This window comes from Cibotium barometz, chromosome 62 (assembly GCF_041138505.1).
Source record: "Cibotium barometz isolate CiBa-2024 chromosome 62, ASM4113850v1, whole genome shotgun sequence".
NCBI lineage: Eukaryota > Viridiplantae > Streptophyta > Polypodiopsida > Cyatheales > Cibotiaceae > Cibotium > Cibotium barometz.
The window spans coordinates 29,839,129-29,911,217 of NC_141107.1; the positions used below are offsets into that span (position 1 = coordinate 29,839,129).

General features: G+C 43.5%; 1 protein-coding gene across 1 annotated transcript; it reads left to right on the forward strand.

The window, feature by feature from the left end:
* The first annotated feature begins 6,107 nt into the window (after nucleotides 1-6,107).
* Nucleotides 6,108-58,806, forward strand: BIOF (biotin F). Its single transcript, XM_086795619.1, has 11 exons — nucleotides 6,108-6,537; nucleotides 6,765-6,907; nucleotides 7,007-7,114; nucleotides 25,550-25,779; nucleotides 25,925-25,966; nucleotides 26,053-26,140; nucleotides 26,229-26,362; nucleotides 27,480-27,568; nucleotides 27,769-27,919; nucleotides 57,492-57,560; nucleotides 58,144-58,806. Exons 1-11 carry the CDS (start codon nucleotides 6,258-6,260, stop codon nucleotides 58,394-58,396), a joined length of 1,587 nt encoding a protein of 528 aa, XP_086651745.1. The 5' UTR covers nucleotides 6,108-6,257; the 3' UTR covers nucleotides 58,397-58,806.
* Nucleotides 58,807-72,089: the final 13,283 nt, after the last annotated feature.

Here is a 72,089-nt window from a genome sequence, read left to right on the forward strand (position 1 = left end):
AGTATCTACATCTTTCAAAACACTTGCCATAGATTCAGGATATGCTCTCTTATCAACTTTGAATTTATGTAGGAAATACTTATAAGCGGTAGGCATTAATCATTGGAATGGAACCAACACATTTGTGCAGCATCTAAACAACATTACTCGATATGCAAACGTTTCTCACTCAATTGTGAGTACGGTCTTATGTTGGTCCTTTGGATCTATGGATACTTGATTGTACCTCAAAAACCCATCTAAGAAACTATAAGCTTCTTTTCCTACCACTCTTTTGAGCACATGTTTTATGTGCGGAAATGGGTAATGGTCTCTAAACATGGTAGCATTTACCTTTTTCAAGTTCATCATACGCAGATCTTGCCCTTATTCTTTGGTGCTATAACTTGGTGACACTCAATTTGTGTGCTCCATCTCATATATGAAAACTAAAGAGATAAATCTATCAAAACTTATTCCTTAATGGTTCTGAAATAGCTCTTATTATAAGTGTATGACCTTATTTTAAGCATCCTTGCACCGTCTGTAAGTGGAAAAGTGTGCTCGTATACTTTTGTAGGGACTTATTTCATATTGAAATAGCTCCATGCAAACACATCTCTGTATTCCTTGCGTAGCTTTATTAACTCAGTTTTCCTCCTAGGGGTCAAGCCTATAGAGATAAAAAAAAAAGGTTCTCCCCAAGGTTTTGCTAAGTCAATCTATTTAGAATTCTGAGGTCTATCATTAGACACACCTAGCTCATTTGGTCCCTCTCTTTTTGGTCTAGGTGCATGCACCTTTCTATTTTTAACCTTGTAGTTCCTGAAATGTGAGGGGACCTCCCTGGAATTAACCTTTCAAGATTCTTCTTTGATTCATTCCTTTCATATAGCTAGTGCAGCATCTTCATGAGATCCTTCTAGCTAAAATTGTTACGAATAATAATATTGACTATTTATCTTAGGTGACCCAAGTGTGATTAAAGAATAAGTTGGTTGTGAGTAAATCCAACTAGTTGTGAGTAAATCCAACCAGTTGTGACACGTGTGGTGTGAGTTTGATCAACTCTATGAATACGTGCGACGCGTATGAGGACATGTGACTGAGACCCAGTGCACGAGATGTTTATATATTGTTCCTATGCTCTTAGATTACGCAATGAATGGAAACCATTTGGACACACAACTACTCAACATCATCAATACATATTTTTTTTTGTCAAGACTATAGTGAATGCACTTACTAGAAAATCTTGATATCGGTTTTCATCAATACTATAGTAAATGCACTTACTAGAAAATCCATATATCTCTTGGATAAATGTACCATTTGTAGCATGAACTATCTTCATCATACGTACTAGCTAACATACTCCCACTACTTAAAAGTGTAGGACCAATGCTAATGCCCTTATAAAAAACTAGGTTTTTGTGTATTGAGCCAAAAGAGCATAAACCTGATCACATCAAATCACATTAGGAGAATGTTTGAAATCATGACATTTGCATAGCCAAATAATAGGTTGTCATTTCTACAGAACATGCTTGATCCATTAAATGGACATACATGCACAAGTCCTCCAACATGCATGAGTTTGTATCAGTACAACTTGACAAATGTAGAATCTCATGCTGTGAATGTAAGTCAAAAGCTCTGCATGTGTGTCAGAAACAGAAGCTCCAAATTATCAATCACACAACTACTTAACATCATCAACATATCAATTTTTATCATGACTACAACGAATCCAATTGCACAAGGCATTATTGAGCATTCATTGCTTACAATACACCATCTAATACAATGACCAAGCAAGGACTGCCTCCATCTCACTAGGTTCCGACCGGTCATGTGTCCCTGCCTGTCGGATTCACGGTTAGCAATACTCGTCGAAGACCGAGATAATTCAGGTAATTCACCTAGGATACATGCTCCCATTGTTAACAAGTATAAGACCAATACCAAAGGTTTTCACAAGAAACTAAGCTTGTGTGTGCTAAGCTAAAAGAGCATGGACCCGATTATCATATCACATTGGGAGAATGTTTTATTTGAAATTATGGCATTCATAGAGTCAATATGGGTTATTAGTGTTGGTCGAGTGATCAAATGGACATGTGTACACCATGCGGTGCATTATCTTGTTGCCAACTTCATCCACATATGCATTGCTTTGCTCGTATTTGGTCATAGCAAGGGTGACTTCTAGAATGCTTATGCACCTCTTTGCATACGCCTCTAATATGCGAGCTATTTTGGCCAAGGTGTTTTTGAGGGGATCATGCATATTGTTCCCTAAATAAAAAATTAGAGCTTGAACCAACTATGATAGTGAGGTGGTGATGGAAATATTCTTGTCAAAAACAAGCTCAAAGATTTCATAGAGTGACTTGATAGTGTGTTGGGCAAGCTTGTGAGAAGCAAGGTATCATTATGTTGTTCAAGCACCACCACCATTGTACATGTTGATCCCTTCTTAATGCAATCATTTGTGCGCAAATATTGTAATGCAACTGGGACTAATGATGCTATGTTCCCAAACACAACAAGGACACAACAAGAAGGTTGTCAATATCCTTTTAATACGTCCACTTGAAATGATCAAAGAAAGTCAATTGAAGGCTAACTATAATGCTTGGGCATTAGTGGTGAGGGATTACCTTTGCCTTTAGAAGTAGATAGGGCCTACTATTACTAATAATTTTCCTTGATTTAGAGTTGCCTCCAGATCTTCAAGTGTCAAAAAAGCCCTAAATCCCTTATGGGTGGTTACCACTAGGCTGTCCCATGAAAGCTTCCTCCATGGCTAAGGCCCTCAACATAGAAATGATTTTATTGCACCTTCCAACAAAATTATTATCTAGAAATCATTGATGATGTCTTGGACGTCTTAGGGGTGATCATGGTCTAGGTGCTCACTAGTTGTGTCCAACTTAATAGAAGGGGTAGAGCATTTGGTCTATTGCACTTATAAAACTTGTGTCCAACTTAATAGAAGGGGTAGAGCATTTGGTCTATTGCACTTATAAAAGGGGTAGAGAATTTGGTCTAATCAGCCGATTGCACTTATGGAAGGGGTAGATCATTTGGTCCAGTTATCCTATTGCAATGGGCTCATCTGTGAGAGATGCAAGGAGGAGTGCTAAGGTGATGAGTTGTGAAAACTTTAGCATAGTTTAATGGTAATGTAATCACTAATACATTTACTTGCTTTATTATTTGGTTATCTCCTGTGTGCATCATGTCTCTTGCAAGGCATGCGTAGGAGCCACACTAATGTAAAACTGCTTCTTGAAATTCTCTACCTCTCTACATTTTCACTTCAATAATCATCCCATAGCATGCTGATATTCTAGCACAACATGGACTATGTAGAACCATAAGTAATTACTAAGAAAAAACCATAAGTAATTACAACATGGACTATGTAGAACCATAAGTAATTACTAAGAAAAAACCATAAGTAATTACAACATGGACTATGTAGAACCATAAGTAATTACTAAGAAAAAACCATGTAGCACAACATGGACTATGTAGAACCATAAGTAATTACTAAGAAAAAACCATGTAGCACTTTATCTTCATGAGAGTAGTCGATGACGTATTGTCCTTGCCTCAAGCCCAAGTTCTTGACAATCATCTTTGCCATATGATTTTGTAAGTGTTGATGCTAAAGATAGGGCCTATTGGAGTCTCCTTCTTGCCTCTCAACCCATACTCATGGCTTGCAAAGACATACCCCAATTCCCATGGTTTTTCATACAATACACTACTCGTGTCAAATCTAGTTTTGATGTTATTGAGTAGGTGGCCATGTTTGATTATTGGTTTTGTGTGGTCTAATTCATTAAATAAACAAGTGCCTTCAAGGTATCTTTTTATTTTTCGATGATATTAAGGACAAAAATTGATGCTATGGTGGGAAAGAGATGTAGGGGTGAATCGACTTGATATGCTAGCTCTATGATAAGGAAAAGTGACCACACCACACTAGCACACATCTAGCCAAGGTACGTGGATGTAGAGATTATGATAAGGTAATGATGACAAAAAGTACAGCCTACAAAACTTAACCATAATAGTTCTTAAACTTTCTTTACCGCTAAAGAAGTTGTCTACAAGTAGGCCACTTGTGGGTGGCTGGTGGTGTGCAAGTAGATCACCCAAAATGGGACCATGCTTATTTCAAATTTCCCCCCCTCTTTTTTGATGACAAAAAGTGCAGCCTACAAAACTGAACCACAATAGTTCTTAAACTTTCTTTAATGCCAAAGAAGAAGTCCACAAGTAGGCCACCTTTGGGTGGTTGGTGGTGGCCTAGCTTGAATGTGCAAGTAGATCACCCGAAATGGGACCATGCTTATTTCAAATTTCCCTCCCTCTTTTTTGCCTTTTGGTAGCCATGTCCGCACATGTGGATCTCCTCCAACATAGACCACACACATGGATCCCCTCCCACACATACCACATATGTGGATCCCCTCCCACATATACCACATATACCACATATGTGGATCCCCTCCAACATAGACTAGCCCGCAAACATGCCCATAGGCTTTGCTTTAAGCTTGGATGCCTCTCCTCTCCCCCTCTTTCTTCTCTCTCAACAATAATGGTGACTATAGATGGCGTCGCTCTTATTTGGAAATGCATTGATGAACATAATGACCTCTCTCTAGTGATCTCCACCTCTAAGATGTAAATGTTATTGCATATGTAGCAAACTATTTTTTGTTTTGTGGGTATATATTTTATGCTATATTACATAGACAATAACATAGAAGTGTTTTATTATTGACAATTGTAAAGCCTATTTAATTGAAAATTGTAATGCCTTTTTATTAATTTCATCATAGTGGGGGGTGGTTATAATGTAATGTAAAGAGTGGATGGTTGCTATAAGATTTGTTGTCATTGCCTGATACCAACACCCTCTTACCAATACTACACCAGAGTGTTAACTCCTTAGGTTTACTAAATTATGATCATTGTAATGTTCTAAATTCAATACTTGTATCCCACTACCCAAAACGGTGACAAATATGTGCATTAAGAGTACTCAAATTAGACCTTATCAAAAGTTTTGCAAAATATACAAGATGTTAATGTTATGTTTATTAATCAAACTAAACAAGCTATCACTTAAAGACTACTTGTCACTTGTACTACTTTGACATTCTAAAACACCGTTTCAAAACCAATATGAGAAAACATGATGGTTTGAATTTTTTAAACTAACAAAGTCACAAAAATTTAAATAGACCATCTTTTTATTTCAACTTTCACTAGCTTTTTCAACATTAGAAATGATTGAATGTTTTATTCAACACATTAATATTATGCATTTTTGATTGCATCACTTCTAAGCTTTTGTGTCATTGAGAGTTGTCGGCTATTTACATATCACTCACTGCCCAATACAGGCTATCCCCTGTATTAATTAATTAATAAGCTCACGTTACGACCTTATTAAAAAAAATTAATATAGTCGTGTGCATCATCTCTCTCCCTCTCAGCCCATCGTCTCTCTCACTACAGTCGTGTGCATTGTCTCTCTCCCTTTCGGCGCATCGTCCCTCTGTCTCTACGCGATGTCTCTCTCTCTCATGCGAGCTTTCGCCCAGAACAAAAAACCAGCCGACCACCTTTTATACCCACTATGAGGCGGTTATGGGAACATTCCAGTGGTTGCTAACGTTAATAAAAAAATTTGCCCTCACCTTGATAAAAATTTGGCCTAAGGTTGCCCTTGCCTCAACTAATTAATTAATGTGTTTCAAAATTTGGCACCCATATTCACATAGGTTGGTTGTGAGTTTGGTTGGTTTCCATTACTTGTTAGAATTGTGTATGACACACAACATTCTTCGTCATGCATGCGCTTTAGTTGTGTGTTCATTCTGAGTCGATAGTGAATTATAGATCTGGCTCTGTGTATATAAACAAAGGGTATGGAATAGTGTTATGTATATGTGTATATATATGTGTGTGTATGTGTAAGGAAACCCTTGTTGTTTTTAGAGAAAGGTAAAAAGGAAAAATCCAAAGGGAGTTTTTATTGAGCTCTGTCCAATATATAATATAATATAATATATATATATTCAAGAAAGCACATGTTTAATAAAGACGTAACCTAATTCTGTGGTTTTTTCTACGAGTTGCTTGGTGGGTCCAAAAGGCGGGCGGCCGGACGGTCATGGAAGACGAATGCAAATCTGAAGTTGTTTGCATGCAGTGGAAGTCTCAGAGCTCAATTCGCCAAAGCTTTGGCTATGGCGTCTCCATGGGAGCTATGGCTTGATCGTAGTCTAGCCTCACTGACGGAGGCCTCTTTGCTGCGCTCGCTCCGCCCTATCTTCCCGCAGCCGTCCCTTCTGTCAACCGACAGCGCCGCAGCGACGAGCCCCGACGGCGATCCGGCCGCCACCTTCGGCACCATCATCAATGATCTGCAAACCTTTGATGGACTTGGGCCCTGGGACCGCTCTGCTGTTGAATTCGAGATCTCTCGCCCAACCTTTCAGCGCTGGCTGGACGAAGTTCCCAGCTCTGGTAAGAATAATTCAGTTGAAAATGTTTTTTTGTTTCTTTGCAAAATTGCTAATTGTCTGGGAAATGTACAGTTTTGTTTCTCCAGAAATTTATTCTATCTTATTCTTTCATGCAAACGCCTGCATGTATGTGCGTGTGCATGTCTTTAGATCCAGCAGTGTTCTTTAGACTTGATGATGGTACATAGCAGATGAATGAGAACTTTGTTTTATGCCCATGGATTCAAGGGGATGAAGTCTGCAACTGTGATCTGGCGCTCGAGTATGCCTCTGGATTGAATGCAGAGCTTGGTCACAAAATGGTTCTCTTCTCGGGAAACGATTATCTAGGCCTTTCCACCCATCCGTCTGTCAGAAGAGCAGCATCTAAAGTATGTGCATGCTGACTACTTCCCATTTGTTTCAGTTTGACAAATTAAGGACAATGCATCTTTGGTCTTGCAATAATGAACATTGCTGCCTTTTCTCAGGCTGCCATAGAGTTTGGAATGGGCCCTAGAGGCTCCGCATTGGTTTGCGGTTATACATATTTCCATCGATCATTGGAATCAGCTCTTGCAGATCTGAAGAAGACTGAGGTACAGTTCTTTATTCAATTGTGCTCAGAATGTGACTATGCTTCATAAGAAATCTACAGCTGCATCTGTCTCTAGGATTACTCATTGCTGGATCAGTCGTTGGAGAGGCTTCTTCTCTGAAGAAGCTGCTTTTGGTTCTGAAGAGTGTTTTCAGTCATCATACGCAATCTTGGATGACCTCAATTGTCGCTGCTTATTAAGAAGATCATTTTTTTTGAGAGATTGATTATATGTAGGTGCCATGGTTCAAAACTTGGACCTGCATGTCTCTTGTATCCCTAAATTTGCTATAACTAAAATGTCAAAGCAAAGCCAAGCACCAATCAAAAGATGGAGTCAGCAAGGCCCATATAGTGTATGACAAGTTTGAACAGGCAGCCAATGGACAGCTGACTTGACTGGAGCCTTTTGCTGGTGGCAGAGGAGCATCGAATTGGGCCTAGTTGAGATTCAATCAGCAGTGGACTTAGCATGGGAGATCGTTGGGAGCGTGACACCTTGTCAAATTTGGAATGCACAGTGACCATTGTGTGTACTTGGAGATTTTATGACAATTTACTATCAATCATTCTGGAGCAGAGGTTCAAAGATGATACTATTGTGTGTTGTTTGTTTTGAGTATTACAGTTCGCTGCCTGAGTTTGGAAGTATGGGGGGATACGCGTAGTTTTAGGCAATACCTGGGAATTGATCACCCTGCGAGTGTGTGTTTGTTGTTTTGTTTTGTTTCTTTTTTTTTTTGGGGGGGGGGGGGGGTGTTCCTGCCATGGCTAGTTCCTCAAGGAGGGAGGCTACATATTAGTGGGGAGGGAAATGAGCCACACTTAGGGCCTTCAACACCATTAAAGCCCATCTAAGCCTCTGGTCAAGATGGGGCCAGAGTTTGAGATGTGCATAAAAGCTTCTCTCCGCTCCTTCACAGCAGGAGAGTTGCCTCAGAGGTGCTCCATGTGGTTGTGGGATGGAGTGAATTGGATCGTTTTAATGGCATTGATTGCTACGTTCTAAGGTCAGAGACGTTCAAATTTAGGTTTGGTTAACCTAGGCATGAGATAGGGCATTTAAAGGGCCCTAGAGTTTGTTTCTCATTAAACGTGATCCCCAATCGACAACCCGAACAACGGAGGTATTTGTCTTACATGGATCCAAGTTGATGTTTTCTTTGTTGACAAAATCATAGGCATAAAGCTTATGCGAAAAGTTAAAAACATTCCCTGGATAAGACATACATGCCAAAGCTTTTACATGATCATTTTGTAAAGCTGCAACTGTAGGATCCATATAAACTTTCATGCTCACACAACTTGCTGAGAACTGGCATTGCGTGCACATTTCTCCTCAGAAAACTTTCTAATGACATCCTTTCTTGGGCACATTCTGTCACAAATCCCTATATTCTAGGGACATGCGGATGCGTGTCAGGCCTAGAAACATGCGGATGCATGTATGTATTATACCTGAGCATGTGTATGGATCATATGAGTGGATGCATATGAGTCCAAGGACATGGCAGGACATTATTTCATTTACTACTAAAGTTTATTGGTTTGCAGGTCCACACTCATTAATAAGTGGCCGGACAACTTATAATGCGTTCGCATTTGGTTGGACCAAAATTAATGAAGTCCGGACAGCTTATGGCCATTTCCCATTTGGTTGGACCTAAACTTATACAAACAGGACAAATGGAGCACTATGGGCTGGACACCTACCTGGACACCTTATGGGGACACTTGTCAGCCTGTATGTGTACCCACCAAGCACCATAGGTGGCACTGGAGAAAGGCGCCTCCTTCAAGAGACCATTTGGGCTGTTTTATTCATGATTCAACACATTGGAGAGCTGATTGAAGCTTTGGGAGTTGCTACAGGGCTGGTTGCTTGCTTCCCGGACTCACACAAGCTTGGATATCGATCCCCACACTCTTCTAAAGGGCTGGTTGGTAAATTTCAGACCTGTATTTTCTGGTTATTGCGAGTTTTGGGCTGGTTACAGGTGTCCAAAGTCAACTTGGACAATACAGGACAGCTCTAGGGACCTCCACAGGGCTGTAGGACCCTTTACAGGTGGATTTCTCGCGATAGAAAGCTGCTGTTTTGGACTGGTTATTGCACAAAACAGGCCGGACAGCAATGGAATATGTGAGCATGAATGTGTCCCAGGGATTCCTGGTGTAACAGGTGTTTAGGGCAAGCATTGGGAACACTTGCTCGCGGAGAACACAGGTTTCTGGATCAGTTTCTCGCGTGGAAACAGGGCCTAAAGATCCATTTACATCTTGTGCAGGGCGGAGTACCTGTGAGGATTGTGATACTCTTGTGCAGGGCGGATGTACCTGTGAAGAGGCTTGTGCAGGGTGGATGTACCTGTGTGTAGGGCGGATGTACCTACAGATTCTCTTGTTTGAAATGTATTCATTCATGATGTATTTGGAAGAATCAGGTGCAGGCTGGTGGTGAATCCCCAGGCATCCGTAATCTTGTACTTTGCAGACTCTTTTGGTAATAAAACCTAAAGGGGGGGGGGGTCAGCCTATCATCGGCCCCTTTATGTGGTGTACTGTCATTTTCAGCTTTGTGGTTGTAATGCTCAAGTGTTAAGTACTCAGAATCTTGTTCACATTTATACGATTCCAATACACGCGTCCGCCTCCCTTCACATTGGTATCAGAGCTCAGTTTTTCCCCTCATTGGAAAACGGTTTGAGGCTTGGAATCATAAGTGGTGACCTGATTTGAGTGTCATGGACAGCCACATTTCTGACAGTGTGGAGAACACACAGGACCGTGAATTTCATGGTACAAGGGATGCAAGAGATGCTGCAGGCAATGATGTCTATGGAGATGCAGGTACTCATGACACTATGCATTCTGATTTGGAATCTTTGAGGCGTCAAGTGCGACGCTATAGGGCTGAAACCGAAGAGCTTAGGTCATTGAAAAATGACCCGGATGTACAAAGGATGAGATTTTTGCAGCAGATGAGTATGTCAGAGACTTGGATACTGCATTTGCACAGGTACGGACAGCCATAGAGGTCTCAATCCAAGAATAAAAAGGCAGCTGATAAGCATAGAAGGGATGTACAATTCAAACAAGGTGATTGGGTCTTGCTGAAATTTGAAAAGGCACGCCTTCGGAAGAGGCCAGGAAAAGAGGGAAAGTATCCTAAACTTTCCAACAGGTACTATGGACCTTTTCAGATCTTGGAGAAGATCAATAATGTTGCATTTCGGCTTGTACTCCCAGATCATTGGAACATGCATAATGCTTTTCATGTGAGCCTATTGAGGCCTTATGTGGGACCGACACCGTTTGAGCCGGTTTTGGGAGACCCACCCGAGGTGGATGAGCTGGAAGAGATTCTTCAACCTGAACAGATTGTTTTTCACAAGGAACGAAAGCTTGCGGGAGGCAAACTTGTTCGTAGGTACCTTGTGAAGTTCAAGAATTATTCAGCTTTGGATGCGAAATGGATGGATGAGGCCTACTTCGAGGATTACCCAGATCTTTTGAAGGCCTATCTGGAGGCTTTTCAGTTGCGGTCAACTGATTAGAAGCCGGGGGGATGTCACAAATCCCTATATTCTAGGGACATGCGGATGCGTGTCAGGCCTAGAAACATGCGGATGCATGTATGTATTATACTTGAGCATGTGTATGGATCATATGAGTGGATGCATATGAGTCCAAGGACATGGCAGGACATTTGTGGACTTTCGGGCGGTGCCCGTGTGGATCCCGGCCATGCACACATGGTGTGTTATGATGGCAGGCGGAATATTTTCAAGTACAAGAATGATGATAGGTGGTTCTCCAAGTTTACATGTGCACAATGCATAAATGATGCATGCCATAACTTTATTTTACTTTGTGTGACATTGACTTGCTGCCTGGACAATGCTTGTTATTTTGGCTTGTGAAGTCCGAGGGACCGGGGACGCCCGGGCACCTTGTGGACGCGTGTGTGCACTCCTGTTTGGGCCTAAAATTGTGGGCTTATGGGTTTTGCAGGTGGTAAGTGCGTCCACACTCAATTTACAGCTTATTTCATTTACTACTAAAGTTTATTGGTTTGCAGGTCCACACTCATTAATAAGTGGCCGGACAACTTATAATGCGTTCGCATTTGGTTGGACCAAAATTAATGAAGTCCGGACAGCTTATGGCCATTTCCCATTTGGTTGGACCTAAACTTATACAAACAGGACAAATGGAGCACTATGGGCTGGACACCTACCTGGACACCTTATGGGGACACTTGTCAGCCTGTATGTGTACCCACCAAGCACCATAGGTGGCACTGGAGAAAGGCGCCTCCTTCAAGAGACGATTTGGGCTGTTTTATTCATGATTCAACACATTGGAGAGCTGATTGAAGCTTTGGGAGTTGCTACAGGGCTGGTTGCTTGCTTCCCGGACTCACACAAGCTTGGATATCGATCCCCACACTCTTCTAAAGGGCTGGTTGGTAAATTTCAGACCTGTATTTTCTGGTTATTGCGAGTTTTGGGCTGGTTACAGGTGTCCAAAGTCAACTTGGACAATACAGGACAGCTCTAGGGACCTCCACAGGGCTGTAGGACCCTTTACAGGTGGATTTCTCGCGATAGAAAGCTGCTGTTTTGGACTGGTTATTGCACAAAACAGGCCGGACAGCAATGGAATATGTGAGCATGAATGTGTCTCAGGGATTCCTGGTGTAACAGGTGTTTAGGGCAAGCATTGGGAACACTTGCTCGCGGAGAACACAGGTTTCTGGATCAGTTTCTCGCGTGGAAACAGGGCCTAAAGATCCATTTACATCTTGTGCAGGGCGGAGTACCTGTGAGGATTGTGATACTCTTGTGCAGGGCGGATGTACCTGTGAAGAGGCTTGTGCAAGGTGGATGTACCTGTGTGTAGGGCGGATGTACCTACAGATTCTCTTGTTTGAAATGTATTCATTCATGATGTATTTGGAAGAATCAGGTGCAGGCTGGTGGTGAATCCCCAGGCACCCGTAATCTTGTACTTTGCAGACTCTTTTGGTAATAAAACCTAAAGGGGGGGGGGGGGTCAGCCTATCATCGGCCCCTTTATGTGGTGTACTGTCATTTTCAGCTTTGTGGTTGTAATGCTCAAGTGTTAAGTACTCAGAATCTTGTTCACATTTATACGATTCCAATACACGCGTCCGCCTCCCGTCACACATTCTGGCATGGAGAGACTGTCATTCTTGTAGCACATATGTTCACTGATTTCTGTATTCTTGCCTGCAACTTTGGATAACATCCCATAAGCTACCAACTATCCTAGCACATGTAAAGATCACCTTAAAATGACCTTGGCTTACATGCCTTGCTTTCTGCAAAACATGGCATGCATATGTATCTTGTATCTCTGTCAAACATTGCATATGGGTGTTTCTTTGAAGTTGCAATGCATTTTTATGTATTTTTTTTCATCTTTATGTATTTCTCCTCTTCCTCTTCTTCTTTCTCCTCCCCCTTATTTTGTGTCCCCCTTGCTTATGTGACATTTTGTTACGACCCTGTGTTTTTCCCTCTGGACAATAAGCAGGTGGGCACGGGACACACAGTGTGGACAAGCATCCAGTTTGGGTATGAAAAGGAAAACCAATATGTGGCCAGCCCAAGTGTGAAAGGGGACAAAAAAGGATTTTTCAAGTCATAAGGTTTTTAAAACCTTTGAGGATAAAAATAATATTTGAAAAGCATGCGTTTTTAATACTTTGCTTTTTGGCGTTTTTATGAAAAACGCATCTGTCTTTATATAAGGGAAGGTGGTGGAGATTCGAAGGGTGGCGAGTTGAAGGGTGTGGCCATGTGTTGGTTGTTGTGTGGAAGGTGGCCGGATGATTCATGCATGGGCACGTTTGCGCATGGGGCCGCCACTGCTGCTGTTGGGCGCTGCCACCACTGCTGCTACTGCCGCCTCCAAGAGCCGCAGTCGGGTACCGTGCTACCGCCGAGTACCGCCGCCATTGCCGCCATGTACTACCACCGCCGGGTGCCGCCGTTGTCGCTAGGTACCACAGCCGCTCCCGCTGCTACCGTCGGCAGGTACAGGCACTGCCGCCAGGTACAGCCACCGCTCCTGCCATGTATAGTGCCGCGCCGCCGCCGTTGTGTACCGCCGCCCGCCGCCGCCGCCGCCGCCGCTAGGAACCGCCGCTGCTGTCGGTTGCTGAGTGCTACTGCTTGTTATCGCTGCCATGTATGGATTACAACCGGGCAGCAATGGGCAGTATAGGGCAGCCAAGCAGGCAACCAGATGGGCAGCAGTTAGGCAGGCGTTAGGTAAGAGTTTCTATGCAGACAATATGGCAGTCAGACGAGGGTCAGATGGGAGGCTCTCTACGCTAGGTGGTTGCATGTGTGGAAGCAGTCAGCGTGGGTCTCTATCTATTTCTCTCTTGGAAGAAGGGGTCTCTCTCTCTCTCTTCGCAAGCAGGCTTTGTTTATGAGATTGAGATGAAGAGGATCAAGTTAAGATGCACAGGATGATGTTCTTGGAAGAGATGTGTGTTGCTCTTTGCCTTGGACCTATGTGTATTCAGGGATTGCTTGACACATCCTCTATCTTTCTCTCTCAGAGATCCATACCCCTCCCAGCCCCTACACGGCAGGGAATTACTCTCCAGAGAGCAGAGACACTTAGAGCCCGCAGGAGACAGAGGACACCTGGCTTTCGGACACCACGCCTATACCAGAGAGAGATGACAGAGATCAGAGCTCAGTTTCACAGAGAGGGTGCGGAGCGACTGGCTCGCTTCAGAGCACACCCAGGCATGTTCTTCAGGGAGCTGTGGACACCCCCTTCACTGATGTATACCATTTTATACCCCCAGTATGGTACAGGATGGAGCTAGCTAGGTTGCATATCATGATTGTATACTCCATGCATATAGCTTTGCATTCTCCTAGTAATAGAGCTCCATCCCCTGCACACCCAGATTCAGCTTTTTTATTCAGTACTTTTTCATTTTGTTGGGATGACAGAGGATACCCCATACAGGTACTCCGATTTGTCTCATAGGCCGAGTTCGGTCTTTTGGAAGACGTTAATAAAATCTTTCTTTCTTTCTTTCTTTCTCTCTGAGTTTTTGGCATCGTGATTGGATGGTGCATATGTGGATTTATCTGTTATGGAAATAGGACATGGATCCTTCGAGAGGAGACAGGACTTTGGTATCGGGGATACAGACCTATGGTTTATGGATACAGGTCTATGGTTTATCAGATACAGGTCTTTGGTTTCGTGAGGAAAGCATGTCTCTGGATTCATGTGAACAGGTTCTCGTTTTCTCAAGGTTACACGCAGGCTGTGACTATAGGAAGGACATATGGTTTGGTACAACCCTACTGCTGTTTGGGAAAGGGTTGTGAGATCCATGGTTGAGATGGAGAAGACCTTTTCAAGCAGGGAGGTGTCGTACAGGTGTGCCTTCTTTATGGAATGCTTTGCTGTAATAGCGAGAGTTCTTATTTGGAAAGTCCTGGGTGAAAAGCAAAAAGGGATCCTATTAGTAAAGGATTCGACAAGTTGTACTTTGTACTCTTATTTGATCAAGTAAAGAAATACCGCAAGGGGTGCCACTGCGTTTTGGGGCCAATCGGTGTCCTTGTATTATTTGCAAGAGCACTCTAGCTCCCCCTGTTTGCTTTCTTTTTCCAGGTTCCCATGGGTGATGAAGTGTTTTGTGTGTGAGTGTTTGTTTCACCGGTGAGATTTCTGAAGGCCGGTTTCATGGTTCCATCGTCGGGATATCGTCGACTTTCTCAAGGAGGCGAGCCCGTGGTTGTCACATCAAAAGCTTCTACATGAGGAAAGTGGAAAGGAAGTACAGGATTGTGTGTCTTTGCCTATATGAGGTGAAGAGCAAAAGCTGAGGATGAAGCTCAGGAGAAAAGACACCAAAGACGGGAAGTAGTCAGCCAGGAACAAGAAGCAGCTGAAGTGTTATGGTGCAAAACATGGGTTAAAGGCTATGGCTTTCGACATTTTGTCACCAGTGGTATCTTCACGGGAAGTAGTCAGCCAGGAACAAGAAGCAGCTGAAGTGTTATGGTGCAAAACATGGGTTAAAGGCTATGGCTTTCGACATTTTGTCACCAGTGGTATCTTCACGGAGGCTTCATGGGGTTCGGAAGGCAGCTTCTTTCTATGTTTAGCAGTGGTGATCTTCACGGAGGCTTCATGGGGTTCGGAAGGCAGCTTCTTTCTATGTTTAGCAGTGGTGATCTACTATGCTTCATTGGAAACTTGTGCTTACCACTTGGGTGGAGTGCAAGCAAGTTTTGGGTGCTTGTGGATGTATTAGATGAGGCTCAGTTGGAAGCAGAGGAACTTGATTAGGTTCTTATTCCCGACGAGCAGATACTGGCACATAAGGAAAGAAAGGTACGAGGTAAAGTTTTCCGTCACTATCTTGTGAAGTTTAAAGAACTATTCACTGATGGATGTGAAGTGGATGGAGGAAGGTGACTTAGCAGATTCACCTTAGGTATTGCAGCTTTATCTTGATGCCTTTGAGTTGGAGCCGACTTGTCACCAGCCTGGACATTTCCCAGTATGAAAGGGGTCTGGTGGACTCCAGGATGTCTGAATATTTGGAAAGTACAAGCTTTGGGAATGGGGGATTATCCTAGAATACAAAGGACCACACTCCTAAAATTTTAGGAGAGTTGCTATTTTCGGCCTGACTCCGATGGAAATTTTGTTCGCGTCATTACATCTGGAATTGAGCAGATACCAACAGTTGGTAAAGTGCTTATGACAGAATGTCTACTAGTTGGGATATTTTTAGAGGTAAAGATTATGGGAGAACCCATGTCTTAGATTGGGACATGTGGCAAGAAAGTGGACCAAAGTGAGACAAGTGGCCTGACACTTGTTAGAAAGTGGATCAAAGTGAGACAAGTGGCCTCACACTTGTCACTTCAGCTATTGTGTGGCTCTCCACTTGTCATTGTAGCCTTCTCTTGCCATTTTAGCTCATGGGAGGCCCAAATCTATAAATTGGAGCCCTCTCTCTTCATTAATTGTCATGTGCATGATCAATGCCATGTACCTTCTCAGGGCTAATCCAGAAGGGGCAGCCAGTAAAAGATAGGAAGAACCAGAATTTAGGAACCTCAGGTGTAGCATCTGTGGTGGACTTGGAGCAGGACAATTGGGATCATGGAGGGGTGATGCAGTCGGCTGGTTCCAGAAGGCTGTCGGCTGGCTCCAGTGGGAGGGCTGAAAGAAGAAGACTCCCAGAGCTTCCGCGTGTTACAATAATGGAGGCTCTCTTGCTGCACACTAGCCTCTACCATCGTTGAAGGCTTCCCTAATGATGGCTACTCTCTTTCTCTCTCTCTTGAAGGCTGCTCATGAACAATACCGGCTGTTGGGGACCGTTTTGGAGGCTTCCGTCGCGAAGAAATACTGAAGGCAAGGGTATTTAATCATTTATTATGATTTCTAGCCATCGTACTTGTTGTACCAGCCTTTGTACGTGTTGTACCAGCCATTGTATTGGTTGTACCAGTCCTTGTACTTGTTGTACCACCCATTGTACCGGTTGTACCAGCTTCTGTTCTTGCTGTAACAACCACTGTACCTGTTGTACTAGTCACTGTACATGCTGTATCAGCTTTTGTACTTGCTGTACCTGCTATACCAGCCACTGTACTGGCTGTACCAGCCACTGTACCTACTGTACCAGCCACTGTATCTATTGTACCGGCTGAATGGAGAGTTGAACCTGTTGTACCAGCTCTATTGCATGAAGACCCGTGGTTTTTGGGGAAGAATCAGTACCCACACGGAGGTATATGGATTATATTGTTGGCTCGGCATTTCTACAGCCTATGTTCCGGCTTGGTTACCTCGTGTTGGGCTGTGTTATGGCATTTGTTTATGGATAATCCGGCATCTCCCGTGGGGAGAGTAAGGCCCTCAAAGCTTGTACATGATATTATTCTCCTTGGGTAATAAAATACTCCAAGGGGGGCATTCCGGCCTCTATGTGGTGTCACATGTGCAAGATCCATTTTCAGCATTTGTGGATGTTTTTGTCCAGCTTTTATGTTTCATGCAAAGTGATGATGGATATATGTGTTAAGGCTATGGCCATGTTTAAATGTTTTAATATGCATTGATGGTATCAACAAGTGTGTCAAAGGCCCTAGTCCCCCGGGCACCGCCGCGAGTTACATCGGTATCAGAGCATAGGCTTTCTTGGAAGCGGAGGCTTCCTTCTATCAATAAGGAAGAGAAAAGATCTCAAGTGGGGACCACACTTACCATCATTGCTGTTAAGCATGGCCAGCCGCTTCATAGCTTATGAAGCAAGAGCTTGAGCAGTAGACATAGACAGCTTATTGATCTAAGGATTTATGAATTCACAAAATTTATCTTGGAAGTATGGAGTTGGCTTTATGTGCATACGTTTAGCACTCTTTCCATATGGATATTGTGGATTATATTATCAAGCTTACAGGCAAGCTATATGGAGATATATCTCATGATATCTTAAGGATATGGTGACGAGATATTTCTTTTGGCTTTATGATCAACCTGGCAAAGAAAAGCTAAGTATACTTTGAGTTTGCAAAGTTGGTTCTTTGGCTATTTACTATGAAGTATTTTTGATGTTCACTAACCCTTGTATAGCCATGCAAGGAGAAAGGTGGTGTTGTTTGCCTTGAGATGGTTTTAGGGAAACATTGTTTATGGCTCCCTTTATTGGGATGGATTATATCTATGGAGATTTCTTTCTTGGACGAGATTTATATAGATATTGGGCTTCACAAGCAATTTCTATGGACGAATCTGTCCGAGTTTATAAAGAAGAAATCTTTGGATATCTCATGGATATGATGCTTTTATGGATAAAGTCCACCTCTACTCCAAGGTGTGTGGTTAGCACGGAGTATGTGGTAAGAGTTATGGTATACAAGGATTATGGTATACAGGTCTATGGATTCTTGGACTTCTTTTCTAGGGATTTGGATCTATCCTCAGGTTTATGGATTATTCTTTATGGCTTCCTTTATTTGGGATGCATTGGACTTATGAAACTCATGGTTCACATACCCTATGTAGTGATCTCTTGTCCTACGTGCTCTCCTGAAGATTTTTTCTACCATGTGTGGGTGGAACAATAGAGAGCAGATGGAAGGGAACATGGGCACTTTAGAGGGTAGTGTCAAGCACAACATACCCTGTGTAGTGTTCTCTTGTTCTACGTGCTCTCTTGAAGATTGTTTCTACCTTTTGTATGGGTGGAACAATAGAGAGCAGATGGAAGGGAACATGGGCACTTGAGAGGGCAGTGTGAGTTGGTGACCGAAGCCCATAAACTATGTGTAGCAGAAATGCTTATGGAACACCAGGTTATCAATGCCTGCGAGTGATTTTTTTATCTTGTTACTTGAGCCCACCTCTCATCCAAGGTGTGTGGTTAGAGTACCAACACGGAGTGCAAGTGGTAAAGTGGACATGATGCCTGGTTGGCACGGAACTTATATCTATGCCAAGGGTCATGTGGACTGATGCCTTATTGGCAGGGGACTTATTTTGTCTCGCCCATTTACTTGGGACATGGATTATGATATCTGGACTTATGGGATTGTTTTGTCTCGCCCATTTATTTGAGACATGGATTTATTTATCTTTATGCCATATTAGAATCACTATCTTCCCATATAGAGGCCAAGAGGTTCATTGTCCATCACACATGCATGTGGATTCATGTTGGGATTGTGAGAGGGCAATTCAATGAACACTCCACCATACACATGGATTCGTGTTGCGATTGTGGAGAGTGTTTCATTGTTTCCACACCATGCTTGTTGATCAGAGTTAGGATTGTATGGGAGAACATGGGAACTATTGGGATTGGGAGAAAGGATTGCCTGAACTATGGAGAACCAGCTTTTGTGTCACCATGGTTTGTACTCTTGAATGGCATCAGTTTGTGTGCATAGCACATGTTTCTGTGCGAGGCACTAGTTTCTTGTGCATGGCACTTATTTAAGTGTCTTAGCACTTGGTTCGTTATTTTCATTGGTATATGATTATCTCATTGATATTGGTGATTGCGACACAATTGGCTCTTGTGCCTGTGTCTAGTATATCTTCCATGGAATTCTCGCCCATTTATTTTGGGACATGATTTTGATATTGGTATTATGGAGACCTATTTAGTCTCACCGATTTCTTTGGGACAATGATTCTTTAGTTATATTGGATTTTTGAGACGGACTCGTCTCGCCCACTTAATGGGACATGATTATATCTTGAATATATGGCTTCAAGCTTAAAGTTGCGGACAACTTTTACGAAGCTGGGGAGGATGTCACCAGCCTGGACATTTCCCAGTATGAAAGGGGTCTGGTGGACTCCAGGATGTGTTAATATTTGGAAAGTACAAGCTTTGGGAATGGGGGATTATCCTAGAATACAAAGGACCACACTCCTAAAATTTAGGAGAGTTGCTATTTTTGGCCTGACTCCGATGGAAATTCTGTTCGCGTCATTACATCTGGAATTGAGCAGATACCAACAGTTGGCAAAGTGCCTATGACAGAATGTCTACTAGTTGGAGAGGTAAAGATTATGGGAGAACCCATGTCTCAGATTGGGACATGTGGCAAGAAAGTGGACCAAAGTGAGACAAGTGGCCTGACACTTGTTAGAAAGTGGATCAAAGTGAGACAAGTGGCCTCACACTTGTCACTTCAGCTATCGTGTGGCTCTCCACTTGTCATTGTAGCCTTCTCTTGCCATTTTAGCTCATGGGAGGCCCAAATCTATAAATTGGAGCCCTCTCTCTTCATTAATGGAGGCTCTCTTGCTGCACACTAGCCTCTACCACCGTTGAAGGCTTCCCTAATGATGGCTACTCTCTCTCTCTCTCTCTCTCTCTCTCTCTCTCTCTCAGGCTGCTCCAAGAGTGACAATAGAATGAGAGCTTTGAAATGCCAACTTTAGAACTTGCACTCTTATACACAGGCTTTGAAACATGCTCTGAAGAATACCGGGTGTTGGGGACTGTTTTGGAGGCTTCCATCGCGAAGAAATACTGAAGGCAAGGGTATTTAATCTTTTATTATGATTTCTAGCCATTGTACTTGTTGTGCCAGCCTTTGTACCTGTTGTACTAGCCATTGTATTGACTGTACCAATCCTTGTACTTGTTGTACTTGCTGTACCACCCATTGTATCGATTGTACCAGCTTCTGTACTTGCTGTACCAGCCACTATTCCTGCTGTACTAGTCGTTGTACATGCTGTATCAACTTTTGTACTTGCTGTACCTGCTACACCAACCACCGTACTGGCTGTACCAGCCCTTGTAGCGCTGTACCAGCCACTGTACCTACTGTACCAGCCACTGTATCTATTGTACCGGCTGAATGGAGAGCTGAACCTGTTGTGCCAGCTCTATTGCATGTAGACCCGTGGTTCATACTTCTATTCCGTTGGGACCTGGTATCATTAGTATATCGTCTCCACTCTCCCCAGAAAACCTGTCTTCGGTTATTCAGGCACGGTGTATGCCATGATCAGTATTTTTGGGGGAAGAATCAGTACCCACACGGAGGTATATGGATTATATTGTTGGCTCGGCATTCCTACAGCCTATGTTCCGGCTTGGTTACCTCGTGTTGGGCTGTGTTATGGCATTTGTATATGGATAATCCGGCATCTCCCGTGGGGAGAGTAAGGGCCTTAAAGCTTGTACATGATATTATTCTCCTTGGGTAATAAAATACTCCAAGGGGGGCATTCCGGCCTCTATGTGGTGTCACATGTGCAAGATCCATTTTCAGCATTTGTGGATGTTTTTGTCCAGCTTTTATGTTTCATGCAAAGTGATGATGGATATATGTGTTAAGGCTATGGCCATGTTTAAATGTTTTAATATGCATTGATGGTATCAACAAGTGTGTCAAAGGCCCTAGTCCCCCGGGCACCGCCGCGAGTTACACGACTCTTGCTACGGCTCATTCAGGTTCAGCAAAGCATAGGTCTCGAGCATTGCCTGATGCTCAAAAGGGGGGTAGCACCTCCACTCCCTTGTTATAGACAGGCTCAATTTTTCATCTAGGAGTCGCTTGGTGACATCTTTTGTATTCACCCGAGGTACTGAGGCTGACAGTACATCTGCTTATGGGACTTCTATGATATTGTGTACTAGTCACATGAGATGGTAAAGTTGGGACAGTCAGCCGCACCATGTGAACTATAACTGCAACTATGGATGGTTTTTGCCTTTGGAACTAAGGTATGATTGAGGAAGATTGGGATGTTGATCTTTGTCATATGGTTTTGGCTGTTCTTGACCACAGGATTGGTCAATTGGATATTGAGATGATGCTATTTGTGGAGTTGGTCTCCTTTGGAATGGCATGGTTTGGTTGAGCTCAAAGTTTGCAGCAACCTGAGCTAACACTTACTCTATTAAGGGCATAAGTAGATCCTGCCAATTTTCAGTCCTAGCAGATAACTGTGGATCCTCACCTGCCAAAGCCCCAACTTGGTCCTTGTCTCTATCCTCTTCCCTCATGCGGCAAATACGGGTGAGAGAATCCTCCATAGAGTGGTTTGAATGGCTGGCCATGATGTATTTACCAAGTCTTCAGAAAGAAAAGAATTTCCGTGTCCCGGAATCGCTCTCTACCAGCTTTCCAAGGATGATACTAAATAGACTGCAAGGGTGCAACAATGCCCCTACACATATACGAGGGCCACGAAGTCTTTCCACACACTCACTGCCACTTAAACCAAAGGTAACCTCTTTTGAAGTGCGACAATAAGATGAGGGCTACCTCGGAATCCCAATCTCCTTTCACGGATAATGACTCCTTACAGCCATATCTAGCATCATATATGGCATAAGCTTTGTAGAAAGTCAAGCTCCGATACCAATGTAAGGGAAGGGCAACTGTAACACGGAAATCTTATCAATCATGAAAACTGATCAAACACATGAACATGCCAGACAAGAGACACAAGTAAACAACTCTTGCATAGTACACCACGCTACGCTTTATGGTTAGATTACCAAAAAGGAGTCTGCTTCAGATACAACCTTGCGGGTGCCCAAGGATTCTCCACTGGCTAACACCTGATTCTTCCAGTACAAGATGAAAACAAAAGCAAAACATATGCTGAATCTGCTGAATGATGAATCTGATATTCTTCCTCAGAACAAGAGAGCTTTCCTGACTTAGAGCACATCATAGTCACAGGGAATGGGCATTTTTAATCTTGGGAATGTTGGGGATGGCAGCATCTTTCCGTTCCCATTCCCGTCCCATGTCACTCTATAGTCACAGGGAATGGCCATTCTCAATCTTTTCCGTCCACGTTCCCCATTTTGCGTCCCATGTGACTATGGAGCACATGTAGGACAACCATGGACAGCCCACAACATTTCCACATCAGCCCGGGACAGCCCTGTAATTCCATCTTCCACTTGTCAGGCTCACAGAGCAAATCAACCAGCCTCGAGGGGCTGTTTTCAGCAATCGACCAGCTCTTAGAAGCCCTAGGAAGAGTCGACCAGCAGAGGTTTACATGCCAGAAGGTAACTGGTCAGCAGAGGAAGTCTTCCACACAAATTGACCAGCAGAGGTTTACATGCCTGAAGGTAACCGGTCGGCAGAGGAAGTCTTCCACACAAATCGACCAGCTTTCTGTTGCCCAGGTGCATCGACCAGCAGCTTTTTCAGGCTGTTAGCAGCCGGCCAGCACGAGAAAAACCTCCAATAGTAGTCGACCAGCTCTCTCCTTCCACTTGGTTGATATCCGACGCGGTGGTTGGCGATATATAGCTCCAAATCTGGTCGACCAGCTCTCCATGCACCAGAAAAAATTGCGCATGAGCCCAAACTTGAGTTTTCCTCCAGATTAGAGCGTGTCCTCCAATAATAACTCAAGCATGTGCTTTTTAGGTCCAGGATGGGGCGCCTACAAGCAGATTGCCCAAATCATGTCTAGTGCTCGTCTTTTGGCTGCCACGTGTATTAAAATAGTCCTGCCCAGTGTGTACAACTTATAAGTTGTCCGGTCACTTATAAGTGAGTGTGGACGTGCACCAATAATTATTAGTATGTAAAATCATAAAGCTGTAAATTGAGTTTTAGGGACACTTACCACATGTAAAACACATGTAGACAATCTGTCAGTCCCAAATAGGTGTGCACATACATGTCGACAGGGTGCCCAGGCAATCTGTCAGTCCCAAATAGGTGTGCACATACATGTCGACAGGGTGCCCAGGGCGTCCCCGGCCCCATGAACAACACAGGCAGTAATCTCAGGCATTGTCCAGGCAAACAAGACAAGTCATCCAAATATAAAATCAAAGTCATGCACAGACATGAGTGCAACTAGATTGGAAGAAACACCCGTCTGCATAGTTGTATCAAGTAAAGTGTTTAGGGCTTCCCAAAACATAAATACAGATAATCAGTAGGATAGCTAGTCCTAGGAAATCCCATCATGTCAGGCGTCATGAGCCATACATGTACTATCATGTCAGGCTCCATGAGCCATACATGTACTGTCATGTCAGGCTCCATATGCCATACAAACACACCATGTCAGGCTCCACAAGCCATACATGTATGTCATGTTAGGCTCCATATGCCACACATGAACAGTAGGAAATAGAAGCAATGAGGAATTTTGTGATAGTTGGGGCTGCCTCTCTATATTGTTGAAGCAAGTTCCGGATTTGGAGCTAGTGAGTAGAGGGTTCGGGTCGCCGGGAGTGATGGCATCTAGCCCTCTAAAGGACTTTGTGGGTGCATGTTGTCAGCCTACCGCCGCAGGTCTAGAGGGTGCTCACACCATGGGCTCACACCATGGGGACGTCTAGCTCTGTCTTGGCCCATGTGTCCCAGTGGAATCTTGTTTAGGCTGAGTGTCAGCCGGGGGCATCTCTGGTGGGGGCAAAAGAAGTCATCGATTGATGTTGATTCCATCTCCTCAGTACTACATAGCGTGCATACCCGTTTCTCGTGGGATGGCCTCCGCTTTCCTTGTCTCAATCTAGAGGTTGTGTGATGGCACCCTCAGCTGACCAATGGCATTCCTCATGGCATGGGACATGTGTCCGTGGAGTTAAGTGGGCCTCTCAAAGAAACCATCCCCATGACCCTCAAGAAATGCTCTTTTTAGGACTAAAGCTTCGGGGAAAGCTCAGCTGGGGATATCCATGTGTGGTATGTATGAAGTTTAGTCAGATCTAGATGGATGATGCAGTTGATATCTTGCGGTGAGAGATCAAGGAAGGGGGTGTCCAAGCTGCACTTGAAGGGGGGGAGATGGTCCATCCCAAAGCCATGTGACTCAGACCAACTGGTGGTGTGTGCATACCAACAACTACTATGACCCTCTTGCGCCAGTTGTCTAGAGTACTCCAAGGCCAATTGTGGGAGGTGATCTCTATGTAGTGTGTGCTGTATGTATGTGGAGGCATGGAACATGGCATCTATGATGAGAGGGGCTGATCCGGACTTGGCTAATACTATGGCATGTGGCACTGATGGCTTTCTCTTGATCATGCATGAGAACATAATCTGCAGTCTCTCCACTCTCTGCCAGTCCTCCTCTCCAGAGTCTGGCCCAAGAAAGACGCCCCATACATCATCTCCGGGTGGACCAAAGTATCGAATTGACAGCATTCGGTACTACATTCCTGGAAGTGGGCCTAAAAACATTCTCTCTCCAAACAAGCAAGGGTGGCATATCCTATGCAAAATGTGCTTGGGTGGCCGGGTGCATGGTAAAAACTGGTCCAGTGAAAATGATCCCCAGATATACATATGATTTGACCAACTCAACCTCATCTCCTCTGTATTTAAAAGAGTGTCTAGCATAGTCCAGAGAGAGAAAGAAAGAAAGATTTTATTACCGTCTTCCAAAAGACCGAACTCGGCCTATGAGACAAATCGGTGTACCTGTATGGGGTATCCTCTGTCATCCCAACAAAATGAAAAAGTACTGAACTAAAAAGCTGAATCTGGGTGTGCAATAAGTACAATGAGTGGTGGAGGGGATGGAGCTCTACTACTAGGAGAGAGAGAGAGAGAGAGAGTTATATTTATTATTAATGTCTTTAAATGACCCAAAGGGTCTGTGAGACCAAAATGATGTATATGTGGTGTCCAGAAATCTCGTCATGGATGGAAAAAGGAAAAGCAACAGTAAAAAACTGAAAACTGAAAGCTAAGATCTCAGACTTTGAGATTATACAAGATGAAAAATCTAGATCCTACTATGCCAAGTATAGGGTACAATAAATGATGAGATATGGGAGAAGGCTGAAGAAAATGTGAGGAGCAGTTAAGCTGCAATATAAGCTGTGTTTTCTCAGTTGCATATGTAATCTTCCGTTGTTTTTTAATTTTTGGGTGTGTTGACACAGGAGTGCTTGCTTTGCCCAACCGGATTTGCTGCTAACATGGCTGTAATGACAGCCATCACCAGTGTGATTCCACATACTGCTGAGGCTGCTAAAGTGGACGTGATTGCGATTTTTTCGGATGCCCTCAACCATGCATCCATCATTGATGGAATTCGGTTGTCGCGAAGACAAAGCAAAACAGAATTCGAAATATACAGGCATTGCGATGTAGACCATTTGAATCAGCTCTTGTAAGTTTTTCACGCTATTGTGGAACATCAGCTGGAAAGCTAATTTTCTGCACAAAGCAATCATGGACAGTAACAGTGGATCCGGTGCTTTGTTTTTGCTGTAGATGACCATCTCACCATATCCATATCCTTCTGAATTTCGCAGGTCACATTGTAAGCATGAGAGAAAGGTTGTCATAACTGACAGGTAATCTATGGAAGGTGTTCCACTCATGATAGTTTTCTACTTGCCATCTCTCTTCAGCCTCAGTGGAGATTCCCTATATTTTGCAGTTTGTTCAGCATGGATGGAGACTTTGCACCTATTATTGAGCTGGTTGCTCTGAGAAAAAAGTACAACTTTTTGCTAGTTATTGATGATGTAAGTCTTTTGCTAAAATTTTCTCTTGGTATTTCTGCTGTTTAATTCAAGAGTTTGAGCTGCTTCCCAAATGGATTGTGTATATCAGGCACATGGAACCTTGTTATGTGGTGAAACTGGAGGAGGGGTTGCAGAGGCATTCAATGTGGAAGGACAAGTGGATATAGTGGTTGGCACTCTAAGTAAAGCCATAGGGTGCCAAGGGGGTTTTGTTGCATGCAGGTATGGTTTATTTTTTTCAAAATTTTTTTTGGAGGCTTGACTGAGCACAAGGGTTTGGTGATTGGCTGCATCACTATAATATGGGATGTCAGTGGTGCCAATAGTATTACCCTAGCTAGAGTGTAAGTTTCAATTGAGGCTAGGCCTCTGAGCTCCAGGTTGGAGGATGAGTTGTGATCATGCAGGGGAGTTGCAGCACACAGCACAGCATTATGTTGTTACATCAGGAGTTACGGTTTGTGTGGCTTGGGGGTCAATTAAAATTAGCTGGCCTGTGGCTCTGGTTAATGCACTAATTGGTGTGCCAGTAGGGACCAAGCCAATCTAAGGTGCTACACCGCAGACATGTTGATGCCAATAGGCATGCAGTGAAAATGCCAGCTGCACAGGGTCGTGTTGGTATGTTGATGCTGCTTGGAAAGAAAAAATGCTGCTTTTTTTTTGCTGAAGACACCATAGCGGAAATTAGGAGGTATATGGAGGACATAAAGTAGGAAAAACAGAGGGTTGCGTTTGTGGAGTCTGCAAAAGCTGGTGGACTTAGTCCTTGTGGCTCGGCAAAGTCTTGATGAGGGCGAGATGAATGCTTTGCTTTTTTGATACAAGATGGTGTGTGCCAAGAGGAGAAAGTTGATATAGGATGGCCAGCATATCCAGCTTAAAACTCTGAATTTCCGGATTCATGGGCTCTTGACCCTTCTTTGTGATGGTTTCCAAGGTTTTTTGCTGTAGTTATAGGTCATGGCAACATTCTGGTACATTTGTGTGCTCATGTATGCTTAGTATCGGCGTTGGCTTATTAATACCAAAAGAGAATTGCAAGTGTGTTGATAACGACGGGGCCTGTTTATGCCCTCGAGGGTGTACAGGGGTATAGTCCACAAACCTCATATATAGACTGATATGGAGATATCCATCTACACAAGCATTTAGCCTCTCTCTCAGTGTTTTGAAGCCATCTACAAACCATTGATTTCTCTTACATGTTCTGTGGTCATACAATCTAGTTTATTTTCATAATTGAACTGTATTTTGTATCTATCTGATCTTAAGACGGAATTGTTTTGACAACTTTGTTATGTGAATTGTTTTGACAACTTTGTTATGTGCAGTGCAGTCGCAAATGGAAGCAAGTGATACAGTCTAGGGGTCGCTCATTCATTTTTTCAACTGCCCTTCCCGTTCCTGTTGTGGCTGCTGCACATGGTGTGTAACAATTTTTTCTCAGTTTACCTTAATACCTCTGCAGGGCTCTGCAAAGCAATGCTTGAAATATTGTGATGACAATGATACTTTGTTAAGCTTTCACTATAGGAGACCTTGGTAAAAAGGATATAGAGATACACACCTTTTTGATTACATGGTCAATGCCAGTAACTACACTTCTCATGTGCTTTGTTGTGTAGCTGCTATTCTTGTTGCTCGAGAAGAGAGATGGCGGCAGAGAGCTGTTTGGGATAGAGTTTATCAACTTGCAAATGCAACTGGATTCCATTTCAGTAGTCCCATCGCTCCCATCATTTTTGGCACCGAGGAGGAAGCTTTGGCAGCTAGCAGGTTTCTCACTTCAGTCTTTAAAATGTGTTGATTGTTCACATCATAGTAACATGGGACGGGGACGGGGAACGGCAAAAGGCAGGGAACGTGAGAAAGCTTGCAAGACCATGTTTTTGACGGGGACGTGAGAAAGCTTGCAAGACCACGGGCGTGAACCTCCTCCACTTCTAGGGCGGTTGGCATTAACCTCTTCCCACCATGACCAACCATCGGTTCTTCTAGCATCACCACGACGTGCGGAGCCGAAGGTTGCTTGTGAAGAAGATGCCATGAGAGAGGGTGAAAGTTGAGAGAGAGAGAGAGAGAGAGAGAGCTCTTAAGGCTTAAGGCTTAAGGCTTAAAAGTTAAGAGGCTAGAGCCTAGAGAAAGCTTGCGGGTTGAGACGAGAGAGAGAGAAAGAAAGAAAGAAAGAAAGAAAGAAAGCTGTATTAACGTCTACTAGAGGCCGAACTCGACCTATGAGACAAATCAATGTACAACTGTCAATGTCCTCTGGATGTCCAGAAAAAAAAACAAAGGACAAAATGAACATGAAATAAACTATGAAAGTGTTGAGCTAGTGGGGGGGCGTGATGGATGGAGCACTACTGCTAGAGGCTCAGTATGCAACCTATATGCGTAGGGTATACAAGAATGCAATGCAGATCTGTCTAGCTCCAACCAGTACCATAATGGGGGTGTAATATGTGATACATAGGCGATGGCAAGGCAAAAATACCTCGGAGCATGATCTCCGGGTGTGAGTGTAAGTGAACTAGCTGCTCCTGGATATGGTGCTAATATCAAGCCCGTATCTCTGTGATCTCCCTCTGATGTAGTCTGGGAGTCTGGTAGCCTGGTGCTCTCGGTCTCCGTTTGGCTCGGAGGTCCGCAGCGCGCTGAAGTGTAACCCCTCCTGTGTCATGGTAGGCACTGGGATAGATCTCTGGAAGAAATCAGTGAGCTGGAGCTGTCGCCCACCTCTCCCTGTGGTATGAGTCTGTAGCAGTGTCTCTAGCAAGAACTGGCCAGATCTGCGGACTCCATGATCTGGCGGAGTGAGGGATGTCCACTGAAGATGGTGGTGTACCTCCTAATGACACTATATGCTCTGCATCTGCATACATAATGCTCCTCACTCTCAACCTTCTCCTGGCATAGTCTGCATATCCTCTCCGCTCTGGGGATCCGTGCTACCCTACCTGCCTCAATCTCAAGCTGGTGTGATGACACTCTAAGCTAGCCAATCGCCACTCGGGCACTGTGAGGCATGTACACATCCATATATCCGGGTCGCTGAATGAATCCATCCGCTGAGATACGCATAAACTAATCTCTGTAGTATAGCATCTTCGGCGGTAGAGGCTGACTGGGTGTAATCCAAGTCTCATGGGTGTATTGCTGCCATAAATCCTGCCAAAGGACTCTGTTCCTCTCACTGTGAGCATAGTTGTTACGAGGCGTGCCTCTAACGGTTAGAGGCGTACGAGGCGTATGAGGCGATCAAGGCGTACGACTGCCTGATCGAGGCATCCACAAAATTTTATTTATTTATTTTTATTTTTATTTTTAATTTTTTTTGCTGGTTTGAGTCTTTAGACGGGGGCTTTAAGGGCCCAAGGCAGCCCCTCTCACACACACCTCTCTCTCCCTCATTCTCTCCCTCCCTCCCTTAAGCCTTTCTCAAGACCCAAAGTTCAAAGTTCAAACTTCAAACACACTAGGATGATGATGTTTTTTATACCCACTTTTGGAGCTCTCTCTATACTCTACCGGTTCATTTCATTTTACTTTGTACCCTTGAATCTTGATGATGTATCCAGATGATGATGATGGACTATTTTCGTCTCATAGGTCATTTTGGCCTTTTGCAGTCGTTTAATACAGCTTTCTTTCTTTCACACACACACTCTCTCTCCCTCTCATACACACCCTCTCTCTCCCTCCCTCAAGGCTCATACATACACACTCTAGTCTCTCTCTCTCTCAACTTTCACTATATATATTATATCTATCTATCACTATATATATATATATATATATATATATATATATATATATATATATATAAAACAGACGCCACTAACACGCCTCTAACGTCTCTAAAAAATACGAGTCTTTCGAGGCGCGTACCATACCCGCCTGGTACCAAACGCCTCTAACAACCTTGACTGTGAGAGAGCTGGATGTGTGGTGCATGTATATCATACTAGAAAGCTGGTAGGTGATCTATGTGGAGACCATGCTGAGCGAGCCACTGTATCATCTGTGAATACCATGATCTCCTATCTCCACTCTCTGTGAGCTGCCTGGACGCCTCAAAAGCTCTATGTGAGAGTCGATCTGATGGCATATCTCTGATCCTCTGTATGAAGCAGATCGTCTGGAAGAGGGCCTCTACTAGCGTAGGAGGTGCAGCAAACTCCACTCGGACAATGTCATGTGGGACGGAGGGTTTGCTGCGGATCATCCGTGAGAGCATGAGAATCTGAGGCCTCTCTATCTGAGACCATGTGGAGGTGGTGAGCCTAGGTGCCCATACTGCTGCAGCATACATCAAAGCAGAGGTGACTAGTGTGTCAAACGACCACCCCTTCGTGCGGGGCTCCTGGAAGTGTGCCTGGTGACATTGTCTCTCTAGCATGGCCAAAGCTGCATACCCTCGTGTGAGTCTATCCCTGGCTGCCTGTGCCATAGTAAATCTTCCTGGCGAGTCGTGAATGTAATCCCCAAGTACACACATGAGTCTACCACCTCTACCTGTCCTCCTGCTAGTGTGAAGATTGTCGTCTAACCGGCCCGTGAGGTGTGGAAAATCATGACCTTGGTTTTCCCAAGGTTCACTGTAAGTCCCCTCTGTGTGTAGAAGTCATCGAGTGCATGGAGATGATGCTATAGTCCCATCTGCGACTCAGAGACCAAAATGATATCATTTGCATATAGCATAATGTGGACTGTGGTACCTGAGATGTCTACCCTGTCCCCACCACCGTGAACAATGAAGTCAGCCACCTCATCAATGTATAGCCCAAATAGTGTAGGAGAGAGTGGGCATCCTTGCTTCACACCGATGGTGCTAGCAATAACATCAGATAGCCCCCCAGGGCATCGTATGCACCCGATGACCTACTCATATAAAGCATAGATGCCCCAGACCATCTCTGATGGGATCCCCAATGACTGGAGGCGCTGGAAGAGTCTCTCCCATGGCACCGTGTTAAATGCTTTGCGGAAATCCACAAAGTAGTAGTATAAGCTCCTCTCCCGCGCCCTAGCGTGATCAATCAAACATCTCAGAGTGAATATATGGTCAATAGTGGAGAAAGCTCGTCGGAATCTAGCCTGCCCTGGTGCTCGCAGTCCCTCCTTCTCTGCATATGAGCTCAACTCTGCCTCGAGCACTGCGCCATAAAGTTTGGCCAATGTATGACCAATCATGATAGTCCAGTAGTTGCTGGGGTCTAGCATGTCTCCCGCTTTGTGGAGAGGCACGATGGTGTGCTTAGTCCATTCAGCTGGTAGGCCCTCCACTAGTGCCCTTGGTGGTAGGGCGGGGCTCTTGTGGCTGTGGTATGGGCGGTTGCTGAGGGATATGGTAGAGGCTCTTTGCATGTGTGCGCCATGTGTGTGGATCCTCAATCGGGGTACGAGGGCGAGACTCTCTCATCCTGCGCCATGCAGTGGCTATATCTCTACTCATGAGAAGGTGGTACATATCCCAGTAGTGTGCCGCCTCATATGCACGCCTCTTACGGCGTGTGAGGGTCCGTATCTATCGACTCGCCTGTTTCTGTGCACCTGTTTCTGTGTAATGGTCCCCAGTGCTCTCTGGGCACGGAGGTGTCTATATAGCTCTCTGCACTTATCATCATACCACCGATTCTGGGACATGCTCCCAGATCTATCTGTGTGTGCAATATGTGTATGGTGGGGGAAGCTGCAGGTGACGACCGTATGTAGTAGAGATGACATCTGAGTGGTGAGTGTGTCTAGGGGTGACAGGGGATCCATCTGGAGTAGCCCGTCATATACATGATGCTCATATATGTCTGCCAGGTCATGGGTGAAGTAGAAAGTGGTATGCGATGCCTGTGTGGCCTGTGTGGGTGCTGGTGTGGAGCTTGCCAGTGAGACAGCAGGAGGTACGTGCGATCTGCACCGATAGGACAGGGGGGGATGGTGAAAGATGTCACTGCCTGTGTGGTCTCCATGGACCCCATGATGTAGTCCACTATGCTACCTCCCCGTGACCGTGGAAAGCATGTCAATGCTCCTGAATCCTGCCACTGTCTCATCTCGTTATAAATAACGAGATGGTGTCGGGCTCCCAACTCAAGTAGGTGATGACCATATCTGGTGTTACCCGGTCCCATGTCCTCTGACACCCTACAAGCTTCTGTGTCCTCCACCTCTAGTGTGTGCATCACCTCGGGGTGCTCGAAATCATAAATGTCGCACTGTCGGCTCTGTGTCCGTGCATTGAAGTCCCCCATAAGGAGGACTTCCCCCAAGTGTATGATCTCATCTGAAAGGGCTGCATATGGTGACTCTCCTAATCGCCCTGTGTCCTCCTTCTCTCTACTCTCCTCCTGTGCTGTCATGGCATATCTTGATCCTCTAGGAGAGAAGTAGCATAGAGGAATGTATAACACCCTGTCTGCCGAGAGCTGCAGTCTGATCCACATGTATCTAGCCTCCTGGTCATGTGTGAAGGGAGCTAAAGAAGCTCAGCTGAAACAGTTAGGGTTTCATGTGGGAGACACACAGAGAGAAGAAGGGAGAGAGAGAGAGAGACGTGTGGGGATAAGTCAACTCACAAAAGTATGAGTGTGTGACTCCCCTATCACACATGTATATTTGCTCTAGTACACATAGTGCACTTAGTACATTAAAAGTACTAAGTGTACTATGTACTATAAAACTTATGGGCTTGTACACACTATAAGGGTGGGCATAATGCCTTTACCCCAACAACCTCCCACTTAAAGGCAAAGTGCCCTTAAATGAAGGAAAAGAAAAAATCAGCATGTACATGATAATATACAAGGCCATATCAAGGCTGAAACTGGCCTCATCCAATGCCCATCAAGTGTCTGCAATGAGCAAACTGCTCTGGAGGCAATCTCTTTGTCAACAGATCAGCCGGGTTGTCATCCGTATGAATCTTGACAAGCTGAATCAGCTTGTTCTCTATCACCTCTCTGATGAAGTGATACTTCACATCCACATGCTTCGTCTTTGCATGAAAGACAGGGTTCTTTGCCAACTGGATGGCACTCTGACTGTCACAATGCAACAATGGAATATCCCCTGTATAACCCAAATCAACCACTAACCGAGATAGCCATAATGCCTCCTTGCAAGCCTCTGTGGCTCCAATATACTCGGCCTCTGTAGTAGATAAGGCAGTGCACTTCTGCATCCTGGATATCCATGACACAACACCTCCTGTGAATGTAAACACATAACCGGTAGTAGACTTCCGGTTATCTGGATGACCGGCATAATCTGAATCCGTGTAACCATGCACTAATGCATCCTGTTTGCCAAAGCAGATGCACATATCCTGTGTGCCCTTCAGGTATCTCATGACACCTTTCACTGCTTCCCAATGCTTTTTGCCAGGTTTGGCCATGTATCTAGTAACCACTCCCACTGCAAATGCAATGTCCGGCCTGGTAGCAACCATGGCATACATGAGACTTCCACAAGCTGAAGCATACGGAATCTTGGCCGTATCAGCCGTGTCACTATCCGACTGTGGGCTGTCCATAGCACTGAGTTTCAAATATGGAGGCAAAAGAGTACTAGTCTTCTTCCCCCCTTCCATATTGAACCTCTGCAAAACTTTGCCAATGTATTCCTTCTGAGACAAATACAACACATGCTGATTTCTGTCCCGAAGTATCCGCATACCCAAAATGTGATTTGCATCACCCAAATCCTTCATATCAAAGGTCTGATGCAGCCTCTTCTTCAAGGCATCCATCTCTTTACGAGATTTTCCGGCAATCAACATATCATCAACATACAAGATGAGGATCAATAGACTGCCATCCAAAGCTTTCTTGGTGTATAAGCAGTGATCTATGTCACTCCTCCTGAAATCCTGGGATTTCATGAATGTATCAAATTTATGATACCATTCCCTTGGTGCCTGTTTGAGCCCATAAAGACTCTTTTTCAGCTTGCATACAAGCTTCTCCTTTCCATTCACTGCATAACTCTCTGGCTGTTGCATATATATCTCCTCATGGAGATCACCGTGAAGAAAAGCAGTCTTCACATCCATTTGAATCAAATCCAGATCATCATGAGCAACCAAAGCTAATACGGCTCTAAGTGTGGTCATTTTGACCACTGGAGAGAAGATCTCATCAAAGTCCACACCATATTCCTGCTTGAAGCCCTTAGCCACTAACCTGGCTTTGTATCTTGGCTTTGCATCAGGTGCAACTTTGAGCCTGTAAACCCACTTGCATGGCAAAACCTTCTTGCCTGTAGGCAAATGCACCAACTTCCATGTTCCATTTTTATGCAGAGAATCCATCTCTGACTTCATAGCACGCTCCCAAAGAGCCTTGTCTGCCCTCTGTAAAGCCTCCTTATAACAAGAGGGCTCCCCACAGTCAGTGAGCATCAAGTAGTCAACCCCTGGAACAAACCTGTCAGGGAGTCTGGAGGGTCTTGTGGACCTCCGTACCCAATGACCATCATTTGCAGGTTGCTGTCCAGCCTGCATATCACCTATTGGTGGCTCCTGTTCCATGCCATAAGGTTGAAAGATCATGCCCGGTATCTCCTCTAACTGTGGGATATCCATAGGGATATCTTCTGCCATCTCTGGCTGTCCATTTGGACCATTTCCAGCACCATTTAAGGGCTGGTTTTGTTGCTGTAATGGCTGATTTACAGCCCTTGGTTGTTGTCCATGATGTCCACCATCATCAAAGATGACTCTACCAGGCTCCTGTTGCCTTGCAGGCTCCTTATACATGCATGTTTCATCAAAAATGACATCATTGCTGCGTATAATCTTTCTATTCACTTGATCCCAAAGTCTATACCCCATTTCACCTCTGTCACCATATCCTAGGAATATGCATTTGTGAGACTTAGGATCAAGTTTGGTGCGTATTTCCCTGCGTATGTGCACGTACGCAACGCAACCAAACACTCTCAAGTGCTTGTAGGACGGAGGCTTCCCTGTCCATACTTCCTCTGGCACTTTCCCACCAAGCCTCGTGTTAGGTGACCTGTTTATAAGATGAACGGCTGTCATAACAGCTTCAGCCCAAAAACCATGAGGTAACGCAGCATGTGACAACATAGAACGGACCTTCTCCTGAATGGCCCTGTTCATCCTCTCTGCTGTCCCGTTTTGTGGAGGATCATAAGGAGCAGAGAGCTCCCTCTTGATGCCTTTAGCATCACAAAAGTCCTGAAACTGTTTGGACATATACTCTCCACCATTGTCGGAACGCAAAGCCTTCAGTGTTTTGCCAGTTTGATTCTCAACATGAGCAACAAACTTCTGAAACACTGAGAATGTATCACTCTTCAAACAAAGAGGATAAACCCACACCTTGCGTGTGGCATCATCAATAAAAGACACAAAATATTTTGCCCCTCCCAAAGAAAGCTGAGGCATCTCACATACATCTGTATATGCACAAGCTCTAACTGAGCATCTTTCTGTCCAAGAGCTTTCTTCTGGGGGCACTGGAGTTGCCTGCCATATATACAATGCTCACAAAACTGAAAACTTGAGAACTTTAGAGAAGGCAAGTAACCAAAACGAGACAATTGCTCCATTCCTTTGACACTCATGTGTCCCAACCGGCTATGCCACATAGAGATTTCCGGCAGCTCGGTTGCATTTACATTAGCATGGTGACAAACACCAGCATGCATGAAGTAAAGAGTGTCCACCTTAGAGCCTCTGGCAACAACGAGTGAGCCCTTACTAATCTTCCACTTTCCACTACCAAATGTGGTAACATAACCAGCATCATCAAGCTGTCCAGTAGAAAACAGGTTCTTCTTGATCTCAGGCACATGTATGACATCATGGAGCATAAGCTGTGAGCCATCTGAAAACACAAGCCTCACATCACCTCTGCCAAGAATCTGGCATGCATGGTTGTCACCCAAATAAACTACTCCTTCATTGCCAGCAGTATACCTGACAAACAAGTCTCTACAACCTGTGACATGAAAGGAGGCATCTGAATCAATGATCCATGAGTGCATACCATGACCATCTCCTGCATGGAGTGAATAGGCATCAAGTGAAGACATGAACAGGACTTCATCCTCATTGTCACCTGCATGTGACACATTGACTTCTTCAATCTTGACTCCACTTTTGCCCTTTGGCTTTGCATCTTTGGCTTCATCTTTGTCTTTGTCTTTGCCTTTGCCCTTTTCCTTTTGATCATTCTTCCATTTGTAGCATTGCTTTTTGAAATGTCCCTTCTTGCCACAATAATGGCATTCCAAGTCCTTTTTGGAGCGGGACTTGCTCCTTCCCCGTTCTTGGCTTTTACCCCTTTGTTGGGATCTCCCACGTGCATTCATTGCATTGGACTTTCCAACAGAGTTGTTCTTCCTGTTCATCTTCTCTTGAAGGAGAGCACCCTCCACATCTGCATATGACAGCATAGCATTTGAATTGCTAGTGGCTGTCCTGAATGTGTCCCAACTCTCTGGCAAAGTGCATAAGAGAAAGGTGGCTTTGAACTCATCGTCCATTGCCAACTTTTGATTGATGACCTGGCTGACAACACCATTAAACTCATTTAGATGGGCTGTCATAGACGCCCCTTCCTTCATTTGAAGACCTATGAGTTTCTTCAACCAATACACTTTGCTTGAGGCACTTTGCTGGGCATACAAGTCCTGCAATCTTTGCCACATTCCCCAAGCTGTCTTCTCTTCACGTATGCTGAAAAGTAAAGAGTCTGACACAGACAACATGATGGTGGATCTTGCCAGCTCATCCATATCTTCCCATTCTTCAGCAGTAAGAGAAGCGGGCATTACACCCCTTTCTTTGATGGGCTTGTGCTGCTTCTTCTGGAGCAACCCATTATAGCACTGGGTTTGCCAAATGTCATAATTATGTGAGCCTTCAAGCTTTTTGATGTGAAGCAATGAAGAGCTCTCACCTGTGGTTGCCATAGCAATATGCAACCTTTGACACAGTCAATGCCTGACTCCCTGCAAGATGTGCAAACACTGCACCAAAGCACACAAAGTGCTCACAGTTGTTCTCCCAAAGTTTATCTCCCACTGCGGAAGCACGAATGCAACTCTCCTCCCACTGAATGTGATAAAATCACCAAAATCTGGTTGCTGCAGATTTATGACAGCACCTTAGATGTGCTCTGTTCCCCTTCCAAAATACTGTACAACAGTACTAAGTGCTCACCAATGATGTACCAAATCTGTACCGGCAAGTACAGCAGCTGAAAATGAGCCTTTTCCTCACTCAAATCAATGTACAGCCATGCCAAAACTTGTACAAAGTTGTACCAAATCTGTACCAGCAAGTATAGTAGCAATAAATGCTCTCCTGGCTGTCCAAATGAGTGAAAATCAGACCTTGACAGTCCTCACCACTGCATACAACAGTCCCGGACAGAAATTGAGCAAAAGCCCCTTGACTGCAAGTGGATTTCTAAGGGTTCAAGGCATAAAAGTCTTCCTTGCTGCTTTGCCAAGCTCAACAAGCACAGAATCTTGAAAAGCCCCTTGATTCAAGATCAATTTCTGATCATGAATGGTACATTAATGCACATGAAAGGCATCCAGAGTCTTCACAATGCCTCCCCTGGCCACATATACATCCAATACATAAAAGCCCCTTGATTTACTGGCACATTGAGTGCTTGACAGGCATCAACACATTGCCCAAAGCATCAAATGCCAGTGCCTGCATGCAAATCAACCCAATTGGCACAAAAGCCCTTTGATTTGCACTCCAATTTCCTGCAATTTAGCCCCGAATGTGAGATTGCTCACATCATACAGCATGTATGAATGCCCAATGGCACAATTACATCAAAAGCCCCAAATGTTAACACCAAATTTCCTGCCAATTGACCCGAAATGTGACCAATGTCACCCAATGTTGCCAATTGTGCTCAAATCTGAGCCATTAGGACCTGTACCTGCTCAATTGATGATAATGGACATGCAAATCCCAAAATTGAAGCAAATACCTCTGAAATTTCTTGATTTCTGTTGCAGAAAAGGGGGGGGGGGCTTCGTATTTGCTACTGCTGTACAGGTACGGATGCTGTATTCGTGTGCTGTACGGCTGTTGAAGGGAGCTGCCTTCTTGGGCGCCATCATCTGCACGCGTGCCTCGCCAGCACCAACCTTGCGGGCGAGCTCATTGATGGGCTTCAGCTGCTGGCCGCTGAAGGTCGCAGGGGAGAGGTCGGAGTGGGCGCTCTGTCCGAACACAACGCCAGGATCGGGACACGGAGGGTAGAAGTTGCACACCAGAACCAGGCGCTCCAGCCCCGGCAGCGCTCCGCTTCGCACGTGCTCCTTGCTCTTTGTACCCTTTTGTCACGCCTTGTGGCCAGGCCCTAGTGTATGCGATGCTATGCCTTGCGGTGGCTAGGCCTTCTTTGTTGCCGCCGCCTCTGCCTAGTGGCCAGCGCTACAACCACTCCCTCTTGTGGCCAGGCGTCTGACGCCCAACGCCTTGCTGCAACTCGTGGCCAACGCCTTGTGCTATGCACTGTTGCCACTGTCTTGCAGCGCCCAATGAAGCCTTGAATGTCACCTTGAACGCCTGCACCCTTGAGATAAAAACCCTAAAAAAATGTAACCCTAAAACCAGAGCTCTGATACCAGTTGAAGGGAGCTAAAGAAGCTCAGCTGAAACAGTTAGGGTTTCATGTGGGAGACACACACAGAGAAGAAGGGAGAGAGAGAGAGAGAGACGTGTGGGGATAAGTCAACTCACAAAAGTATGAGTGTGTGACTTCCCTATCACACATGTATATTTGCTCTAGTACACATAGTGCACTTAGTACATTAAAAGTACTAAGTGTACTATGTACTATAAAACTTATGGGCTTGTACACACTATAAGGGTGGGCATAATGCCTTTACCCCAACAATGTGCTACCACCTGTAGGCGTCCATGTAGCTCTCGCCTGAAGAGTACCGCTGTACCTCCAGATCCTCTCGATGTGCTTTGCCGTGTGATCCCCCCTGTGTGTAGACTCCCACTGATAACCCTCTACTTTGGGTAGCCCCCTCTCTGGTGTGTGGGAGAGAGAAGAATTAGGGTTAGGTTAATTCATGTGGGAGACATACACAGAGAAGCAAGGGAGAGAGAGAGAGAGAGTTGTGGGGATAAGTCAACTCATGAAGATATGAGTGTGTGACTCCCCTATCACACATGTATATTGCACTAGTACACATAGTGCACTTAGTACATTAAAAGTACTAAGTGTACTATGTACTATAACTTATGGGCTTGTACACACTATAAGGGTGGGCATAACGTCTTTACCCCAACAATCTCCCACTTAAAGGCAAAGTGCCCTTAAATGAAGGAAAAGAAAAATCAGCATGTACATGATAATATACAAGGCCATATCAAGGCTGAAACTGGCCTCATCCAATGCCCATCAAGTGTCTGCAATGAGCAAACCGCTCCGGAGGCAAACTCTTTGTCAACAGATCAGCCGGGTTGTCATCCGTATGAATCTTAACAAGCTGAATTTGCTTGTTCTCTATCACCTCTCTGATGAAGTGATACTTCACATCCACATGCTTCATCTTTGCATGAAAGACAGGGTTCTTTGCCAACTGGATGGCACTCTGACTGTCACAATGCAACAATGGAATATCCCCTGTATATCCCAAATCAACCACTAACCGAGATAGCCATAATGCCTCCTTGCAAGCCTCTGTGGCTGCAATATACTCGGCCTCTGTAGTAGATAAGGCTGTGCACTTCTGCATCCTGGATATCCATGACACATCACCTCCTGTGAATGTAAATACATAACCGGTAGTAGACTTCCGGTTATCTGGATGACCGGCATAATCCGAATCCGTGTAACCATGCACTAATGCATCCTGTTTGCCAAAACAAATGCACATATCCTGTGTGCCCTTCAGGTATCTCATGACACCTTTCACTGCTGCCAGGGTTGGCCATGTATCTAGAAACCACTCCCACTGCAAATGCAATGTCCGGTCTAGTAGCAACCATGGCATACATGAGACTGCCACAAGCTGAAGCATACGGAACCTTGGCCATATCAGCCCTGTCTCTATCTGACTGTGGGCTGTCCATAGCACTGAGTTTCACATATGGAGGCAAAGGAGTACTAGTCTTCTTCCCCCCGTCCATATTGAACCTCTGCAAAACTTTGCCAATGTATTTCTTCTGAGACAAATACAACACATGCTGATTTCTGTCCCGAAGTATCCGCATACCCAAAATGTGATTTGCATCACCCAAATCCTTCATATCAAAGGTTTCATGCAGCCTCTTCTTCAAGGCATCCATCTCTTTACGAGATTTCCCGGCAATCAACATATCATCAACATACAAGATGAGGATCAATAGACTGCCATCCAAAGCTTTCTTTGTGTACAAGCAGTGATCTATGTCACTTCTCCTGAATTTCTGGGATTTCATGAATGTATCAAATTTGTGATACCATTCCCTTGGTGCCTGTTTGAGCCCATAAAGACTCTTTTTCAGCTTGCATACAAGCTTCTCCTTTCCACTTACTGCATAACCCTCTGGCTGTTGCATATATATCTCCTCATGGAGATCACCGTGAAGAAAAGCAGTCTTCACATCCATCTGAATCAAGTCCAGATCATCATGCGCAACCAAAACCAACACAGCTCTAAGTGTGGTCATTTTGACCACTGGAGAGAAGATCTCATCAAAGTCCACACCATATTCCTGCTTGAAGCCCTTAGCCACTAACCTGGCTTTGTATCTTGGCTTTGCATCAGGTGCAACTTTGAGCCTGTAAACCCACTTGCATGGCAAAACCTTCTTGCCTGCAGGCAAATGCACCAACTTCCAAGTTCCATTTTTATGCAGAGAATCCATCTCTGACTTCATGGCACGCTCCCATAGAGCCTTGTCTGCCCTCTGTAAAGCCTCTTTATAACATGAGGGCTCCCCACAGTCAGTGAGCATCAAGTAGTCAACCCCTGGAACAAACCTGTCAGGGGCTCTGGAGGGTCTTGTGGACCTCCGTACCCAATGACCATCATTTGCAGGTTGCTGTCCAGCCTGCATATCACCCATTGGTGGCTCCTGTTCCATGCCATAAGGCTGAAAAATCATGCCCGGTATCTCCTCTAACTGTGGTATATCCATAGGGATATCTTCTGCCATCTCTGGCTGTCCATTTGGACCATTTTCAGCACCATTTAAGGGCTGGTTTTCCTGCTGTAATGGCTGATTTACAGCCCTTTGTTGTTGTCCATGATGTCCATCATCATCAAAGATGACTCTGCTAGGCTCCTGTTGCCTTGCAGGCTCCTTATACATGCATGTTTCATCAAAAATGACATCATTGCTGCGTATAATCTTTCTATTCACGGGATCCCAAAGTCTATACCCCATTTCACCTCTATCACCATATCCTAGGAATATGCATTTGTGAGACTTAGGATCAAGTTTGGTGCGCATTTCCCTGCGTATGTGCACGTACGCAACGCAACCAAACACTCTCAAGTGCTTGTATGACGGAGGCTTCCCTGTCCATACTTCCTCTGGCACTTTCCCACCAAGCCTCGTGTTAGGTGACCTGTTTATAAGGTGAACGGCTGTCATAACAGCTTCAGCCCAAAAACCATGAGGTAACGCAGCATGTGACAACATAGAACGGACCTTCTCCTAAATGGTCGTGTTCATCCTCTCTGCTGTCCCGTTTTGTGGAGGATCATAAGGAGTAGAGAGATCCCTCTTGATGCCTTTAGCATCACAAAAGTCCTGAAACTGTTTGGACATATACTCTCCACCATTGTCGGAACGCAAAGCCTTCAGTGTTTTGCCAGTTTGATTCTCAACATGAGCAACAAACTTCTGAAACACTGAGAATGTATCACTCTTCAAACGAAGAGGATAGACCCACACCTTGCGTGTGGCATCATCTATAAAAGACACAAAGTATTTTGCCCCTCCCAAAGAAAGCTAAGGCATCTCACATACATCTGTATGCACAAGCTCTAACTGAGCATCTTTCTGTCCAAGAGCTTTCTTGTGGGGGCACTGTAGTTGCCTACCATATATACAATGCTCACAAAACTGAAAACTTGAAAACTTTAGAGAAGGCAAGTAACCCAAACGAGACAATTGCTCCATTCCTTTGACACTCATGTGTCCCAACCGGCTATGCCACATAGAGATTTCCGGCAGCTCGGTTGCATTTACATTAGCATGGTGACAAACACCTGCATGCATGAAATAAAGAGTGTCCACCTTAGAGCCTCTGGCAACAACCAGTGAGCCCTTACTAATCTTCCACTTTCCACGACCAAATGTGGTAACATAATCAGCATCATCAAGCTGTCCAGTAGAAAGCAGATTCTTCTTGATCTCAGGCACATGCCTGACATCATGGAGCATAAGCTGTGAGCCATCTGAAAACACAAGCCTAACATCACCTCTGCCAAGAATCTTGCATGCATGGTTATCACCCAAATAAACCACTCCTTCATTGCCAGCAGTATACCTGACAAACAAGTCTCTGCAACCTGTGACATGAAAGGAGGCACCTGAATCAATGATCCATGAGTGCATACCATGACCACCTGTAAGAAGTGAATGGGCATCAAGTGAAGACGTAAATAGGACCTCATCCTCACTGCCACCTGCATGTGACACATTGATTTCTTCAATCTTGACTCCACTTTTGCCCTTTGGCTTTACATCTTTGGCTTCATCTTTCTCTTTGTCTTTGCCTTTTCCCTTTTCCTTTTGATCATTTTTCCATTTGTAGCATTGCTTTTTAATGTGTCCCTTCTTGCCACAATAATGGCATTCCAAATCCTTTTTGGAGCGAGACTTGCTCCTTCCCCGTTCTTGGCTTTTTCCCCTTTGCTGGGATCTCCCACGTGCATTCATTGCATTGGACTTTCCAACAGAGTTGTTTTTCCTGTTCATCTCTTCTTGAAGAAGAGCACCCTCAACATCTGCATATGACAGCATAGCATGCGAATTGCTAGTGGCTGTCCTGAATGTGTCCCAACTCTCTGGCAAAGTGCATAAGAGAAAAGTGGCTTTGAACTCATCGTCCATTGCCAACTTTTGATTAATGACCTGGCTGACAATACCATTAAACTCATTTAGATGGGCTGTCATAGACGCACCTTCCTTCATCTGAAGACCTATGAGTTTCTTCAACCAATACACTTTGCTTGAGGCACTTTGTTGGGCATACAAGTCCTGCAATCTCTGCCACATTCCCCAAGCTGTCTTCTCTTCACGAATGCTGAAAGTAAAGAGTCTGACACAGACAACATGATAGTAGATCTTGCCAGCTCATCCATATCTTCCCACTCTTCAGCAGTAAGAGAAGCGGGCATTACACCCCTTTCTTTGATAGGCTTGTGCTGCTTTTTCTGGAGCAACACATTGTAGCACTGGGTTTGCCAAATATCATAGTTATGTGAGCCTTCAAGCTTTTTGATGTGAAGCAATGAAGAGCTCTCACCTGTGGTTGCCATAGCAATATGCAACCTGTCAATGCCTGACTCCCTGCAAAATGTGCAAACACTGCACCAAAAGCACACAAAGTGCTCACCGTTGTTCTCCCAAGCTTTATCTCCCACTGCGGAAGCACAAATGCAACTTTTCTCCCACTTTATGTGATGAAATCACCAAAATCTGGTTGCTGCAGATTTTGGACAGCACCTTAAATGTGCTCTGTTGCTTTTCCAAAGTACTGTACAACACTACCAAGTGCTCACCAATGATGTACCAAACCTGTACCGGCAAGTACAGCAGCTGAAATTGAACCTTTTGGTCACTCAAAACGTGTACAGCCATGCCAAAACTTGCACAAAGCTGTGCCAAATCTGTACCAGAAGAAACTCAGCTTCAGAGGATCAAGACAGCAACCTATGCTCTGATACCAGTTGTGTGGGAGAGAGAAGAATTAGGGTTAGGTTAATTCATGTGGGAGACATACACAGAGAAGCAAGGGAGAGAGAGAGAGAGAGAGAGTTGTGGGGATAAGTCAACTCATGAAGATATGAGTGTGTGACTCCCCTATCACACATGTATATTGCACTAGTACACATAGTGCACTTAGTACATTAAAAGTACTAAGTGTACTATGTACTATAACTTATGGGCTTGTACACACTATAAGGGTGGGCATAACGTCTTTACCCCAACATCTGGGCTCTGGTGTGTCTCTGTAAGTAGTATGATGTCCCGTCCCTCCATGATCTCCTCCATCCTCCCAAGATGTGTCCAAAGCACTCCATTGCAGTTCCAAACTGCTATGTGTATCTGTGAATTTGGATCCTCCATAGCTGATGTCCCATAGGCCACCTGGCGCTAATCGGTGGCCTTGCCATCGATGATGACACGACCATCGCGATAGAATGCTCTCTTGCCCTCTTTCCGGGCCTGTAGGACTCTTGGCATACATGTTTTCCTGTGTTCTATCTGCATCCTCGTAAGGTCGTCATCTAAATAGATGGGATCTCCATGTAATCCTCATAGAATCACCCTCTTCCTCATGAAGGTGGCCCTCTCCGTCTCCCTTGCAAACTTGCAAATTGTAGGATGAGGGCTCGCTTGCGTGTCGAGTCTTTCTCGGCTCTCCATGCTTTGGTGAAGGGGGGAGGGTCCTCTTCCCTGTAGCCGAGCTTCATGCATAGAAGCTGTCCACCTTTCTCGGGAGTGGAGTCGGGTGTCTCGGTTATACCTGTGACTCGAATGTTGAGGCGGCGGGCCTACCTCATCTTCTCCTCTTCAATGGTGGTGTGAATGATTTGGTGTTCTTCCCTTTGAGTCTCCTCCCTCACCTCTTTACGGATGTTTTTCTTCACCACTTCAACCCATCCTGATTGCTTGGCTTCGAGTTTCCCCTCCATCTCTTTTGTGATCTCCTTGGAGATCTCTTCTTTGATGGCCGTGAGAGTGTTGCCATTGATCTCCCCTTCTTCCTTCTTGGTGTTCTAGACGACTACCAATTCCACTTTCAGTGCACTCACCTCCTCCTTGAGTGCCGTGTTCTCTTGTTCAAGTTCCGTGACCCGTACTTCGAGGGCCATGATGTGCCGGTGTAACTTGTTCTCCACCTCATTGAGGTTGGAATCGGATGTCTTCTTGTTTTCCTTGATTAGTGCCTTCATTGCCGTTTCGAGGGCCTCGAGCTTCTCTTGGAGACTCGGAGCCATTCTTCGAGATTACTCTGCAGTGCTTCCCACAGGCAGGCAGAGAGGAGCGAGAGAGGGATTGTAGTAGAGAGAGAGAGAGAGAGAGAGAGAGAGAGAGAGAGAGAGAGAGAGAGAGAAAGAAAGAAAGAAAGAAAGAAAGATTTTATTAACGTCTTCCAAAAGACCGAACTCGGCCTATGAGACAAATCGGAGTACATGTATGGGGTATCCTCTGTCATCCCAACAAAATGAAAAAGTACTGAATAAAAAAGCTGAATCTGGGTGTGCAGGGGATGGAGCTCTATTACTAGGAGAATGCAAAGCTATATGCATGGAGTATACAATCATGATATGCAACCTAGCTAGCTCCATCCTGTACCATACTGGGGGTATAAAATGGTATACATCAGTGAAGGGGGTGTCCACAGCTCCCTGAAGAACATGCCTGGGTGTGCTCTGAAGCGAGCCAGTCGCTCCGCACCCTCTCTGTGAAACTGAGCTCTGATCTCTGTCATCTCTCTCTGGTATAGGCGTGGTGTCCGAAAGCCAGGTGTCCTCTGTCTCCTGCGGGCTCTAAGTGTCTCTGCTCTCTGGAGAGTAATTCCCTGCCGTGTAGGGGCTGGGAGGGGTATGGATCTCTGAAAAAATGTAGTAATCTGTGTCTGTCGCCCCCCCTCTGGAGCTGTCTGAGCCTGTAATAATGTCTCTCTGTGGCACTGTATGTCTAGAATGTATCTCCCCAGTATGCGCTGGTCTGCTGCCTCAAAGATCTGGCGTAGGGAATGTGGCTCTCTGAATAAAATGGGATATCTCTCTCTGATGGCTGTATATGCTCTGCATCTGCATACATAATGCTCCTCACTCTCCACCTCCTCTCTGCACAATCTGCATACCCTCTCCTCTCGGGGGATCCGTGCTGCTCTGCCAGTCTCAATCTCCAATCGGTGTGATGAAACTCTGAGCTGACCAATAGCCACTCGGGAGCCGTGTGGTAAAAAGCCCTCCATGTATCTAGGCCTCTCTATAAATCCATCATCAGTGATACTCATGAAGTGATCTCTGTAGTATAGCATCTTCGGTGGAAGAGGCTGTGTAGGCGAAATCCATGTCTCTCGTGTATAGAGCTGCCATAGATCCTGTCTCAATACTCTGTTCCTCTCACTATGAGAGAGACGGATATGTGGTGCATCCCTGTCATACTGGAATGGTGGTAGATGATCCATGTCTAGGCCATGCTGTGAGAACCAATGTGTGACCTGTGCATACCATGATCCTCTGTCTCCTGCCTCAGCCAACTGTCTAGATGCCTGAAAAGCTCTGTATGATAATCTGTCCTGTGGCATCTCTCTGAATCTGTCTAGCAGGCATATAGTCTGAAATATGGCCTCTACCATCATAGGAGGCGCAGCAAACTCTGCTCGGATAATGTCATGAGGTACTGACGGTTTGCTGCGTATCATGCGTGCCATCATGAGGGCCTGTGGTCTCTCTATCTGTGTCCACCAATGGGTAGCAAGGCCTGGCGCCCATACTGCTGCTCCATACATCAATGCCGGTGTGACTAATGTGTCAAATAGCCACCCCTTCGTCCGGGGCTCCTGAAAATGCGCCTGGTGGCACTGTCTCTCTAGCATAGCCAATGCTGCATATCCCCGTGTCAATCTAGCTCTGGCTGCTGAACCCATGGTAAAGCGTGTGGCTGCTGCAGAGAAGGTAACCCCTAGGTACACGTATGATGTCACCACCTCCACCTGGCATCCTGCGAGAGTGAATGTCAGATGACTCCTGCCCTGTCTCGATGTATGAAAGACCATAACCTTGGTTTTCCCAAGGTTCAGGGCAGCGCTAGGCGCAGCACAGCCAGGGTGCGCAGCGCGAGCAGGGTAGGACCACCAGCGCGTAGCGCGAGTAGGGAGAGCTTGCGCGACGTCACGTCATGGACCAGACGGCTTTCACGAGCCGGGCAAGACCACCAGCGCGTAGCGCGAGCAGGGAGAGCTTGCGCGACGTCACGCCATGGACCAGACGGCTTTTCGCGAGCAGGGCAGAACCACCAGCGGGTAGCGCGAGCAGCGAGCAAGGCAGAACCACCAGCGCGTAGCGCGTGCAGTGAGCAAGGCAGGACCACCAGCGCGGGGGGGGGGAGAGAGAGAGAGAGAGAGAGAGAGAGAGAGAGAGAGAGAAGAGAGAGAGAAGAGAGAGAGAGAGAGAAGAGAGAGAGAGAGAGAGAGAGAGAGAGAGAGAGAGAGAGAGATGAGATGAGATGAGATGAGATGAGATGAGATGTTATATTAACGTCTTCAAAAGGCCAAAGTGACCTATGAGACCAAAGTTACAACCATGTGACATCTGATACAATGTCTCGAAAAGAAAAGAAAGAACTGAAGGTAAGTATCTAGCCCTACAATACATCAGTAGGGAGCATCCGGAAGCAGCAACTAGGGAGAGAGAGAGCGCTTGCTGCTTAAGCTCAAGAGTGGGGAGAGGGAGTGGGGCGGCTGGGCAAGAGTGAGAGAGTGGGAGAGAGAGAGAGAGGAGAGCTCAAGCCTTATAGGTGGCGGAGAGCTCCAAGCCTCAAGGCTCATGCATGGTGCGGGTCACGGGTGATGGCAGGCCACAATGCCAATGGGAGGAAACGGGCGCAGCTGCCAGCCACCAACGGGCAGAAGCGGCGGAAAAAACGGCAGAAAAAAGTGAAAAAACGGCGGAAAAAAAAGCGAAACAACGGCGCAAAAAACCAGCGAAAAAAAAAGCATCCCACCGTCCCGTTCCAGACCTGTCCCCGACAGCGCACACCCGTTCTGCCGTTCCCTGGACGCCGTCCCCTTGTGATGCAGGTGCCCAAGGCATCCCGCCCGCCGTGTCGGAGCGCCATGCCGTTTCGGGACGGCGTTTCCGCGTCCCGGCTCTCCGTCCCCTCCGTCCCCTGTTACTATGGTTCACATAAGTATGCTTTTGGATCCGTTTCAGAGTCAGCCATACAGTAACACTGACAAGGTTTAATGCTTCTCAACTTACCTATCTGGAAGTCTTCCTCAAGTATTACCACCAGACCATACACCACATTGGTGAGGCCTGTAAGAAAATTGGCTACCAGGCACTGGCTATTAGATCCCTCGTCATAAAGATGTGTCTGATTGGTTCACTAAATTGATTCTCTACATGGAGAACTTCTGAAACCCATTCCTTCAACTCTGAAAGTAACTGAATCAAACCATTATGGTTATCGGAACTACTACATACAAAAGGAGTTCCCAGTACTCTTGGATCTTACCAACTCAAACCTTAGAGGTTCCTTTACTGACCGGAAAAAGCACCACAAAAGGCTACTCCCTAGTTAAAACTAATTATCACAGGTGACAGGCTAAGGTTTACGTTTCTTTCATGAGGTAAGCTCTCCCTCATTGACATCCGTCAAAGGTAGCTTCTTCATATCTCTGGTTATTGGTGTCTCAACAATGAACATCATATGGAGATTCCCTATGACAAATAGGTTCCTTAAACACAAGCCCTTGATCAGTGATATCCCATCAACCAATTCATGTCTTGCTCTACAAAAGACACGACCAATCAATTGAAATTTTGCAATCCATCCTTAGAACCACATGATACCTTTGAATGTTACCCTTCTCATCCACAAAGGATTTTTTGAGATGGGTTTTAAGGTTCAAACTTTAACCAAGTGACCTTTATCGATATGATCCTGAAGCAAAGTGGTCAGCTTTATACCGAGACTGCTTTGTGCATAGAATTAGTGTCCCTGAGGACCTAAACACACATGATACCCACAAAGTTCCTCGTGATCGATCTTGGTTCGAGACTCAAATCCTGCAAAGAAACGAACAAACAAACAACAAGGGGGTGCAGGCCTGACTCACCTCCCAACCATGACAGCCGTGGGCAAGCCCACAGACTTGGCTGTCCCCACCAAGCCACGAGCTGAGCTAACTAGGATGACGTACCGACCAATCTCCTCCTCGCGACGTCCCATACCGCCACGAAGCTGCCCTCACGGGCCTCGAGACTACTGTCGGCCTCGGCTGTGTAAAGCAGGTGCACGTCTGCACTAGATCCAGGCTCCAAGGCCATAGAGCTCTCACAAACTCGGGAGACTATCTATATCCCAATAACTAACCTTGGCCACCCTTTTATAGGCTCTTGGCCGGTCATCGGGCGTCCACACTTGGGCGTCCGCCCGTCCATACTTGGCCCGTTAGTATATCCCTAACTCAGCTCGTCAATCAGCCTGCCTAGTTCCAAGCTTCCCCAAGCCTCGAAACTAGTCTTGCATGCGTGTAGCACACGGTAGATACACACTGTGCACATGACATACTCCCCTTCCTCTAAGAGCTCACTCCTGAGCTCACTAAAAAGCCAGGGTAATCTCTCTGAAGAGTAGTCAATGTCTCCCATGTAGCGTCCTCCTCAACACGATCCTTCGACTTGATCTTGTATTCCGTGATAAGCGTATTACGCAATTTTCTTTCACGAAATCCAAGAATCTTTTCAGGTTCGTGCGAAACAAATGTCATGTCCTCGACATCTATAATTTCTTGAGGAGTAACTAACTGATCTGCTCCACCCAGTACTTCCTTAAGTCTACTGACATGAAATACAGGATGAACTTTCACATGAGAAGGCAAATCCAATTCATATGCAACTGAACCAATCCGTCGTGTAACACGAAATGGTCCACAGTATCTAGGGGATAATTTCGGAGATCGACCTGTCCGTAAAGTCTCGGAATCTTTCGGAACTCACAAATACACCATCGTTCCTTCAGAGAACTCTCTCGGTGAACGATGTCTATTAGAATAAAATCTGTCTCGGTCTTGAGCACTTCTAATAGATTCCTTCGCAACTTGTAACATTTCCTGCATATCTTGCAAAAAATTACGTGCTGCATCATGTTGAAGTCCTGAGAATCCTACTGTAACTGGTGATCTAGGTTGAAAACCATACATAAGCATGAAAGGACTAAAACCTGTACTCGTATGCTTAGTACTGTTATATGCAAATTCTAACATAGGAAGATAATCCTCCCATGAACTCTGTCTTTTGGATACATATGCTCGAAGCATATCCTCCAAAATCTGATTCACTCTTTCAGTCTAGCCATCAGATTGAGGATGATCAGAGGAACTCAAATTCAAAGTTGTTTCAAACTTCTCAAAAACAAGTTTCTAAAAATCACTCGTAAACTTAGAGTCCCTATCACTGACTATGTCCTGTGGTAACCCGAACAGTCTAAACAATTGCTCGATAAACTGCCGTGCTAATTGCGTAGCTGTAATAGTCTTCCGGGTCGGTAAAAATCTAGCCATTTTTGTCAAGCGATCTACCACAACCCAAATAGAATCGTGGCCTTGATGTGTTCTTGGCAATCCAGTAATAAAATCCATGGAAATACTTTCCCATTTATTACCTGGGATTTGCAAAGGATGCAACAACCCAGCCTGTCTAAAGCGTTCAGCTTTATTTGCCTGACAAATTTGACACTTGAGAACATAATCTTCTACATACCCTTTCATCTTCGACCAATAAAAAGTGTGTTTCACTAATGATAGTGTCCTGTGTACCCAGGATGTCCAGGAGAAGGGGCATCGTGACACTCCTTAAGAATCTTGGACCTAATGTCCGAGATCTGTGGTACACAAGTTTTGTCATTACGGAATAGTAAACCATTCTGAATCATCCACTGCCCTCCTGCAGCCTGAATGATAGACTGCTCAGTCATTGAGTCTTGGTCAATCAATGAGCTCCCGTCCTGGATCTTCTGCCAAAATGGACCAAAATAACTATCAGTCCTGCAAAGCCCTCTCAATGACTGAAATAAGTCAGTAGAAATCTCAGTGAACGACAAAGTATTCACCTCTCTAATCCGACTAAGCGCATCTGCAATACTATTCATGGACCCTTTTCGATAACGGATCTCAAAATCAAAATCTTGCATTAACTCTGCCCAACGAGCTTTCCTGCCTCTCAAATCATCCGCATCACACACATACTTGATTGACTGATGATCAGTCAATAGCACAAACTTGGAGCCATATAAATAATGTCTCCAAACCTTGAGAGCATGAATCACAGCATAAAGCTCCTTCTCAAGGGTTGGCCAACGAGATTGAGTGTCGTCTAGCTTTTTACTTTCAAAAGCAACCGGTCTACCATCTTGAAATAAAGCAGCCCCGATAGCATAATCACTGGCATCAGTTTCAAGAACATAAGGCCGACTAGGATCAGGCAATGCTAAGATAGGTGCTTCCTTGACTTTATCTTTCAAAAGTCTGAAGGCCATATCCAAATCGTTATTCCAAGTGATAGGCTGATTTGACTTACATCCACGACCTTTCAATAAGTCGGTCATCGGTAGTGTGAGCTGAGAGTACTCCCGTACAGATTTCCGAAGAAAAACTACAAAACCGAGAAAAGAACGAAGTTGTTTCACTGTTCGCGGTATAGGCCAGTCCAGAACCTTCTGAACTCGGTCATAGTCAATGCTCAATCCATCTCGAGTGATCTTGTGTCTCAAGTAAATGATGTCGGTCATAAAGAACTCACATTTACTCAACTTAGCATATAGTCGATTCTGTCTTAATATAGATAAGACAATCGTGAGGTGTCTGACATGATCCTCAAGAGTACGACTATATATCAAAATATCATCCAGGAACACCACCACAAATTTCCCCAAATGTTCACGAAAAAGATCGTTCATCATTTGCTGGAAAGTGGCTGGAGCATTGGTTAACCCAAAAGGTAATACGAGAAACTCGTAATGGCCATACCTAGTCCGAAAGGCGGTTCTTTCGACATGCCTTCCATGAATACGTATCTGGTGGTAGCCAGTACGTAAATCTATCTTCGTGAAATATTTCGCTCCTGCTAACCGGTCAATCAGGTCATCTGATCTAGGGAGAGGATAACGGTTCTTAATGGTCAGCTTGTTCAATCTCTTGTAATCTATACACATTCTCCAGGTATTGTCCTTCTTTCTCCTAAGTAACACAGGTGCACCCCAAGGTGATTTACTTGGACGGATCTGGCCCATCCTCAAATAATCTTCGAGTTGTTTAGCCAACTCATCTTCCTCGGCTTGGCTCATCCTATAAGGTGGAATACTGACAGGATGAGCACCAGGGATCAAGTCAATACGATGATCTACTGCCCGTTCAGGTGGTAAACCCGATGGCAGTTCCTTAGGAAATACATTTTGAAACGAATCAAGTATCTTCTGTAATTCTTTGCTTTCTAACACACTTAATTCATTTATATCCATGGAAGGGATGAGAAAAGAAGAAAGTGGAATCAATACACAATGGAAAGCGGTATACAAAGAAGAATCCATTATATTTCAAAATCAATTGTATTTACAAGAGGTCCCTGAGAGGGATGAATACAATCACCTAAAATACTATACTTGGTGTCCTTATGCTGAAAAGAAAAAATATGACTAGACCAATCTATCTGGACTTCAAGAGTCTTAAACCACTCAATCCCTAATAACAAGTCTACATTCTCTAGGTGCATTACATAGCATTCCAGAGTATCTTTGTAGTCCTGAATCTGGATTGGAAGCATCTCCACCTTGCGATCCCAAACTTGCCTTCCCGCAGGTAGACGTACCTCATAGGTATGGTCGCTGAGTGTCGTATCAAGACTCAATTTCTGCACAAGTTTGTAGTTAACAAAGTTATGCGAACTGCGAGGGTCTAAAAGAATTTGAATTTTATGGCCATTCACTTCTCCATAAACTCGGAGAAGATCATGCAAGCCAAATACTTTAGAATTGAACAGACAATCAGAACAAGTACTAGGGCGAGAAAGTACAGTAATTGACATACCTGTCAAAGACAACTGGTTAGCTGCCTTTGGCTTGGGTCCTGCGTATGTCTTGGTACCCTTTTGCTTCGGGCACTCGTTACGCATGTGTCCTTTTTCTTCGCAGATAAAACAATGTCCTTCCTTCTTGAGCTTTAAAGCCCTAAGGAGTCGTTTCTTCTTTGCTGGAGTCGAACTGGAACTCTTCGAAGGTTGGTCCGAAGACTTTCCTTCTGTCGTGTTAGCCATAGGTGCGGAGAAGTTTCTTTTATGCTTGTTCCCCTGCTCGGTAACGGGTTTCGACTTGGAAGAGACCATTGTATCATCATAGATACGAGCTGAATGAATGGCCTCGTCCAAAGTTTTACATTTGTTATTTTTAACCTGTAAGCGGTATGAGTCTGGTAAACCAGCTACGAAAAACCCCAAAAGAGTAGTGGGATCCATCTTTGTAGCTTTCATCTGCAAGTCACGAAACTTCTAGAGGTAGACCTCATAAGTGAGGTGTTGCGAGGTCATGGTCAAAGCTGAAAACCGGGCAACAACATCATAATCATCCTCTTTCTTGAGGAATTCCTTCTTGAAGAAGTCTTCGAATTGTGCCCAAGTCGTTGGCTTAGGGTTGAGTTCCTTCCACCAAAGCAAAGCTTTGTCGGACAGGAAACCTGCTGCTAACTGGATCTTCTTTCCATCATCATATGGATGAAACTGAAAGTGAACTTGCCACTTATGTAGCCACGTGTCCACGATCTCCTTGATGCGCTGCTTTTGCTCGCCCCCGAACGGTTCCGGAGTAATGTTGGGGCCTAAAGCTGAAGCCAAGGTATCCATACCCGAGAAAGTAGAGAGGGTAGTGGTCAATAGAGCAATGGAGTTCTGCAAAGCTTGCATCTGGGCTGCGATTTGTGCCTGACGTTCCGTCGAAGAAGCTTCGAGAGCTACTTTGAACTCTTGGAAATCTGATTTTGACACACAATCGTCCAAAAAGATCAGCATCGGTACCTTTCGTAGCCGGCAAGCCTTCGCGTTCCACAAGGGGCTCCAACTCCGATTCTTGGGTCGACATTGTGAAGAGGGTACGTGGAGAGAAAATTCAATCTTTGCACAACAAGAGTGCGAGGGAACTTGAGAGCTTGAGAGCTTGAAAACTTGAGAGATGTGTGGCAAGAAGCCCACTTAAGGGGTTTATAAAGATAGCCCCAAAAGCTAAAAATCTCCAAAAGCTAGGCTTAGCTTTTGCTTTGCTTTTGTGTGTTTTTTTTCTTGAATAAATAAATAAACATATATATATATATATATTAATATATATATATATATGGATATATATATTCTATATTCTTTAAAAAAAAAACACTTTTGAAACCTTGGAGGAGGGGTCTTTTAAAACTTTAAAAAAAAATTTAAACTCAAAACAGCGAAAGCCCATAAAAAAAACGTGTGCTTTCACCTTTTTTTTTTCCTTCCAGGATTAGCCGCCGGCGTGTGCTGCTTGCGCTGACGTCAACCTGCGCTGTCCGTCCTTCCGGCGCCTGAGTGCACATAGGTAGGCTGCGCCACCCTCGCGTACGCCTGGTCACACCCGGGCTGGCTACGTAGGACTGGCCTGGGCGATGCCTGGCTGGGGGTACCTGCCCGCCTAGCGTAGGCGCTGCCTGAGCTGGCTGCGCATGCCTGGCAGGCCTGGCCGCCTGGCGTAGGCGCTGCTGCGCTGCCTGGGCTGGCTACGCATGCCTGGCCGCCTGACTTGGCAGGCCTGTTTGCCCGCCTGCAGTGTCGCCTACAACACGTCAACTAGCATCACCCGCCGCCAGCGAATGTGCGATCCAGCACTTCTCTCGCTCTCTCTCGCGTTCGAACCAGAAAAGCATCGTGCTTTTTCTGTTTTCTGCTTCTCACCCAACCTGCTCATGCGTATGACTGCACACACAAACTCTTCTCTTCTTTGCAAAGCAAACGACCCTTCTAAGACTACCATCTCCCATCAACATGGGTCTCTTTGATGAAGAAAAAACACATACTATTCTGAAAACATCAGTATGCACAGAAAAAACAGCAAGCTTTTTAACACATACCTTTCTTCGACCTCATCTTCTCTACCTACCGACTTGCTCGTTCACGAGGTATGCTCTGATACCACTGTCAAATCCCCACGGATCTCCTCGTGATCGGTCTTGGTTCGAGACTCGAATCCTGCAAACAAACGAACAAACAAACAACAAGGGGGTGCAGGCCTGACTCACCTCCCAACCATGACAGCCGTGGGCAAGCCCACAGACTTGGCTGTCCCCACCGAGCCACGAGCTGAGCTAACTAGGATGACATACCGACCAATCTCCTCCTCGCGACGTCCCATACCGCCACGAAGCTGCCCTCGCGGGCCTCGAGACTGCTGTCGGCCTCGGCTGCGTAAAGCAGGTGCACGTCTACACTAGATCCAGGCTCCAAGACCATAGAGCTCTCACAAACTCGCGAGACTCTCTATATCCCAATTACTAACCTTGGCCACCCTTTTATAGGCTCTTGGCCGGTCATCGGGCGTCCAGACTTGGGCGCCCGCCCGTCCATACTTGGGTGCCCGCCCGTTAGTATATCCCTAACTGAGCTCGTCAATCAGCCTGCCTAGTTCCAAGCTTCCCCAAGCCTCGAAACTAGTCTTGCATGCGTGTAGCACACGGTAGATACACACTGTGCACATGACATCTTTCCTTTTATGAAACACTCGGGCCCTTTTATGAAACACTGGAGCTGCTCCTTGTACACGGTATCGATTGGCCACTATGAGAGAGGTTATGTGAAAATTCCAACACTAAGAGATTCACCTATTCTCGATCAATTAGCACTTAATAATTACCTTTTTGTGATGACAAATCCTTGGAAATTAGGTTAACACACCCGACATCTTGGTATTGACCTTGGTTTATGCCTTAGAACCACTTGAGATTAGCTATACAAACCGAGGCATCTAGCACCATGCACAACCATAGAACACTCTCAAATTGGAGATCTAGAGGATTCGGCTTTAGAGGCATCCAAAGACAATCCTTTCAATAAGTCTTCGCAAATCATACCACCAAGACATTCCCCATGGAGTTGTCCGTGCGAGGCTTATTGTCCCGGAGGTAGAGCCTAGAATTGGCTTATAGAGTCACCTAGTTCCTAGGTGCTATATTTCACACAATGCCTTAGTTACACTTTTATTTAGATGACATAATTCAATCTCTAGGTTAGCGTAGCCTTAGGTTAGTTTGGCTAACTCATGACTAGTCAACGATGATATATGCCCTATCAACTACCTTTTTGTTGTAATAATTCTTTCTATTTGTTATAATCCTTAGTGCTAGGCTTCATTATGGCCGAGTCTGACATCTCTTTCTATCTTTAGTGGTGCATATGCCCTATCAACTACCTTTTTGTTGTAATAATTCTTTCTATTTGTTATAATCCTTAGTGCTAGGCTTCATTATGGCTGCCCTGTATCTCCGGAGCTCTGACAGAAACTCAGTACACAGACCTTTGTATGGATGTATGCTCTTATGTGTGTGTGTGTGTGGGAGCATATATTGACACCAAGTTCTACACCCACTATTGGGCACTGATGACGTTAGTGGGGATGTCGTAGTATCTAGTCCATACTATGCATGATGGAGTTGATGGTTTATTGTCTTGTGGATGACTACCATGAGGTTATGAATTGCACTTTCTTATAAGGTGAATTTGGGCATGCTCCTGGATTCATCTAGGTATATATATATACATATATATATATATATATATATATATATATATGCCACACTATGCTCACAACCTTTGGTTAGTCCCATCTGTTGGAAAATGAAGCACTATCTGGGGAGGCTTGAATACTCAACCCGCTGCATGAACGGGCCCCCGTGGAGGGTGGGGAGTGCAATGACGTGTTGGGAGCTTTCGAAGAGGCTATGCAGACCCGGATGGAAATCCTAACTGCCATGGCAACCACTGAGGCGGCAGCTGAAACCTGTCGAATCGATATCGTCCAATTGACCGAATGAGGGGATGGTACTCCTTTCAGAGGCCTGGGAAGCAGATGTGACGGGGAAGCCAGAAACACTTGCGAGGGGGTTGGATGCAGCGTTGAAGCCATCGTGCTGGGGATCTGCTGCAACACTCCATCAGCCACTGCAGGTGAGTCAAAATTCCAAGTGGGAGTTTGACTCAATTCAATCCTCTGTCCATAAAAGTACTGCTCTTTATTTAAAAATTGTCTTCCCTATCAAGATGCATGTAATGCTCCATGATGAGCAGAAGTTTTTTGTTTTTCAAAACTATTTATGGGGCTGAAAACGACGTCACTATTATGGATTGCACTAAATGCACTTTGTTTCACCCCTCACAGGTCTTTGATGTCGGCTGGATTTCATGTAACTGCAATCAGACCTCCTACTGTGCCTAAGCATTCTTCCAGGTGAGTCCTTTTTGTTGATCTATTTCAAACGCCTCCTTATCAGGTACTGTTAATATTAATTGCAAGATTTCTGAACTTCCATGTGTTGAGAGTTTTAGGCTACCGTTGACCTAAGGTTATAGTATCCTTCTGCCCTGCCCGCTGATTGCGATAACAGACGCGGCATGAATGAGACCACAGATGCTGGCACAGGCCGCCTCTATGCTGACCACTTCACCAATCTGGGTCTATCTAGACATGTTTTGGAGGTTTTTAAGGGCCTTGATATGTGGAGTACAGAGGGTAGAGATGGACTGGCTTCATACTCAAGCTTGAAGGGGAGCCCCCACGTGAGCATAAATCCCCAGTGATATACCATTGGACCCATTCTGAGGCTTAGTAGATTGTAAGGATGCTTATTAGAATCTCTGTTAATTGACCCTGCTGCTAAACCCTTTCATCAGTAGCAGTCTTTTAGCTCACAACAATGCAGTGCGATGAAGTGTGAGGCTCATTAGCATGTGGTTGGATTTTGAACTGTTTTTACGTGAAGTTGTGGCAGGTCCTGCCTGATTGTCTAATGACATGGGCTTTTTATGAACAGGCTTCGCATTACATTAACTGCAGCTCACACACCAAACGATGTGAAAGCTCTTGCAGCAGCTCTTGCACCCTGGATAAAGAACAAAAACTCTCTTCTTCCTTCTGCATCAGACACATTGTTGAAATGTAACGAGGATGGGGTGAAACAAGGGTCCTCTCTAGGACTGCCACAGGAGGAAAGGACTCTCCCTGAAGGGGACTACTTGTCGTCATTTAAAGACTGGCTCACTGAGGATATAAGAGCCAAACTCTGACCAGCCTTAGTGTCTGAGAAGAATCAAATTTAGGAGCTGGGAGTGGATGTAGGCCTTGAGGATTTTATACATTTCAATCCTTGTGAATTGAATTGAAGAGTTGGAGAGGATTATTAATGGCTTCCTTTTACTAATGGCAGTATGATCAGGCCCTTGCTAGTGTGGCTATCACATCATGCTGCCTCTGCCCAGGAGGGGGGCATGAGCTCGAACCCCAACACCTAAAAGAAGAATCATTTATTTATTCACATAAGATATCGCACTAATTTTTGACCTTTGGTGGGGGAGTTGGATGTTGTTACACCAACTTTTTGACCAATGATTTAGACATGGTTCATTTTCTCTTGTTTATTTCCACCTTTGTATCGATTTTTTATAATGCTACCTCAAAAATAAGGAAGTCATTTTAAGGGTGACGTGTCATGTACGGAAGTGATTTCGTAGACATCTTAAAAACATGGGGTTGATGTTTGTCTCCTAACTGGCCAAGAAAGAGCACACTTTGAAGAAAAGGGTATTGACACCTGTGCTTAAGTTCAAGTATTGCCTCAAGACCAGTAGCTGAAATATTTTTATTCCTCTTGGCATATTCCAAACACCTCTCAATGCATTACAAAGGAGTATGTTCAAAGGAGTAACATACTCCAACATTTGTGCAAACTTACCATCCCTAATATCTGAGTAACCATGTGCATTATCCTTCGTTAGCATGTCAACTATAACATCTTGGGCCACTGTTGTTTGCAACTGCTTTGTTATAGTGAAAGGATTAAGGGCAACCCTACTATTCACCTTCTTTTCCAAATTTTTTCCAATGCATGTACTTATGCTTTCTTTGTAAGGATGCGCACGATTACCCATATGTATAGCACATCTACTTGTATTCTGATGATCTCTTGGTAGACAATAATAGATAATAACTGGGCATGTTTTTACACATTCAACCATTTGATCACAATGTTTGGAGGAAATATTACGAAACTCTGAACCAACCATTCCCACTGGACAATTTCTTTTCAATCGGCCTTTTCATTGTGTCTTGCAAGTGCATCCTGGCATAATAAGGACAATCGACATTCGTACACCGTGAATGGCCTAAGCATCTACTGAATCGAATAGCACCGTCAAAACAACTAGAACTACTTGTTACGTACTCAACCCATGAGTGACCATCTTGCCTTTGTTCCATACCATACATTGCAAAAGCACTCCCATATGGCGGCAACTCATAAGCAACATATCCATCATATGGAGGAGGTAACTTATCCACTCTATGTATATTGATGGCACTATGTAATGCAACATGTAAACTGCTATGGAGAGGAAGTGCCCTAATAGTATCTAACACACTCAAGACATTTTCTTTAGGAGTATTATTTTTATCCATGTCAACAAAAAGCTTATAAAATAGATACATATCTGCATCAAACTCAAAACCCATTTCACCTGTATTCAGCCGAACAGGGTTTAGTTTCAAATGCTCAGAGCTTAGAGAGAGGGGCTTTAGTGCAATCGGGAGTCTAGCCAGATCAAAATAATCACAGACTTGTAGATAATTTTAGCTCAAAAAATCTTTCATTAGATACCAGGCATAGTTTTTCTCTTTTTTTGTCTTGACTGAAGCCATACACAGTAATATTCTTGCTCATTGTATCCTTCACAGTTCCACCATAAAGTAGGAGAAAAATGATACACAGTAGACCAACAGAAGCTCAACTCTATGCCTTGCATTACCACTAATAGCAAATAACGGTTTTTAATAAAATATACATTCTTTTTCGAAACAATTGATTCCAAAAAATCTCTGAATATTCTTTAATTTATGAACACCTAGTGGTGCCTTCAAAGTAGTATTCGTTAATGATTAAGACGGCTCTAAAGACACTTTATATTTGCTTATTGGAATCGTTTATTTCTCATTTAAAATTGAAGGTTGCAGGGTCAATAGCTTCTAGTTGGCTAGCTAGTACATTGTCTTACTCTTCATTGCCCCGGTATTTGCATTGGGTCATGTCTTGGGAGACATGACTTTTATCAAAGATCCCCCCTCTTCCCTTGAATGGGGGCCACACAAATATGAGCCGCCTGGTACCTCCACAAAACAATATGAGGGTAAGCATTTATATCCAATATAATAATTAAAATGATTAATATTTAATAAACATATAATTTTTGTTTAAAATTTATTATTTAATGTGATAATCTATTAGAGGGTAAAACATTTTGATGCTGAAGAATGGAATAGTACTCCTAATTATTATTCATTCTTTAATTCAATCTAAACTAAATAATTTTGTTATAATAATATATATTTTATTACAAATGATTTTGTTTTTTTGGAGATTAAATTCGTGGACAGCTTCTTCACACTCCATGATGGCCCTGACCACGCTAATCTCTTCGACTTCTTCGATCCATAGAGATTAGGGTTATTGTGTTGATGGGCTTCTATCTTGTGTCGTAGTTGTTGGCAGGTTTGTGAATTTGTCTCGTGCATAGAGAGAGCGATTTGAGGGGTGTACTCAACAAAAGCTATAAGTTTGTATCTAAAGAGTAATGAGAGATGGCTATTCCACATATACATCCTCCTCAAGTTTGCCATTGAGAAAAGCTAATTTACATCCATTTGTTAGGCAATTCTTCTTTGCATCGCCAAAGCAACAAAGGTATTGATTGGTCAATCTAGCCATGGTGGAAGCAAGAGTCTCTTGAAAGCCAAAATCCTTTAACTTGTGCAAAACTTTGTTGTGTCTTTTAGTATTGTTAAGAGTTATACTTGGCTTTGTAAACATATTTCGTGAGCTTGCATTTTGGAGGATGATCAATACGATTTCAAGTGTGGTTTTTGTTCTAGTTGCAAGGTTACTATCCATTTTTGGTTCCGTGCACTTCAACAAGGGTTATGGGTTCCTAGACCTTGAGTATCTCTTACATTAGAGCATAATTCATATGATTTTTGCTTGTGCATTTTTCTCCCCTAACCTTTTGGATCAACAAATACCTTGAGGTGCATCCTCGATGGATAGATATTTTGTCCAAAAGCTACATATATTTACCTTGTTGAAGAAATTATTAATTTGCGACATTGTAGGTTTTGTGTTTTTGTCTGCAGAAAATATTTATGGAAGAAATGCTATGGGCTTCCCTATCTCCACTTGGGCCTATCTTGAAATACTTCAACCTGGTTTCCATATTAGTATTGATCAATGCTAGTCATACTTTGAACGGTCCAAAATCGTGAGACTATTCTTCAAAATATGCACACAAATGTTCCTACTATAATATCAATCAAAGAGAAAAAAAAGGCAGAATCTCCAAGAGCATTAGTACTCACCTTTCCTTAGAGATCAATATGCATGCGCTAAAGAGGAGCCTTGGCTTTAAAAGGCTATCCCTTGCAAAAAGAGTATCTAAAGCTATTTGCCCATACATGCAAGTTCCACATACATCTGGTTGCTAAAAAGTGGTGGCAAATATACTCAAATGTTTCTCCTATAATATTAATCAAAGAGGAAAAAATACACAGAATCTTCAAGAGCATTAGTACTCATCTTTCCATAGAGATCAACATGCATGAGCTAAAGAGGACCTTGGCTTCCAAAAGGCGGCCTCTTATAAAAAGAGTATCTAAATCTATTCACCCATTATGCAAGCTCCACATGCATCCAGTTGCTAAAATTGGTGGCAAATGCTGATCTAGCTTACCTTTCTTTCTTTATGGTAGGTTTTGCACACCGAGATACACACACTTCTCATGTATTATTTTTTAACTAAGTTTATGTGAATACTTGTTATTTATATTTAGAATGAAAGTCTAATCAAGTCAAGAGTTTACCTTAGTGTTGCCGAAGCATGTATCGTTAGGTTTTGCCTTATAACCGCAAATACAACTTTCAATGTGGGTGTGCTAGCTCATTTGTTGCATCCTCACTTTGTTGTCACACTGTAATGCTTAGATGAACGCAAGAAGAGATGGTGCTTCACAATGGCTCTCTCTCACAAAGGCGGGGAAGAAGAAGAAACTATTGCAAGAAGAAATCTACAATTAAACCTATCTAGCATGCATCCATCACGCAAGTAAGCAAGAAAGCAAGCAAGCAAGAAGAGAGGAGAAGAACTCACAAGAAAACTAGCACTGCTATGCTAAGAAGTGGATGGTGTGAATTGTTTAGAATGTGCCATGGAGTTGGTGGGTGGCGAGGTTCAATGATTAGTTCAGGATTGATGTGCAACCAGATGATAGGGCAAGGCGTGGGCAACTCTGATGGGGCAGGTAACTTGTCGAGGCAGTATGAAAAGTGATAGGCGATGTAGAGGTTCTTCATGTTGGGCTCTTGTTGGTTGGGGAAGTGGTGTGGACCCTTCAATGATGAGGTAGAGAAGAAGTGGTCCGCACCCTATGAGTGATAGAAGGAGAGCCATGATCCCATGGAATGATGAGCATTGGTAGATGGAGGTCTAGGACATCTTGGCGTGCGACAAGGTATCTTTTAGCGTAATGCTTAGATATTGGGATTTTTCTCATACATCGACTAGGGCAAGGTGTTGATGTTGAGTTAGAGTTGAAGCAAAGGATATAGACAAGGAATCTCGTTGGAGATGCAAGGTCGGGGTTCTCCTGGTGGTCATACCATGGGCTAGGCTTGTACCCACCATGGTCCCCCCATTGAGAGATATACCTCAAGGGGTGGCATTGACAAGGTTAGGTGTAGTTGAATGTGTTTGTGCATGACATGAGATACAAGAAGTGCAAAAATTATGATGCTCGTAAAACGAAATATGCAAGTGACATGCATGGGCAATGGGTGGAAGGTGTGCTAATGTGGGTGCACTTCTCCAACACAAGGACTTCTCCATGATGGGCACAAGCCTAATCTTGAATTGAACAAAGTCTCATTTTGGACAAAATGAACCTACAAGTCATGTTTGGTAATGATTGAAATATTAAGGAGACTTATTTTTTGTTTCTCACTACCATTATGTTCTTTCCTATACACTTGAGGGACTATCAATTTTTGAGATTGTTCGTGTGTTTAAAATCCTCAATACGAGTGTGATTCCAAAATCATGTCTACATGGGCTGTTTCATGACACACCTTCTCAATGGTCATAAATAGCTATATTTTTATAAAATTACTTTTTTACTTTTTGCCATCTAATCACTTGTATTATTACTATTTACTTTTTTTTCCATCTATCTGTTGCCATCTACTTGCTTTTATTATTACTACTTTTTGCCATCTACTTGCTTTTTTTATTACTATTTAGCTAGTTAGAATGCTTGGATTTTTTTTTTTGCTTTAATTGTTACTATTTAGTTAGTTCCTTTTCTTAATACAATAAAATAACTATTTTTTTTTCTTGTTTAAAGAAATGGAACCCTACTCTTTTCCTTATTGGTGTTAGTTGAGAAAGTTAGGTCACTATTATTGCATCTCTACATCATTTCCTCATCTCAAAGTAGACAACTAAATGACAGAGAGACATGGGGAGTCAACTTAATAGTAAGATTTAGAGACATGACAAAACTGATGTATTTAATTGGCAATATCTTGATGCAGCCATGGGCAAGGGTTAGAGAGAGAAAACTTATGTTGCTTACAACCATTTGGGCTTAAAGATCTTTAATTGTAGTGAGGAATGCCTCCATCATTTTTTCTTCATTTATGTTCTCTTGTTGAAACTAATTAATTAATATTTTGAATCACAAATGGATTCATGGTCTTAAAAGAACTCTACGATATATAGTCTAGGCTTCTATATATATGAAGACATTGAACAATGGTTAAGACACAATCTTCCTTCCTAGTAACAATGATGTAGAGAGCATTTTTTCTTCATTTATGTTCTCTTGTTGAAACTAATTAATTAATATTTTGAATCACAAATGGATTCATGGTCTTAAAATAACTCTACAATATATAGTCTAGGCTTCTATATATATGAAGACATTGAACAATGGTTAAGACACAATCTTCCTTGCTAGTAACAATGATGTAGAGAGCATTTTTATCCTTTTGTTTTCAAGCCTAGACAAAATAAAAAATGGGTACTATTGATTTTCTTGTAGTCATTATTAGTTGAGGACAAATGTGAATGATGATATACTAAGGTTTAAAGGAGGATAAGATAGCAATTAACTTGAACTTTTATAAAGGATAATATGTTGTATTGGAATTTTGATCAGCATTGAATGGTGGGAAATTCCTTGAAGAAGAATCCATTTTTTCCTAATGTTTTGTTAGAAAATAACTAGCAAAAAAGCTTTGCACACACTTGAAGGTTTGATACCTGTAAAAGGATAGAATATGCGGTGTGTATGAAGACAATGCTCAAGAAGTAGGAGCTCTCACAATGTAAAACTTAAAATCGTTGCACAGTAATAAAGGACGAGACCAATATTGTATTACAATACATGGCTACATCTATGTACTCTTATGAACGGGACCTTCTCATTTGCAAAGGTCTAAAAAAAGATACACGAACAAGGACTAAAAAAATGTTATAAAAACATAAAAACCTCTGCAACCTCTTTTATAACATGGACTTAAAAAATGTTGTTTTTTTTAATAAAAAGAACTATTTTCAAAGAAGTGCGTGTGTGAACTCTGTTAAGTGATGTGTGCGTGAGTTAAATGGCAATTTCAATTATAAGTATGTGAGTTCACACCAGCTCCATAGTTCGAGTGGTTAGGCAAAAGCTTAAATCCATGGGATTAGGATGTGATTTATGATTTTATCACACAATTCACGATCTAAAAGTGAAACTTATAGTATTTTACTAGATTTCTCTTTCAAGAGGAGGAACAACTGACAAGGCCTTACCTATCATGATTTCCTAAGCTTTCAACTGAGGATGACATGATGATAGTGTTTACCTTCATGCATCTTCTTTCATCAGTTGGATGTTCAGAGCAAGGTTGGCGGGATATTTCGAGCATATATCTATTTGTAGAGCATAGACATATATGGTTTTTGGGACAGTGGATCATGGAACTCTATAGCTAGAATGAGAGGTAGGTTGTTTCCCTCATGATGATACTCATAAGATGTTTCTCTATAGCTAGAACAAGAGGTTGTCAGAGGATGTTTCTCTCGCGATGATACTCATAAGATTAGACATCTTAAGAGGGGTAGCACTTTATAGACCTTCACATTGTGATATTAGATCTCATTGCTACATGTATAGGATTATTAGAAAATTTGCCCCCATCCTAGGATGACAACTACTATATAGGCATGATTTTGAGCACATTTATCATGGCATGGCTACTTGTATGTATCACTGTTCTATGAGAGCAAGACTTGAGCATTGACGGCATGATGGGGAAAACATCATTGTACATAAATAAATCCTTCGAATAAAGAGATGTTCATTTATTTTCCATGTTTATAAATTTATCTTTAATTATAAGTAATACGTATAAATAAAAATGCCAAATGGCCCGCAACTTACCTTCCACTCAGGAACAATAAGCTATTCAAGTTACATTCCAGCATCATATGCATTCCACCATATGACCAATAATAGATTAATGATTGTAACCTATTACCTCAGGTGTAAGGAGTTTTATTTTGGTTAACCTTACCAGCCCCTGTACATGTGGCAACACCAGTGGGAAAAAGTTAAAGAGAAGTTTATTGTAGAAATACATATAGACTATCTTCTAAATTATGTTTCAAATTTGACTCTAGGCATAGTTATGGAAAAACCCAAATTTTGTAAAAGATATAGGATTCGTAATACAAGTTTATTTACCTTAGACATAGAGTTAACCATCTTAGTCTGTATCATCCATATAGAAATCTTGTAATAGTGGTTGAGATTTTCCCAATCAATGTAATAAACTTTGAAGAAATAAAAGAAGTATTTCCTTGTCTTGAAAGAAATTATGCTACTTGATCATTGTAAATTTTGACACGAAAGAGTTTTTCTTTCATAGAGAAACCACAAGACGTGGTGGTTGGTCAAAGTCAAAATGTTGCATCTATAATGGAAGTAATGGATAATAACATTAAGGAGGTCTCAAACTAGGTCCATTTTGAGGAGACAAAAATAACCTTGTTGAAGCAATTTTGAATTGGACCGACTCTCTAGATGAATATTTCAATATAATAGGGTCTAATGCAGGATCATCTTAGATGAAAAGACATGAAATAGCTAGAGGAACCATGTTGAATCAAACCATCTTAGGTGGAAAGACATAAAAGCATATCCTCCTCATAGATTTTTATCCCCAAGGATTCGAGGAAGACAAGATGAATGAATTATTAGGAAGAAAAGTCTATCAAAGGATACCATTAGTCCTATGCCAGTCTTGTTCATTATGCCCCAGTAATGGATGATGCGACGCTTCTTATCGGTTCATTCAAAAGCTGGAATCCCCATTGGATAGGCTAGTGAAAAATGCAAAACCCTCATCTGTATTAGAAGCAATGAATATGGATGAGTATTTCATCCAAGATATTCCAAAGGAGTTCACTCAACAGAAGTATTTTCTGACCCCTCCTTCAAAGAGAACTTTGGCCCCGACAAACAAATTTTGGTCTACCCAAACCAAAGCAGACTTAGGGACAAGGTTGAAATCATGCTCACAAACTAGAGGACCTAGGGGACATGATTCCTATTCCAAATTATCATCAAAATTCCAAAAACAGCTCAAGAGATAATGCAAATGCAATAGATGCCAGTAGTTGGGACATATGATGAAAGCAATTACTCTGAACTCTTCTATTGTTGTCACTTTTCTAGTCCATAGTGTCCCACGACTCCGTTAGGAGAAACCTACAGCTCAGAGTAAAGTAATCAAGGACCCCTGCCTCCAAACTAGGAAAATCAGAGAAGATAATATCCAACTCAATCAATTGCTCTAAAGCCATTATAGTTGCTAACCAAGAGGAAAATCAGAGAAGATAATATCCAAGTCAATCAATTGCTCTAAAGCCATTATAGTTGCTAACTAAGAGGAAGAAGGGCGAGGTAAGATTCATGCTACCATTGAGCATGAGGGTGAAAAATCAAGAGTTTTTCGTAGTCTAGACCCTAGAAAATTACCAAGGTAATATTTTGAGCGCTTGATTGATTGAGGAAGTACTCATTCATTCATTTTTCTCGGATTCTTACATAAATTAGTAATTGAACAGAGGCAAGGTAAACCGATGCAAGTGGAATTTTCACATGCCATGAGATGAACATGATTTAGTTCTCTCTAGATGGAGTGTAAGTTTAGAATTTTTGATTGGGAGTATATTATGGTATTCTTGGGATGGATTGGGTCACCCAAAATTAGGTTGAGGTCCATTACCACAAAGGAACTATTTCTTTTATGAATCTTTAGAGGAATAAGGTGCAAGGAATTGGACTAACTAGAGCTCCTACTTACAACTTGTAGTAGGGAAGAAACATGCAATTTATGTTATCAAACCATATCTTGTAGGTAAGGATTCTAATGCTACAAGGAACCCAAATGGTTAAGTGAATATGCCAATGTATTTCCTAAGGACTTGATTGAAATTCCTCTAACTCGTGAAGTAGATCATAAAATTGAGGTGATACCATATGAGATGGCCATTCCAAAAGCAATTAAACTCAAGAAACAATTGAGGAAACTTTTAGAACAGGGATTTGTTTGACGAACTAGTGTATCCCCACAGAGTGCGCTCGTGATTTTCCAAAAGAATAAGGATAGACTCTCAGTTATATATTGATTATTAGGGATTGAATTAGTTTATCCATAAAAAATAAGTACCCTATTCCTAGGAAAGATGAGCTTTGAGACCGATTACATGGTAATGCCCAAATGTATACTAAGATTATTCACATATGTACCCTATTCCTAAGATATATAAACTTTGACATAAATTACATGGTACCACCCAAATGTATACTAAGATTTTTCACATATGTAGGGCCTATGTGGGCAATAGTGTACTTTAACTCCCCAATAATTACGAAGGACAAGAATTTTCCTTGGAAATTATAAGTGGTGTGTAGAAGATAATAATTTTCCTTAGAAATTATAACTGGTGTAGATTGTATGACAAGAATATCTTACATGTGGGTAGGTGTGTCTATACGGGTTTTTTATAGCTGGAATAATTGGTCCATACTATATTAGGTATACTTACCTCTAGGCTCATGGCTCACGTGTCCAGGCTCACGACTCACATCTCCAGGCATATGGCTCATGTGTCTAGGCTCATGGCTCACGTCTCCAAGCTCATGGCCCTAACGACTTGTGTGTCTAGGATTATGTCTTTTTGCGTAGGATTGTGGCTCATGTTCCCTACCTGAGAGCTAGTTTGGCCTGGTTTTTGGCAGTTTTTTATGATTTTTGGGACTTGATGATGTGTGTTTAGTATTTCTAATCTTAATTAAAGGTTACAATACAACTAATTAAGTTTTATTTGAATTGGTTTTTGATTATTTTACATGCTTCTACTCTACCAACTCAACAATACTTTACATGAACAATTTATGAAAAAATATGAAGTGCATGAAAAAAATTGACAACTTCACTCTAATTCAACCTAATGGAGCTCAATGATCATATTTTTAGAGTGGATTCCACTCCTAATCACAATTGCTAAGCTTTTTCTTGGATCAAAGCAATGAAGTATAAGCCTCTTGGGCTCTAGTTTCATGCAAATCACCAAAAAACCAAGGTTTTGCCCTATCAAAATAAATGTACATAGAATGTCGTAATGAAAAATAAACAAATAAAAATCAAATACAACAAACAGACACATCAAAGGCTACCAAACTATGTATTTTTTGGAGTGTGACCTCTTAATCTCAACATCAGGCAATATTGGGTGATCCCAATACCTTGAAATGGACCAAAAAATGAAGCTAAGCCCTATGCTAGTCCTCGACGGCACCAAATATATTCAAGTCAATAGCTTACCTTAGCATGTGTCATTGGGTCTAACCTTCGAGATGAAAGTGTAACTTCCCATGTGGGTGTGCTAGCACGTCCGGCATGTCCTCACTATGTTGTCACACATGCCAAAGCATGTGTCATTGGGTCTAACCTTCGAGATGAAAGTGTAACTTCCCATGTGGGTGTGCTAGCACGTCCGGCATGTCCTCACTATGTTGTCACACATGAATGCTCAGGAATTTACCAAAGGGGTGAACGGAGAGCACTCAATGATGGAGGAAAGTAGCTCGATCATCCTTTGTGATGGTTTTCTCTCAGAACACGCAGAAAAAAAAGAAGCTAATGCAAGAGGGAAACCTAATGCAATGTTGGATGAGGGAGTAGATGCTCTGCACACACACACACACACAGTCACATAGTCACACACGAGCTGAGAGAGCGAGAGAGACGAGCATAAATGGTTGGAAGTATTCAATGATAATGATATGAAATGCAAAGTCCTAAGTTCTTTGAAGGTAACGAAAGACACGTTTCACTTCTTACCAATGCCGAGTGCTAGGGCAATGCATAAATCTTCTCAACTTTGACACTGCATATTGAATGTCAAGATGGGTAGTGCATAGATATATAAGGCATCTGACAGCCTGCTGATAAATGGCAACATCAAAAGGCTCAAAAGAGTTCTCAAGAGACATGCATAAGCTTGGTTCCACAATAGTAGAAAGAGGTTTTGCAATCTATTGGCATTTGGAACCGTTCTAAGAGTTGTTGAATGTATCTTCTTTGAGATAACATGATGCCCCCCTCAAGAGACATGCATAAGCTTGGTTCCACAATAGTAGAAAGAGGTTTTGCAATCTATCATTTGGAACCGTTCTAAGAGTTGCCCCCCTCAACTAGTATAAACTCGATACCCAAATAGTAAATGCGATAGCCCCATGTCGAAAACATCAAATGCATGTTGTAAGTCAGTTATGAAAGCTAAAATGTTCCCCTCATCAGGGCAAGTCATCAAGCGGATTGTCCACATAAAGGTTTAGGATTATGAGTTTATCCCCTTATTTGCAAACATAGAGGGTACTCTCAGTCAAACCATTATGAAACAGATAGGAGAACAAGTATGCACGAATCTTTTGATATCGAGCATGTGGAGCCTATTTCAGGCCATAGAGTGCATTACACAATCGGCATACCTTATGTGCTCTCTGCATGTTTTTGGGAACAAAGCCAAGAGACTGACATACATATACCTCTTTTTTCAAATCACCATTCAAAAAAGTAGTTTTGACATCCAATGGCTGTACATTCCAACCTTTATGTGTAACCAATGCAACAAGAGTACGAATGGTCATCATATTACGTGAAGTAGGTGCAAAAGTCTTATCATAGTCAATGCCTTCTCTCTGGGAATACCCTTTGTAAACATGCCTTATAGCGATCAATGGAGCCATCAGACTTCTGCTTTAGTTTATACACCCACTTTGTGCTAATAGTATGATTGCTGTGGCAAGCAGGCGATTCACATAACTCCCATGTAGCATTTTTTTTCAATGGAATCCAACTCCGAACGCATGGCTGAAACCCAATTGTCATCCTTCAATGCGTCAAAATGAGAAAGTGGTTCCTCATTACATAGCAACAAGGGTTATGTCAAGAAAATTAGATGCATGTTGAGAAGTAGCTCGTGTCCAACCTGACATAAGTGGAGTCAACTTGCTGCCACGCAAGGTGGCATAGAGCTAGTACGGAACTCTCTATGAGTCACGATTAGCTACATCCTCTTCAACTAATGCATCACCCCAAGGCAACCAGATCAAAGGGTGACTAATCTAGAGGAGCAATATGGGAAATGTCAGACTCTGCTAAATTTGTTGATTGTCAACAACAACAGTAGAAGGTTGATTTGAAGCCAAAGCGGGCTCAATTGCAGCAACTGTACCAAATAATGACAGTAATGTATCAAAACCATTTGGGGCATGAATTGAGGGATGTAGCTAACATGAATGCATAGGTTGAGATGCATATTCATCAAAGATGACATCTCTTGATACAATAAGCTTCCGAGTGGATGGAACATACAACCTGCATCCCTTGCTTTCATTACTATACCCCACAAAAATACATTTCATTGCCTTTGCTTCAAGTTTATGTCTGTGTTGTGCTGGTATAGTATATGCACGTAAGCCAAACATCCGAAAACACACATAATAATGAGTGATTTATAGGGATTCTACCATTCTAAGCCTCATAAGCTACCATAGATTTCAAAGCTGTAGTCGGACAACTGAAATCCAAGTGGCGAATGCCGATGGGTAAACCCGACCAAGAAAGTAAAACTGGCCAACCAATTGAAAAATGCAGAGAGATAAAGCCTGATAGGTTGACTGCTGAATGCTGAAAGCCAAGCGCTGATTGTTGAATGTGGAAAGCCAAGCACTAAAAGGGCTGACCAAGAAAAACCGATGAACGCAACTGAATAGTCAATCGAGGAAAACTAAAGCTAAATACTAAATGTGTGAATGCTGAAGCTGAATGCTGAATGAGGAAAGCCAAAGGCTGAACTACTAACTAGGCAAAGCTGATAGACGCAGCCTAAGCATTAAATCCCCTCTCTCTTAATCTTACTAATGTGCTACTTACCAAGAGAGGCTAATGAGTCATAATTCTTTCCCTCCTCACTCTATGTATGCCACTTATACAAGCAGAGGGAATGCCATATCACAAAGCAATGCTGCTTCAATAAGAAGTTAGAGTTTTTGGCCTTCTTGATGCTTCAAAGTGCGACTCTAAGAAGCAAGGATCAGCCCTCA

What these genes read in the sequence shown, in the direction of transcription:
- BIOF (XM_086795619.1), top strand. Translation starts at nt 6,258, where the DNA reads ATGGCGTCTCCATGGGAGCTATGGCTTGATCGTAGTCTAGCCTCACTG. An exon ending in AAGGTTGTCATAACTGACAG is followed by an intron (nt 25,967 to 26,052) that starts GTAATCTATGGA and finishes TATATTTTGCAG; the next exon opens with TTTGTTCAGCATGGATGGAG. An exon ending in GTGCCTAAGCATTCTTCCAG is followed by an intron (nt 57,561 to 58,143) that starts GTGAGTCCTTTT and finishes TTTTATGAACAG; the next exon opens with GCTTCGCATTACATTAACTG.